Genomic DNA, 72,089 nt, shown 5'->3' on the forward strand with positions numbered 1-72,089 from the left:
TCATCATCTCCACAATTCGAGAGGGAACCTCAAATCATATTACAAAATAGAGAAAAATTAGGGGATTCAAAGACATGCATCTGAAATGTTCGATGAGTATTGAAAACACACAAAAATGAACATCTTCCTGACCAAACCAAACAAATTTAAGCTCCTTGTGGGCTAAAATTCATCAAAATCAACTCCAGCTTTGGCTTTGATCAGCTCTAACCCATGACCAAGATATTTCATATTTAACATATCCCCAAATCACAGAGCCAAAACCATATATTTTGAAAGCTAATTTTCTAACAAACTGAGGTTTAAGACCACCCTGCCTAGGAACTTCTAATGACCATTTAGTTCCTATCAATGAATAACAATTTTTTATGCTAATAATTTTGAATTTTTGGTGGAATGAGACTTTTTTGGCCGAGGTTATGTTTGGATGGCATAAACTTCACACTAAGGCTTGATTCCTAAGCTAAAAGTGTTAAATAGTTGAAGTTGACTTATTTTTCCATCTTAATTTCTATCTTAATGTGATGTTTAAGGGTGGTGTTGCCCTAATGTAAAATCCTATCAGCTAATAAATCTAACTATAGATAAGAAAACATGTATTCTATTAGAGCCCATTTGGCTGCAGGAATACAAATATGGGAATAGGAATTGTTATTCTTAAATAGAAAATAGGATACATATTCCTTCTCTGTTCAACCAGAATTTGATGGGGAATTCACAGACCCAAAAATTTATGTTTTCTAAAATAAATAAAAGTGGAAGAGGAATACATATTCCAATTCCACCTATTTAGGTGGAGTTGAGTTTATTCCAATTCCACCTATTTAAGTGGAGTTGGAGTTGCAAATGCACATTTTTGAGTCAAAATTAAAATAAATATTCCTATAATTCAAAATTTTAAGAATTTACATACACCTATTCCACTTATATTGAATCGGAGTGATGATTGATTTTCATACTTTGTACACATGTTTTGAACTTTTATTGGGTTTGTCATGAAAATGAGTTTTAAGGCTGATAGAAATTTGGGATTCCCCACTATGAGTTGATAACAACAGATGGATTTGCATGTGTCTTCTTATAGAGGTAGGAAAGGTATCAAAAGGCTCATTTTGTTCCAAAGGAAATGTCTTGTCTAGGTTCTTAAATTTAGTAAAGAGTTGCATACAATGCTAAAACATGTTAACATTGAGTTTGATAGTGATTAAACAAAATAATGTATGCATATTCATTAATAGTAGGGAGGAGGAAATATTCCCTCAATTTTAGAATTCCCTGTTGTAGGAAGTGGTCCATTCAAAAGTATTTTGATGTAGCACAAGGGAGGGAGAATCCCTAGAGGAGATGTTCTAGCCCCCAGCTATATAACCACATAGTGGAAACATAATAACAAGAAGCAATAATGCAAGATCTGATACCAAATTACAATAATTTATTCATAAAATAATTGTTACATGCAATGTGCCATGCTGTAAGGTTTTCCTAGTTATGTCCAAATAAAAAGAAATTACAATAACAATTTTGCAAGATCTCTGAAGATCGAAACACTATCCCAGCTAGCCCAGATCTGTAACATAACAACAATCTGGAAGGAACCACCAAGGAAATCTCAAGTTGTGCTTGCAAGCCCACTAAGAAATCTCCTTGTTTTCTAGTTGTAGGCCTAGTTCTACTCCAAGATCCAAGTGTAAATTGTCTCACATTTGACACTCTATCCACACACTCAAAACTTCATCACAATCCTATTGTAAACTACCTCACATTCGGCCCTTTGTTCATAGACTCAGTAAAACTAGCTCTCCAACTACTCTGCACACTCATTCCTCCTCTAAAAAAAATGAATCACTCCATGAATGAATCCATAAAAGACTCCAAAAGACCCCCTACTTATACCCAACTAAAACAAAATTTGGCCACAACACAAATTAAATACCCATACATAAATTAAATGCCAAAGGTCAACCTCCAATAGTAATTAAATATCCAAAAATTGATACTCGAGTAAAATTGTGATATCTCCTAGCTCTGATTGAATTAGAACTCACACTCCAAAATGAAGTTAGTAATTTAGGTCTGCTAAAACCCCTTAAATGCACAAAGGCTGATTCCTTAAGAATATATGTGCATCCATCTTGAAAGTCATGCACAGAAACATGTCATGCAAACTACTAGAAATTGATTCTCTAGAGAATTTCCATATCTCCCGACTTATAAAGAATTAGAACTTGTGAATTTAAATAGAGATAGTAATCTACGCCCTCTTCAATCCCTAAAAAGTTCATTCTCTCATTCATTTTGAAAAAAATAGTTATATGGCCTGCATTAGGCAACTAGAAACTAGAAAAAAACAGCTCTAGTAGCAAGGTAAAAATAATTCAAACTTCAACTTAATCCATCCAATCTCAATGAAATCATGAAGAAAGGTTCCCTAATATGTCTTCAACACATCCCTAACCATGAAAAGCATCACATCACCAAAATCCAATCTCAATGCTCCGGCATCAAACTCCCTAGGTAAATAGAAAAATATGTCCTATACTTTGATGCCCAATGAAAGATCTACAACCAACTTCATCTTTACCAAAGGCTTCCACTTCATCAAAGTCAATAGAATTTTTTTTGAAATCAACCATCTATGCTCCATCCACTAAAAAATTAGAATCAAATACATATCAGTAACCCAATTAGCATGCTCACACCCAAAAATAAACTGAACATAATGCTTCAACAACAATCCCTCATCCACATCAGCAACTAGTGAATCCACACCAGTGGTAAAAAACTCCACATCAGTAGCAACAAACTCTATATCAGCAGAAATATGTAGATCACCACAAGGCATTCCAAACTCACAACACCAACAATCTCATTGCTCACAACAAGATTCTTTGCAATACATAACTCACCACAAACAACAACCAGATCATCCATGACCAAGTTCTCTACAATTTCCATGTCAAACTAAGCCAAATGATCATGAAAACCAACCATGTTGTCCCAGCATAAAAAAGGATTGGAATATCTTCAGCAACAACCTCCAGCTTCTCTACAAGTTTTGTATTAGACTCCACAATCTAATCAACAAAACCAAACTCTTCCACCTTGTCCTTGCCATGTCATCTTCTTTCATGAAAAAGTCTCTTAACTGACTAAAAACTCTCTTCTGGATTGGTATACTCCAATTCCACAAACATCTATAGAATGCCTTCCTCATTTTGTCCTTATCTAGATCATCTGAACTAGTTTCAAACTGAGTAGTCTCCTCCTTAGCTCGATCAGCCAAACTAGCTTCAAACTGAGCATACATTTTAGAAAAATTCATCTCCACCACATTACGAAGATTTGCAATCATCTTAGGGTCCAATCTTCTCAAAGCCATCTTCCAAGATCTTCATAAACCCTCTATAGCAAATACTTCCCACACTCCTTATGAAAAAACTAAATTATTTGTAAGTTAGATCGTAACCTACCACCGTGCATGAACAATCAGGAACCACATCACAAGTCCAAGACCATGGATCTGCAATCCACAAACTCTTTACGATCATGCCTCAACAAGAGCAGTCTTCCATCTTCACATCCATTGATTCATTTACAAGTCCTCTATAATCGCAAGTTAGAACCATGATCTACCACCTCACAACCAAGAGAGCTAGGACTCCAAAAAGAAAATCCACCACCAGATCAAGATCGACTCAGATCTACTTCTCCAACCCAAGTCCTAGGGCAAACTACTACAGCTTCGATGATCTTCCTACACACTCAGGAACAACCTTCACTCTAATACCATCTAATGTAGCATAGGGCAAGGAGAATCCCCAGAGGAGATGTCCTTGCTCCTAGCTATATCACCACACAGTGGAAACACAATAGCAAGAAGCAATAATGCAAGATTTGATACCAAATTACAATAATTTATTCATAAAATAACTGTTACATGCAATGTGCCAAGCTGTAAGGCCTTCCCAGTTAGGGCCAAATACAAAGAAATTACAATAAAAATTTTCCAAGATATCTCAAGATCAAAACACTATCCTTGCTAGCCTAGATTTGTAACATAACAACAAACTAGAAGAAATGACCAAGGAAATCTCAACTTGTGCTCACAAGCCCACCAAGTAATCTACTTGTTTTCTAGTCGAAACCCTAGCTCTTCTCCAAGATCTAAGTGTAAACTACCTCACATTTAGTGCTCTTTTGACACACTCATAACTTCATCACAATCCTGCTATAAACTGCCTCACATTTGGCCCTCTATTCACAGACTTAGGAAAACTCACTCTCCAGCTACTCTTCACACTCCTCTAAAACAATGGATTAATCCATGAATGAATCCATGAAAAAATACACAAGACCCCCTACTTATACCCAACTAAGCCACAAGTCAGCCACAACACAAATTAAATACCCATACATAAATTAAATGCTAAAAGTCAGCCTCCAACAACAATTAAATATCCAAAAAATTGATACCCGAGTAAAATCACAATATCTCCTATCTCCAATTGAATTAGAACTTGCACTTCGAATGAAGGTAGTAATTTAGGTCCTCTATGAAAACTTAAATGTGAAAATTTTGATTCCTTAATAATATCTATGCATCCATCCCGAAAGTCATGCATAGAAACTTATCACACAAATTGTTAGAAATTGATGCTCCAGGAGAATTTCCATATCTCCCAACCTATAAATAATTAGAACTTTATCCTTTAACAAAAGATAGTACTCTAGGAACTATTCAATCCTAAGAAATATAATTCTCTCATTCATTTTTCAAAATTATTTATACAGCCTGCAACAGGTGCCAAAAAACCAGAAAAACATAGTTCCAGCAACAATGAAAAACAGTTCAAACTTCAACTCAATCTATCCAATCTCTATGAAATCATGAGGAAAGGTTCCCCAATGTTTCTACAACATATCCCTAACCATGAAAATCATCACATCACCAAAATCTAATCTTGATGCTCCTGTGTCATATTGCACCCACCATTACAATGAATTTTATGTTTATGTGTATTACAATTTCTAAGCATATTCTCTCTTAAAAGAGATATAACTAACCATATTAGGATTTTCATTGGTAGAAGAATCTCATCTACTTAATCACTTCTATAAAATGGTTACATTATTCAAAAAAATTAATTTTAGGGTATGGGTTGTATTAGAGCTTCAAATTGTTTCTATGCTAGTGAATTGATGAGAGAAAAAGATGATAGAGGTACAACCAATTTATTTTGGTGAATCATATGGCGAAAAGGGGCTTTAATATAATTTAATTTGAGGCTTCTTGAGAAGAGTAATAATGAATTTTCAAAATTATTGGTTATTTGACAAATGTTAAAGACTTTTATGATTTTGGAGACCCTCTTCCTTGCATCTGAGTAAGAAGGTTGGATTCATAATATTAACTTTTAGGGGATGGGAATGTATTTTTATTATTATCAAATATTGAACATTTTTATAAAGATTAGTTCATTTTTTAGAAATAAATTATGATGTTGTACTTTGGAAGTTCATTTTAAGTTTGAGTAAAATAGGGTTATAGGTTATTAAATAGTGAATTTATGGAAAAGTGAAAAATGAGCTATACTAGAATTTATTAAAAATTAAAAATATTGAATATTTTTTCTTGTCACATGATAAAAAAAAAGTGAAATGATATATATAAGTTGGGATCCTTCATGTCAATTGGTTTGTACATGAGGCCACAATCCAAAAAATTGGTTGTACTCCTCCATCTAGATAATTCAATACTACATAGAAGGAGGTATAAAGATATTTTTTGAGACAATTTCTTAATCAATTGTCTTAATATGTGACAATAAAAGTTGTCTATCATCTCACGTTATCCTCTTCAAAGGAGTTTCTTAAAATATTTTGTTTATAAGACAATATGAAACAAAAGTAATTATGTCTCTTTAAACACAATTTTACCTTTGTCTCTTTAGAGACAATATATCTCTAATCCCAATTATTGTCTCTAGAGGGAGAGAAAAATTTGTTTTCATCTAATGTATCTAGAAAATAATAATACAAACATTTCCTATAATTATTTTCAATATTTTTTTTCTAACAAAACACTCAACAGAATAGTATAATGAACTAAATTGGCCAGAAAACTCATGATAATAAAATTTATTTCCAATGTTATGTTTCTTACAAAATGATGTGGGATTTCCTCCACCATAATCAATAAAGTATATTATGGATATGACATAACCATCATTGAATAATACACTAACTTCCCTTAACTCTATAGCCTCCTAGTGAAGTACTTAGATTAGTCCAAACACCTTCATATTACAAGTCCAAATTTAATGGTGCACTATAAAAATTCTTTGATTTGAATACATATTTTTATGAATAAAACCATAAGGAAAGATCTTTAGATGTTTGGGGCAATATGTCACTCTTTTTATAAGTTGAGATCTTGAAATTCATGCACTTTTCCTTGATCTAATTGGCATGGTCCCTAATGAATTGAATGTCCATGTGGGATCTATGGCTTGCAAATTGAATAGTGAACACCATCAAGCTTCCGTCTAAGTTTCTCTTTGTAGGTAGCATAAAACACATTTTCTTGGTATGAGATGAAGTAGGAGACCTGATGATATTATTTAAAAGTTCACCACATTCAAATGCTGAAGATAAACATTGATGTGCAATGTGTACATTTTAATTCATAAGGGCACATAGAGTAGATATACATTAGAGTAAAAATTTGTGATCCCAAAGGTTTCCCAACTTCATGAAATTTATTAGAGGGAGAAAAATTAGAATATCAAATATCAACTAATGTACCATATTTATGTATGAATGACATTCACATAAGAAAAATGAATGAAATTAAAAGAATTGACTAGGCTATAGTAAAATAATTTTAAAAGAGAGTCTTTAGGATGATTAATTTAGAGCTACTATCAATCAGTCTTTCCAGAGGTTGAAAAAGATGTAAAATATAAGTAGAAGTTTCTTGGTTGATCCAGATACTTCCCTAACTTTGATTGTGATGGGTAATTCACACTGATGATAGTTTCAACTAGGGTCAAACATGAAAAGAGCACAAAAGATAGTATGAACCATGGCCAAAAACAGTCCCAAATAAAACCAAAACACAAAGTATACAGACATGAATTGAAAACTTTTTGAGACTCCCCTTTTTTATCTTGAAATAATTTCTTACTTTCAAGGCAAGAAACCCAAACCATGCAATAATTTGACTTTGTAACTTTGTTATGTTGTTGTGACTATCATACCCTTTGTTGTGATTTGTGAGGTACTCTTTTCAATAGATAGAAAACTATAGTTCTACTAATAATATTATTCTAGTATAATCACTGAAGACTATGGTTTTAATAATAAGATTATTCAAATATAATCATTGGCATTTGTATAAACCATACTAGAATACATTATTCATTGTATAACATAGCTTGAGAACTATTTGAGTCAACCTTGTACAGTTTGGATAAGTGAAGAGAAAGTTAAGAAACAAGAAATCAAAGGCATATAAACATTTAACATCTCCAATAAAAGTATAGAAAGTAACACTAAACTTTGACATTCAACAAACAGTTTTGGTACATGCTTTATACTTAAAATAGATTATATGAAATCAAAGAACTAGAAAAAACAATTTGTTATCTCACCACAGGGTAATTGCACCCCACCATCTTGACCTCATGTAGAACAAGAGCTCTAGTAGAGCTTGAGTCCCTACCTATTGTTTAAGAAAAAAACACTAAGATAATGCATTTTGTTGTGGGTTATATAGTTGGTGGTATTGTTTAAGAGATCACAAGCTTGACTATTCAAATGGACATCAACAACAAAAGTCAATTGCTTTTGCATTCTAATCCAGTTCATAAGAAGACTTTGGTGCTTATTCAACGAAAAACCTTTCTTTGGATCCCTAGTATTTCTCGGTTGTCCAAAGAATGGTTGATTTAGTTAGAGTGTTTCTAAGATTAAGGAATATAAGAATATTGAGAAAACAAATAATTTTAAAAATTTGTTGTAAGTATTTCACAATTTAAAAACATAAGAATACTTAACATAAGCAATTTTGGAAAAAATATATATAAGAGGGGAGGGAAAATAGTATGGTTAGATTTTAAAATAATTTAGTTTGACAAATGCAAATAGGAAACATTCACTTACACAATTCAAAGTCTCATATGTTTGCTACTGCTGCAAATTTTATAATTTCTACTTTATCTAGACCGAAAAAATTTACAACATAATTACTCTTTAAACATGTAACCCTTCTTTGAAATTCAATGCACTACACATTTAACTTGGCAAATGTAACAATTTAATCATTAAAATACTCCAAAGATTTGAAACAGGTATGATTAATCTTTTACCTTGCCTAGTTCAATAGAAATTTCTAATGGAGGAAGCCCAAACAAATGGGAACGAGGTGTACATATTGTGAAATCATGAGAAAAGTTGAGAGGTAAATGTGGATAGATATGAAAATTATTTTTGATAATTATGTCATTTGAATTTTTGAATTGAACAATATCTCTTTCGATTAGAAACAATTTTTTTTAATATAAAAATGTTTGATTTTTTTAAAATTATGTGTGATGTATATATTATAAGATTATAAGTCTACACAATATTAATTTGTTTTCATATTGTTTTAAACAAATTGTTTAGTAGAGAAATTGCATAAAGACAAAAATACTATCATTTGTAATATTTCAAATAATTTTAAAATTACATGAATAAGAAAAAGCATCTGTACATATTGAAAACTATAATCTATATTTAATATATTGTTCATTCTAAAAGATTTCTAATTTTGAAATGAAACAAAATTTATGATGTGAAATAAATAAATATTTTCTATGTTTTAGTCTATTCTAATTTAAAGCTTTGATGTAAATATAATTCTAATTAATATCAATTATAAGCATTATTTTTATTAATAATTTTTGAAACAACAGTAATGAATTAATACTTTCATACATTTTGAACTACCTGTTATTGAAAAGGTGAGGATTTTAAGTTGATTGACAAGCACTTATCAACAATTTTCAGATAGGGCATGAATTAATACTTTCATACATTTTGAACTGCCTATTATTGAAAAAAGTGAGGATTTTAAGCTGATTGAAAAGCACCTGTCAACACGTTTCAGATAGGGCATACACGATTATAAGACATTTAACATAAGTAAGGTTGAAGATTAGTACTATCAAATAAAAGTGATAAGAGATAAGGATGAACTTTAATGACATTGCCAGTGTAAGTCACCAACCATGTTGACAAGAGCTTTTGCCTGAGCACACATTCAGTCTCGAGTTTGCAAAGTGGGTTCAATAGTTTTATCTTTTTGTACTGATGTGGGCAATGTGAAAGTATAGGTACAGAGGAGGAAGCAACAGCTGCATATGACATGGCTGTAATAGAATACAGAGGACTAAATACTGTTACAAACTTTGATCTGAGCCATTACATCACATATCTTCGCCCGGGGCAGAACTTCATCATACCCAACACATCATCACCTTCACCAACAGAGACCCAAAATGATGATGGCAACACCAATGATGGTGGCCTGCAAGCGATTCCTAGTGAAGGAATGAGTTCGTCCCCATCTGCTTCTATAGCTATGGAGCTTCTGTTTCAATCAATCAAATTCAAAGAAATGCTGGAGAGAACTTTTGGTTTGGGATTCCAAAGGTATCAGGCTGAGACATCTGAAGGGAAGCGGGATTCCTTTGGCTACTCGGATGAATTTGATTTTCTGTTTGAAACCTCAAACATACTGAATTAGAAAGTCAATCTGGCTTCTGTCTTGCCCACTCCATGAACGAATCGAACACAATACAAAAAAAAAAGATGTTATTTCCAGAAAAAGGACATTATTAACAACTCCTGTTGGCTGCTTCCTGTCTGCACATGATGCCATTCATGCTTGATACATAATGCCTCTCCACTAAGACATATCCTTGTTGCTTCTTGAATCACTTTTTCCTTTGTAGAGGTATTCGTGTTGGTAGTAACAGATTATGCATTTCAATTTCTACCCTGAGCCTTCTGCTAAAAGTTGTCTCATTTGCCACTTTTCTTCCTCTCTGGTACCAGCACCAATTCCTGCCCTTTCTCAACACCTCGTTTCAAATGAGGTTGACACGAAATAGCAAGAGGGCCTGTCAGGAATTCTCTACAATATGTTTTCCTAAATCTGGAAGAAGTTTCCAGATTTTATTTTTCAAATTTATGTATCACAAAATCATTTTTACTCTTGGTAAAATTGTTTGTAGCCAATCAGAATATAAGAATTATTGATTCAAAATTAATTAAAAAATAAATTATTTTTTGAACTTTAGAAACTTTCATGCTTTGATTGAAAAAACTAATTGTGACCACTACTTAAAAACATTAGTTTCCTGCCTATGTAACAACCACTTAAGCACAGGTGTCCTTTAACAAGTTCAATGGCCAAAGTTCTTTTTAACCCATCGCTCTCTCACCAAGAGCATGTCCAACAAACTTTTAAAAAAAGGTATAAACAATCACACTAGAACATTCCTATTGCTTGTTTCTTAAATCAAACAAATACAAATTAAAAAAATGGTAGCTTCAGTTGGATTGATTCGATCTGATATAAATTATTGTTAGTGGTAATAATCATTTCCTATATATACTTATCCATGTTAATAATATATATTATTGTATAAAATACATACACACATACATACATACATACATACATACATATATATATTATAGTATAAAATAAAATATATATTGTTATACATATTTTTTTAAATGAAAAAGTGGGCATGCCGCTATACATATTATTATATAATAAAATGGTTTAGAAACTCAATCAGGAAAGAAGCAAAAAGAAAACCTGATATCACTTTATTGTACAAAATGATATATGCAAAAAACTAAAGTAATATGTTACTTTCGAGTATACCTAAACAATAATTATTTAACATGGATAATCTATAATGTAAACAAATTCTACAATTCAAAAGCTCTTACTTATCCATTGCACGAAAACCTTGCACCTCAAAATATGGTTGAGAATGAGGGGACCAAGAAGATGTCTCGGCCCCCAACTATGTACATGATCACCCACAAAAGTAGTCACAGCCCATCCATGTGTATCCAACTCACCCCCTATTGCCATGTTTAATGGTGTATAGAAGATGAGGCCAACCACCAATATTAGATGAAACATGGTTCAAATCAAGGACCTCCACCATGTATGGTACGAAGTGATTATTAATTAGGGGAGATGTCTCCTTGTTTGCACATTTGGAAGTTCAAGAAAATCTTCAAGCATCACAAAGAACACATAAGCAATATGTTTTAGAATATATACTCCAATAATATAGGGGGGGCGGGTGTGGGAGGTGAATCGATTATATAACTAATATCAAAATTAATAATCTTAAACAATCTTTAAGCATATGAGTAATATAAAATGAAACCACAACAAGATACTCATACACAATAACACTAGATATGTTAACTAGGGAAACCCTTCATCAGAAGTAAAACCCCAGTGGGGACGGTACCCACAAGATGATGTACCAATATAAATATTCCTTGTTAGAGGATATACCCTATTAGGAGTTTGTTACAACATTTAGTACATATGAGTCCCTATTAGGAGACTTTCAATCACTGTTAGGAGATTTCAACCATATTAGGAGTTGTGGAAGATAGCTAGACCCACTACCCAAATAGCTTCAAGGGAAATACCAATGAACTCATTGTTTAAATGATCTATATATTATTCCTTGCAAAATAATAGAACTAAAATGTACTTTTTTCCTCTATCTCTATCCTATCAAATAGACCTCTGCTCCTTCAGATCTTGTAACTAGATTTCAAATCTCGCATCCAATAATCACTTCGATCACTTACACACATTCATTAAGCATTGCTCCTTTTTGCACTTCACACTTCTTGAAACACTAGATACACTCAACACACATTACAATCAAGGAAAACATCTTTCCTTTATACCATATCTTCATAATAATTTCTTGAGTTGACCTTGAGGTTTTCCCAATTAATTAAAATAAGATAATTAATTAAATACAATTTAACAATAAAACTGTTAGCTCACACCCTATACAAACTTCACATGTGTGATACTAAGGCTTGTACATTTGGTGACATCATCATCTAACTATCCTCTATCAGTACCAATTTTGCATTTCTTTATTACATCCCATATGTAAGATATCTAACAATCATCAGGAACTACTTTCCCATATACTCTATCTTTGAACTGCTATTTATAAATCAAGTACAACTTCTGTACATTTTCAACTTAGACCCAACTCACTTAAAACCATGTCAGTGGGACATTGTTCTATACATGTTCATAACTGTGCACAACCAAAAAATCAAATTATTATCCATACCATCAAGATCTTTGTCTGCTACTCATCTAGTCTTTACATAATCAATTCTATGTTGACATCAATGACAAACACAGTCATGAATGCAACATATCCATACTCTCCAATTTTTAGGGCACTCCCCAAAGTAGTATTATTAGCATTCATTCTAAAAATACCCCCCTTTGGCATTGATGGAAACATAGATAAAAAAATATCTAAGTTCCAAGAATGCCAAGTAGTAATATGTTGCTGCTTTTGTCATCATCTCATGCATACTCTCCCAATGCTTTAAGAAATTTTTTTCATACATATTCTCCCCCATTGACATCAATGTCAAAGACCTCAATATTAATGTACCATTTATTAATCAGCTGCTCCAAGCCATCAACCAAATTGAGTGTCCAAAGACACTATTCAATACCAAATACCAAATATTGAGAGTCCTCAATGGCTTAGTACATACAAGATAATCCCCCATATGGGAATTATCATCATTTTGTCTAGTCAAATAATAGTTTTGTGTACCAGTGCAACGATGCACTTTCTGCATCATCTACTCAGAAGTAAACAGGGACATAACCCCAAGCATACCTCTCAAGTACTCAAATATATCTTTAGAAAAAGGCTTCAGAAAGATATCTAGAATCTGATCTCCTTTTTTTTTGCTTAATCTATCAATGCATTATACTTAATAGATATATGCTTTGTCTTAGAATTCTATACAAGATTCTTATACATAATCATTGTACTTGTGTTATCACAATAAATGATAACAGGTTCTTTAATCTCAATTCTGATATCCTTCAACATCAGCTTCATCCACATAACCTAGTTATAATTTTTTTTGTTGCAACATTCTCTACCTCGGTTGTGCTCTGTGAAATATAATCTTGCTTCTTTCTTAGCCAAGAAACCAATCTTCCTCCAAGAAAGAATGCTCCACCACTGGTGCTCTTTCTATCATCCATACTTCCTGTCTAATCAACATTAGTATACGCACAAAGTGTGAAATCACTTGATCTAACATACCAAATTCCATAGTTAGATGTCCCTTTCAAATATTTGAATATTCTTTTCACTGCTACAAAATGATATTCCTTAGGACCAGCTTGAAATGTAGCTACAATCAAAATTGAATTTACTATATCTAGTATGGTGTGAGTTAGATATTACAAATCTCCAATCATGGATCTATACTTCTTTTGCTTCACTACAGGTGTCTCATATTTGTTGAATAACTTGTGACAAATTATCATAGGTGTCCCAATAGGTTTGAAACTTTCCAAACCAAACCTTTTCAATAAATATTTTAGGTACTTAGCTTGTGAAATGAATATACCATCATTATTTTTTCACAATCTGCAAACCTAGGAAAAACTACATTTCTCCTATCATCCTCATTTCAAATTCATTCTTCATCTCGTCAGCAAAATTATCACTAGCTTCATCATTACCTCAAAGAATTATGTTATCAACAAATATTACAATAATAAACAATCCATCTTCAATTTCTTTCAAATACGAGTTACCATCTGTCGTACCTTTAGAAAATCCAAGATTTTCCAAGTGATTGTCCAACCTCACATACTAGGTTCTTAGTGCTTGTCTCATACCATAAATAACATTCTTTAATCTGCATACCATGTCTTTATCTTCCAATAAAGGAAAACCTTCAGGCTGCTCAAAATAAACCTCTTCTTCTAGTCCTCCATTCAGAAAGGTTGATATTAACATCCATCTGATAAACCTTGAATTTATTGTTCACTGCATAAGCTAGGAACATGTTTACTACTTCCATTCTTGCTACTAGTGCATATGTTTCCTCATAATAAATTCCTTCTTTCTATGAATAACCTTTATAAACAAGTCTTGCCTTGTTTCTTGCAACTTATCCTTTCTCATTTATCTTATTCTTGAAAATCCATTTTGTTCCTATCACAATCTTGTCTTTTGGTCTAGGAACTAACTCCCATGTATCATTCTTTACAATATGATCCAATTCTTCCTTCATTGCTTGGATCCAATGATTATGTTTGAGTACTTCATCTGCGCACTTGGGTTTAACTTGAGATATCAAACATATCTCCTCATTTACTATGTTCCTTGTCATTATTCCTTTATCTTTAATTCCAATTATCTGCTCAGGTAGGTGACTCCCTATCAAAATCTTGATAGGGGTAGGAGTTGACATCTCAACTCTTATCTCTTCTCTAGATTCAAAACTCTATTCTCATCTATGCTCAAAAGTTAGCACATCATTTTGCAAGTCATCGTTAGTCTTAAACAAGACTTTAGCATTTTGTCTAACAATTCTAGAGTTACTCTCTTCTTCATCTAAATTTAATCTACCATATTTCCTTTGGTTCCAAACTTCTCACCAATCCTTACATTTGCACATTTAGCTATTGTCTTAGTTCTATAGTTGAAATATCTATAAGCCTTACTTTTCAATGAATAGCAAAGAAACATACCTTCATCACTTCTTGGATCAAATTCACCAATGTCATCATCTCTCTTAATATAACATTCTCTCCCAGATATCCTAGAATATTTGATTGATGGTGAATGTCCAAAACATAGTTCATAAGGTGTCTTGTCCATATATTTTTTGATCTGCACTTAGTTCACAGTATACATTGTTGTATTGACTATTTATCCCCAGAATTTCTTGGAAATATCATTCTCAAATAACATCGTTCTAGCTTCTTCTACTATAGACTTATTTCTTTTTTCAACAATCCCATTTTCTTAGGTGTTATAGGTGCAAATAGTTGTCTTTTGAATCCATTTTCTTCACAAAATATGTTGAATTCTCTAGAGGTGAATACACCCCCTCTATCATATATTAAACACTTAATCTTAACACCATATTCATTCTTAACTCTATTCTTAAAATATCTTAAACTTCTCAAAAGATTCATATTTCTCTTTAAGAAATGCTACCCACATCATTCTAGTGAAATCATAAAAAAAAATAGTGAAATACCTTTCACCATATAATCCTCTTATTCTATAAGGACCACTTGGATCTATGTGAATGATCTCTAGCTTCTCTGTGGTAGTGAAATTATTGCTAGGGAATGATACTTTCTTCTACTTAGCCAAAATGCATTCCTTAGACACAACATTAGTAGGCTTAACAATCTTAGGCAAGTCTTTGACTGCAAAAGTGCTACTAACCTTCACAATATTATCAAAGTTTATGTGATAGAATCTTCAATGCCACAACCAACTATTATCCAAATTTAGCTACCTAAAAGGTCATATAAGTAGGATTCAACTAAAATACATTGCCTCTAGATCTAGTACCAATTCTAATCATCTTACCATCTTTGTCTTTGATAGTGCATGTCTTCTTAGTGAATTGTAATAGATAACCCTTGTCCACCTACTATCCTACACTCAACAAGTTATGCTTCAATCCATCAACAAAATATACATCATCAGTGTTAGTTTTACCATCAAGAGTAATGGATCCAATTCATGTTATATGATAGGCTGCATTGTTACCAACTCTAACAATACCTCCATCATGGTTTTTAGACTTAACAAACTTATTCATATCACCAGTCATGTGATGTGAACAATTGCTATCAATTATCCATTTAGACTTCTTTTCCACTTGGATAACTAGAGCTCTTTCTTCTCTAATTTCTCTATCAAAATCATCCTCCTTGATAGCCACAAATCCTAATTCGTCATCACTTTCACTTTGACCTTTCTCATCAAATTCTTTATCTTCATTTTCATACAAACAATTTCTATCTCTATCTCTTTTAGGATTAAACTTTCCCTTATAATTTTTTCTCTCTTTTAGGACATTTAGATGCATAATGACCAAATTTGAATTACAAGTCCAACATTTAAAGATTTTCTTACCATATTTTTCTCTTCCCACTAGAAGGGCTATTCCTCCCTCAATCTTCTTGTCTTCATCAGCTCTACTACTACCAGCAAAATCTCCACGAGTGTTTGCACTCCTTGTCAAATTAGGTCGAATGTTTAGGGCACTAAAAGTTGTTTCAACTCTTGTAAGTTCTCTAGACTATCTCAAATATACTTCTCTTGATTCTAATCTTCCCAGTAATGTTTCCTTAGTGAAATCCTTCGTGCAAGGAATCACTAGTTGAATCATCTAAGCTATCAGTTTGAATGGTGGTGTCAAACTTTTCAAGATCTTCCATATGACTTCCATCTTCCTTGGTTCCACCATGAGACCTAATTCCTACAACCATTTGTGATATTCTACAAATATAACTTCTTATAGATTCATCTTCCATCATTCTAGCATCTTGAAATGCACAAATCCAATTCTCTAATCTCATTCTTTTTACATGACCATCACCTACAAAAGTAGATTCTAATGCTTTCTAAATTTCATGAAATATTACAAGTGACTTTACTTGACTATATTCATTCTCTTGAAGAGTTTTTAGTAGGGCTTCTTTTGATCTCATGTTATATATGAATAGATCTCTCTTTTTTTCACTGCATCCTTCAAGCTTTTCTTATTCAATGATTATCTTCTAACTTTTATCAAGATCCAATATCTTGGACCCATGCACAACTGATGACTCTTCATCTTCTCCTTCCAATTATCATAGTTGGCCCCATCAAATCTTGGACTATCCTTCCTAAACATATTTTCCATTGATCTCCCAAATATGTTAAGCTTAATTTTCAAGGACCTAATGCTCTAACACCAATTATTAGAATCTATAGTCTACTAATATTGTTAGAATATTAAAAAATATTAACCATATGAGTAATATAAATTGAAACCACAATAAGATACTCGTACATAATAAACCTAGATATGTTAACTAGGGAAACCCTTGATCAGAGGGAAAACCCTGATGGGGATGGTACCCACAAGACGATGTATTAATATAAATATTCCTTGTTAGAGGATAGATCCTATTAGGAGTCTATTACAACATTCAATACATATGAGTCCCTGGTAGGAAAATTTGAATCCCTATTAGAATATTCCAACCCTGTTAGGAGTTGTGCCAACTATGTTAGGAGCGATGGAAGACAGCTAGACCCACTACCCAAACAACTTCAAGGGCAGACCAATGAACCCACTATCCAAATGATCTCTATATTATTACTCATAGAATAATATAACTAAAATGTACTTTGTTCCTCTATCTCTATCTTGTCAACCAAACTTCCTCTCCTTCAAATCTTGTAACCAGATCTCGAATCTCAGATCCAATAATCTCTTAGATCACTTACATTTAATAAGTAGTGTGCTCCTTTTCACAATTCACATTTCTTGTAACAATAGATACACTCAACACATATTAAAATCAAGGAAAAGATCTTTCCTTTATACCATATCTTCATAATAATTCCTTGAGTCGGCCTTGAAGCTTTCCTAATTAATTAAAATAAAATAATTAATTAAATACAATTACAATAGCACTTTTGGTTCACAATCTATACACAAATTTACACATGTGATACTAAATCTTGCACACTCACTCACATCATCATCTAACTGTCCTCTATCACTACCTGACTACACATTTCTTCATTACATCTCAAATAACAAGATATCAAACAATAACAACGAACTACTTTCCCAATACTCTGTCTCTAAATTGCTCTCTGTAAATTAGGTACAACTTTTGTACATCTTTGACTTAGACTCGACACACTTAACTATGTCAGCAAGACACTGTGTCATATATGTCAATAATTGTTCATGACCAAAAAATAAAACCATTGTCTATACCATCAAGGTCTTTGTCTACTATTTAGTCAGTCTTTACAAAATCAATGCTATGTTGACATCAATGACAAACACCATCATTAATGCAACATATCAATACTCTCCAATGCTCAGGATACTCTCCAAAGTAGTATCATTAGCATTCATGCCAACAAGATGTCCACTAGTATTAAACATGATTATTGACAGAAGTTAGTATAGTTTCCATCTTAAGTCACCCTCAAAATCCCCAAAGACAGCCCAAATTACACTAATCATTACAAATTCTAACAAAAAAATTTTACATATGTTGTAAATTGTTTATTAATTGTGATTTTTTTTGTAGATCATTGTCATGCTAAAAAATGCCTGTTGGATTATCTTTTTCAATGTCCAGACCATCACACCCTTGATTAGCCATGTAATCTACCACCATGTTCCATTTCCAAAGAGTATGTGATATACATATTTCTTGGATGGTATCTAATAATAGCCAAATTTTTTGTAATATATATGCTAATCTCCAATTATGTGATTCTCTCTTAATACATGCATTGATAATAACAATTAAGTCACCTTCTAATCAAGTATATAATGAAATTCACCTTTTCTAGCAAGAACTAATGCTACAAATAATGATTGCACTTCAGCCATATTATTAGTGCCCTATTACAGTGGAGAAGACTTAATTGCTAATACATCACCCTGATTGTCTCTAATGCATACCCCAATTCTAGATATAACTGGGTTTACCATGTACACAACCATCAAAATTTAATTTTAAAAAATCTCGGCTAGGTGGATGCCAATGAACTGTAGCTCTATGTTGGAGACCTTGATTTAAAGAGATAAGAGACCAACAATAGGAGGATATATACCTTTCCATTAATGAATAAGTATATTGTCCCAATTAGATATTACTAGGTTACATTGGATCTTCGAGTGACTAGCATTAACTACCTTAGAAATAGATCTTTCTAGATTTTTAAGAATAATATCAATTTCAGAAGAGTTGTGTTGGAATATTCTCTTATTACAATCCCACAAAATTTCCCATACCAAAAGCATTAGAATACATTTCCATAAACTAGAGAAGAGGGAAGATGAATATAGCTTTGGTCATGACTGAAAAAGAACCCATAATTTGTTGGGCAGTGGGGTGGAATATTGCAGTTTTCTGAGGACAAAAAATCAAAAATTTTGTGCAAATGAACATATAAAAAATAAGTGATCCACATCTTCAATTTATTGGTTACACAATCAAAAATTAAAAGATTAGGAGATATGAAGCTTATTTAACTTGTCACTTGTTAATGCCCTTTTCTTTAAAGTCATCCAAGTAAAGCATCTCACCTTAGGGAGAGTGACTTGATTTTAGCAAAAAGAATATGCCCGACTAGGAACATTTAGGACCTCTTGTTGTTGTAAAATTCTATAGGCCTCCTTAGTTGAATACTTACCATTTTTACTTAGAACCCAAAGTAATCGATCTTCTTTATCCAACAAGTATGTACTATTTCCCTTGAAAGTATTTCGAAAAAATCTTTGCTTATCTTGATCTATTAAAGGTAGTTCATCTAGATCTTTCCATATCACTTTCCTAGAAAATAAACATATAGCTGAGACAAAATCCATAAGATGACAACCTCACACTCTTTTTGAATGTGGTACCATATCTTGACTTAAATCAAACTTAAGGAGTGGAGGGCCTCCATTCCGTGAGTCTCTCCAGAACTTACCCTTCACACCATTGTGCACTTCCCATGAAACATATCTGACCACAACATCTCTTAAAGACATCATAAAATCCCAAGTGGTTGAGACTTTTTCTGGATCCAAAATAGATAGAATCTTGATAGATAATTTTTGTCAAGATATTGTTGTTGCATAATCTAGTACAATTTAGTATGTAGCTTAGAATACATGTGCCACACTAGCTTCCCCCCAAAATATTTGTTATAGTTTACCAAGTCACGAACCCCTACACCACCAATAACGTTACCTATGTGATTTCTTTCAAAGAAAAAAGTGGTATTTTCTTCACGCCATTCATATTCCCAGTCCATAAGAAATCCCTAAGAAACTTTTGAATTGTTTAAATCACTGTTCTAGGTGCTTTGAGTAGTACTAAATAATAGTTTGGAATAGCTAACAATGTTAATTTTATAAGAAGAATTTTTCCTACAAGAGAAATTCGTTGAGCCTTCCAGGCCACAACTACAGATTTAATTATTTCAATAATGGGATGCCAGTAATTAATTTTATCAGCCCCTATGAAAAGAGGTATACCAAGATATACTAATGGCAGGGCGTCTATTGAAAAGCACAAAATATATAGATGCAAATATTTAAGGATAATATTTTAATTTAGATTAAAACAATTTGAGATTGTTAAAAAAGAAAGGATTAATTGATGTGTGTGTATACATATATATAGATATATAGATATATACATATTCATTCAAAAATAGTATTTAATAATTTGACAAATATAAAGAGATTCATTATTAGAGTATGTAAGGTAAGATGTATTATGTTATCTTATTTAAATTTAAATAAATATTTAAAAAAGTCCTTTGAATTAAATTATTAAATGTAAGAGGATTAGTTGATGTGAAACAAGATAGTAATAGAATCTCTTATGATATAGATTAAATGTATCTTTAAATTAGATATTTATCTATATTGAATTGTATTGATCTTATATTATTATATAGAATTATTTATTATCCTTGATTATTTAATTTTATCAATGAAGTCTCTATTGTTGACAATTGGCTAATTGTGATATGTAATTGTTGTCATTAATGGCAAAACATGATGTACATGTTGACAGGAAACCTTGGAAATAAAGATACTTATTACATTGGATGAACCAAAGCAAGTGGAAACTTCTAAGGAAACTAGGAATGAATTTAGAGTTAAGAATCTCTTATATAATGAAATAGGTCATATGAAAAGAGATTGTACTAATAAATCATTCAATCATGTTGAGGACTTTTATTTTCATAATTGTCATGGTATGGGTCATAATGCAATTGATTGTAGGAAACCTAAGTATGATAATGATAGGAGAAACAACAGAATGTCTAGATATACTAACCTTGTGGATAGAAAAAGATCTAATGAAAGGACATCAAGAGAAGGAAGATATTATGAAGATAGAAGATAGATCATGTGTTATAAGTGTAACAACTTACGATATATTACTCAGAATTGTCATGCACCTAATGATTAGTAGAATCATAGAAGAACATGTATGTTAGTTATGTAACAACTTCAAACACATAGAAAAGTATTATAGAATGGATAGAAACTTTAGAGATAGAAGAAACAATGGAAGAAGCTTCAGGAACAAAAGAAATGATAGAAGGAACCATGAAAGGAACTCTAAAACTAGCAAAGACAATAAAGAACAAAGAAACATCATGAGTGAGCTTTGAGAAGAACTTAATGAAACATTTGTGAAAGTAACATACATCTCAAAAGAAAAGTTAGATGATGATGAGACATGAAGATTGAAGTTAGTCATTGAGTTTGATTCAATTAAGTTGAATTAAGCTTGTCACAACATCAGTATTTGAGACCTCCATTCATAAAATAGATTAGTGGTAGAAAAGTTGGGAAAAGGTGTATTTAGTTATGTTTAGATGGTACCTAAGCTTGCTTGTAATTTGGAGCGCATCTAAAGAAGTTGTGATGGACTTCAAAGTTACTAGTATTACAGGAAAGGCTAATTCTGGAATAGAAGATGAAAAGTAAGTTTTTGTAGAGAATTTTGTGAGGTGAAGTTTTGAGAATATTTCTCATGATTAAAGGAGGCTAGAGTAAACCTCAGGTGACATCCAAAGATCAAAAAGATGATCTTGAGCAGCTAAAATATTGCAAAATGTAATTAACAACTTTTTCATATTTGTGAAAGCACATAATTAATGCAAGTTCAAGTTGAGGGATAAATGGAGTACAAAATTGATTTTACTTCATTACAAACACATTCGAAGTGATGAGCATTCTAAAGTGACTTGTCAGAGCTATTTCAAAGAAAACCCTATTTTCAAAAAGAGGTGTTTTTAATTTATCCACAAAATTTGTTCGGTAAAAGATATTGTTCAATAAAGATCATGGATATGTTAGTAGTACACAGTGTTGAAAATGAAGATAGATCTAAGTTTAAGATAGTTTTTACAAAACCTAATCAAGGAAACCCTAACTCTGTGTTGTCTATCATTCTGAACAGTGTAGTTTACCTTGAACACGTAGAAAATTATTTGAATTACAAGTGTGAGTCAATTGGAAATGAATATATGAATAAGGATATGGAACTAGCCTCTAACCTTGACATGACTATGAAGCCCGGATTTGAACACTTAAAGGAACTTGACTTGTTTAAGTATCATTTCTATTGTGAGCTAGATACAAATGAATGGACTCAAATTATATTGAGTAGGATACATGATGGAAAATTGTGGATGCAAGATAATATAGTAGATATTTCAGCCAACCTTATACATGAGGTAACTAGTCTTAGCAAAGAAGAAAGTGTACCCATAGGTGAGAAATTGGTAACAAAGAAAGTAGAAATTTATACTAAGGCAGTATACAATGGGTAGGTAATGGTAATTAGCTTCATCAAGCAACATGATGTGAGATTTCTTAGCAAAATTATTGCTTATTCAGTTAGTGCAAGTTCTAAGATAGATGAACTCGCAACTAGATTTATATATATAGCTTACAAGATATGTGTAGAGAAAGAGCAAGTAAATCTGAGTGAAATAATGAGGATGCAACTCTTGGAAAACCTTGAAAAGATTACGAGAATAAAGAATGGTGTGTTTAGACTTGAATCATTGATAAATCACATATTTTTCCATGTACTAAACACATTTACCTACTTATCAGTAACAAATATAATGAGTAGTGATAGATGCACTATGGAGAAGATCATAGAGGTATGCAAAAGGCATGCTACAGACAAGATATTGGATAGTGAGAACCTAATTATGAGGACTTTTCAAAATGAGATGAAACAAAGATTTAGGATTTCACCTACAAATGTGGATAGGTTCAAGGAGGATATATGTATTCTAGTTGATACATATCATACTTATATTGAAGAAATGGAACCTCAGGAGAAATTTTTAGATCCTTTGAGCTATGAACTAAATGATGATGTTGCAATTGGTTACATTAATTTTTTGTTAAATTCAAAGAAATAAAAAGCAAAATATAGATTTGGCACCTATGATGAGATTACGCAATATGCTCATGAAGAAATCTTAGAGAAGGCATCACAAAAGAAGGTTGTGTTAATCATGAAGAAGGCACTATCTAAGGCCAAAATGTCATAGAGTGAATCTAAGGCCATGAGATAGAAATTGAAGCAAGGTGTATTAAACATAAAACCCTTGTCAGATTCAGTTGCTAAGACATTTTTGGAGCAGAGTATACCATATGCGGTAGTATCTTATGTTTATCCCAGTGAGCCAAAAAGAAAATCAGAAAGATTAATTGAAGGAGCATCTTCAAAGGAAAAGTGAGTCAAACAGATGGCCATAGGACCTAGAAAGAGGTAGAAAACATTGTTGATAATTGAGTCTAGTGATCAAGAAGAGGGGGAATAGGAAACCCAATAAGCTAAAAAGATGACTCCACCTAAGCAAGCCATAGGAAAAGCCTGGTAACCTTGGAAGCTGAAGATTGAGCAGATTAACACAACAATTTCCAATGAGAGAAACTTTGTTTAGATGAACAATTTTTATGACTTGTACAATAATTTTGAGAAGGATCAGATTGATATATCTACCGTGAGATATACTATAGCAAATGATCTTAGTATGAAAGATATCAAAGGAGTAGTGAACTAGAAAGTCTATGAGAGACTTATAGATAAGAAGACTCCTACAAGGGAAGAAGACCTTGAACTTTGGAAGTCTGTGCTAAGGACTATCTACAAGATCGATGATGAAGATAAAATTAAGATATTGTTGAATAACCTCGCACCATATTTGAGGAATAAGTTGAGGCCATTCTTATTTATGGTTGGTGAGAAGGATAAGTCGAGAAAGGATACTGCAATAGCTATCAATAAGATGGTGTTAGAATTAAACAAAGTATCTCCTCTAGCTCCTAGAACCTCAAAAGTATAAGTAAGTGGTGAAACCATGAAGATTGATCAAACCAATGTTACTCTTAACATTGATGATACCATTCGATTTGGTAGTTCCAAACTAAATGTACTTGATACTGAAGATATTAAGGAAAAGTTAAAACAAACTGAGGAAGAGAAGAGGCTACTAGAAGAGGAAAAGAAGAAGATAGAGGAAGCCAAAAAAAAATTTCTTGAGGAAGAAAGGAAAAGAAAGGAAGATGAAGAAAAGAGAAAGATTGTAGAGGAAGAGAAGAAAAAAAAAATTGAGGAAGAAGAGAGGAAAAGATCATAAGAGAAGAGATAAAAAGAAGAAAAGGAAAAGAAAGAAGAAGAAGAGAAAAGAGCACAAGAAGTAGTAGAGAAACAGAGGGAGGATGAGACTAAACCATCTAGTTCATCTATTCCACTCTAGACTAAACCATCTAGTTTAGCTACTAAGAATCTAATGATCAGACTGATATGATTCCATCCTTATCTAAACTTTTACAAAAGAATAAAATGATGAAAAGTTTGCAAAAATCATTAATGGAAGTGACTAACAGACTACACAATACTTTGATAGTACAACATACTAAGTCAAACCACGAATAGAGAGCACAAGCAGTGCTAAAGTCTTTTGATGATGAGTTTACTAATTTGTTGAATGTTGTAGAGGCATGTAATGTCCCCTTTCCAGCATTCATAGCATGATGTTTTCATTAGCCTATTTCCCCACAGTCTCGTAGGATAACTAGGACATTAAAGGGGCTTAGAGGCCATTTGGCCTAGACAGTTTCAGTTGCAGGTCTTTCTGAGGGGTTCTGAGGCAACTTTGGGCATACTTACTATTTATAGTAAGTCATCTTGGACATGGCCGAACATTCAATCATAGTGGTATGTCGATGGTAATTGTTTAAAATTGACAGGAAGACTTATTTATCATTGATAAGATTTGTTATGCATTGATAAAGCCATTTTATAAAGTTAAATTTAAATATTTAACTTTATTAATGCATAGACTATAGTTTGTGGGAAATATTTAAATTAAAAGAGTTCCCTTTATTTTTATAACACATTGGAGACATAAGGTACATAAAGGGAGTAATGTTTTATCCCACATTGAGAAAACGAAGGATTGAGCTCTTGTGAGAACACTATAAAAGAAATGGAAGAGCTTTTTTTTTTGTATGCTTGGATGAAGATTAATGTTATGTTGTTGGATATCTGATTATCGGGCTTGGAGGACGGAATCCCTCTTTGCTAGCATTCTCTTCACTGTTGGAAGACAGAGTCAGGAGAATCAAGGGTGTTTTCACTTCAGGAAACACACTGGGTTTCATTTGGGGCGTTCGCATAAAGAAATTTACAAGGGTTTGAGATGCAGATCTGAAGTTAGTTATTGCTATAGTGCCGCATGAACAGTTTTTTGCTACAGTACATCATGAACAGTGTTGGTATCAAGTTTACTTGTTTTTCTAGCTGATTAGAAGTTTGGAGGGCTGCCGACTACATCTGCAAAATAGTACGGCAACTAATTCTACGTTTCTTCTATCAAATTTTGATACTTTGCATAATAATTGTTGAATACAAGTCTGAATAGTTGTTGCAGCCTTTAAAGCAGCTATAAGTGCACATCTACATTTAAAAATCACCCTTTATCAGTAGATTGAAAGAGTTTCTAGATTTTTCATATACTGTTCAATGTGTGCCAAGTGTTTGTGAAAATGTTATGATGTGTATTATGCATTTTAATGTCGCTTCATAGTTGTTCATAAATGTACTCATTGGAAAGCAATTTATTGAGGAAATCAGCTTTATGAGTTTGCATACAAAGTGTTTGACAATATTCCTTAAGTTAAATTTCTACAAGTCAAAGTTCAAATCAGGGGAGGATAATACGGTGGTATTAGAGCTATAAGTCTTGCCATCCTGTGGAGGTCTCATAGGAAATTTGGAACTGGCGGATAGAGGGGAAAGTGTTTGATGAAATGTCAAAACACTAAAATCAGAGCATTTATGTTTGAGCATGTGACAGGGGCCTTCTAATTTCCGCAATACCAGAACAAGACAAAGTAGGAGTTCAGACCTGCAAAGCAAATAGTCTAGTTCATCCGTACAGGGGGATATAGAATCCAGTCATATAGACACAGCGGAGGTATTCTTTGATCAAGACAGCAATATGGGTGACCGAGATGAAAAGAATACAAGATTAGGTGGAGGCGGGAATGTTGGTCTAGAGCTTGGAGAGGAAAGATTCTTACAGTTATAAGAGACCTTGATACAGGGTCAGTGAGTAGCAGAACAAAGGGCACAGGAACAGAATCAGAGATTGGATCTTATGATGCAGATGATGGCTCGTCAAATGGGGTTGAATGCTAACATGGGTGGAGGAAATAATCAGAATGGAAATGATCAGGATGGGACACATAATGGAGATGAACAAGTTGGGAACAATTTTGGTCATGCACCCCAGCGAGCTAGGATAGTGAGTTCAAGGCCCATGATTCCTACATTTCCTCCTAGAGCTCCAGAGTAGCTCGTACCAGAGCCCCAGATTACTGATATACAAGACCAGTTGAGGAGAGATTGGGAAGCTAGAGGGCCATATTTTACTACTGCAATTACCTTTAGGGAGTATATGGATGTGCGGATGAAACATATGCCACGTGGACATGACAGGAACCAGAGCTATGAGCTATGGAAGAAAGTAGGGAGACTTGAGTTACCATATTATGATGGCTCAGGAAAGTCTACAGCAAGAGCTTGGGTTCAAAAGCTTGAAACATACTTTCAATTGAACCCTATGCCCGAGGAAGAAGCTATTAAGTATGCAGCAATTCATCTGGATGGGTTAGCACATGAGTGGTGGCATCATGGTATGGTCACTATGGGACATGCACACATTACCTCATATGTGGAGTTTACAGAGAGGCTGATTGAACATTTTGATAGGAAGGATCTAGAACTCCATTTCAAGGAGTTAGCTCAACTTAAACAGTGGGGATCATTGGAAACATACATTTCAGAGTTTCAGAAACTTGCAGTGTTAGTAACAGATGTATCTGAACGGAGGATACTAGTTCTATTTATGGATGGGTTAGCTGATCCGTTGAGAGGGTGGATTAAAGCTCTCAACCCTCCCACTTTTCAGGAAGCCATTAAGAAAGCTCGTGACATGGATTCCTCTTCATCTTCAAAAAATAAATTCCAGGCAAAGAGTTTCCCTTCAAGGAAAGATAAGGACAAGAAACCTTTTCATAAAGAGGTTCAGCCAACTAAGGAGGAAAGTCAGAGGTTGGACAATGAGACACTTAATGATCTCAAGAAGAAGAAGCTTTGTTTTCATTGCAGGGATCCTTGGGATTTGTCACATAAGTGTCCATTGAAAGCAAAATCTAAGAAGATGGAGTACTTTTTAGCCGAAGAGTCAGTAGATGGAGATTCAGAGTAGTCATCCGAATCAGATGGAGATGATGATAGTTCTTCACAGGAGGAAGCATGCGGTGATAGCACGATAGCTCAGTTGTCAAGTATATAGGCGGCTGTCACTTTCAGAGTTAGGGGAACCTTGGATGGACAAAGAGTTGTGGCACTCATTGATACAGGGGCGACACATAACTTCATTGATGAGAAGTTTGTGACACGCAGAGGGCTACATACAGAGGAGCATAGGGGATTTAAGGTGATGGTTGCCGATGGCTTCAAAATTGAATGTACTAAGAAAATCTCCAACTTGCAACTTTGTTTGGGAGATTATGACATGACAGGAGATTTCTTTGTGGTCAATATTGGTGATCAGGATATGGTGCTTGGGATGAACTGGATGAAGTCTCTGGTAGAGTTTACATTTAACCTTGAGAAAATGGAAATGAGGTTTGAGGCAAATGGTAAGAAGATAGTGCTTAGAGGTTTGTTAGATGGGAGACTTTGAGTGGTGTCACTCAAGCGGATGCAAAGTTTCTTTAGACATGATCAGGTGTAGTGGGCAGCAGAGTTTAGAGTAATGCCTGAGATGATAGAGCAGCATAAACTAGAGTATCCACCTGATGTACAAAAAATAATAACCAAACATACTAAGGTGTTTGGCGAGATACCTCCAGGGAGACCCCCGGATAGGGGAATCAAGCATGTTATTGAATTAGAGGAAGGGGCTAAGCCAATTATCATCACACCTTACTGCCATCCGAAGAGATATAAGGATGAAATAGAAAAGGCAATTAAGGAGTTGATTGACATGGGGCACATACAGCCAAGAAAAATTCCTTTTTCTTCTTTAGTAGTATTGGTGAAGAAGAAGGATGGTACAATGAGGATGTGCATTGATTATAGGGAGCTAAACAAGAAGACAATCAAGAACCGATACCCTATCCCGTGCATCGATGAGCTTATTGATGAATTGCATGGTGCATGCTACTTCTCCAAGATTGATTTGAGATTTGGCTACCATCAGATACAGGTTAGAGAGGTGGATGTGGAGAAGACAACTTTTAGATGCCACTATGGACATTTTGAGTTCTTAGTCATGCCCTTTGGGTTGACAAATGCCCCTGCCACTTTCTAGTCCTGTATGAATAGAGTGTTTAGAGATCAGTTGAGGAAGTTTGTGTTGATATTTTTTGATGATATACTGATATACAGCCATACTTGGGAGGAACATTTGAAGCATATTGATACAGTGCTCAATATTCTAGAGAGGGATTCATTATATGCCAAGATCAGTAAATGTGAGTTTGGGATGACAGAGTTGCTCTATCTAGGGCATATTATTAGTGCAGGAAGTGTTCGGGTTGACCCAGACAAGATCAGGGCCATTCTGGATTGGCCACCACCAAGGAACACTTCACAACTTAAGGGATTTCTCGGGCTTTGTGGGTTCTACCGCAGATTTGTGAAGGGATTTTCACAGATAGCAGCACCACTTACAGATTTGACATGGAAAGATAGTTTCAAGTGGTCAGAGAGGGCTCAGGATTGTTTTGACAGGTTTAAGGAGCTGATGAGTACATGTCCTATTTTAGCCATTCCAGATTTCACCAGGCCTTTTGAGCTACAGTGTGATGCCTCAGGAGAGGGCATAGGAGCTATTCTCATGCAAGACAAACATCCCATCGCATATGAGAGTAGAAAATTATGAGGTGTGGAGAGAACCTACAGCATCTACGACAAAGAGATGCTAGCAATCATGCACGCGCTAGCTAAGTTCAGGCAGTACTTAGTGGGAAGCCGATTCACAGTAAAAATAGATCATAATAGCTTGAAACATTTCCTTGGACAGAAGGACCTTAATGATAGGCAACAGAAATGGGTGAGTAAATTATAGGCCTATGATTTCAACATAGCCTATGTCAAAGGGAAGAAAAATATTGTTGCAGATGCTTTATCTAGAAGGCCTCATTTGCTTGCTGTTGGGATAGTCATGGATGATTGGAAAGAGATGATCTTGGCAGAATATGCTAAGGATAGTTGGGCATCTAGCATTATTGAGGGAGCTATTCAAGATAGTCGATACACTGTTGCAAATGATATGATCATCTACAAGGAAAGGATTTATTTAGTAGTCGGGTCTGCTATGAAGCAGAGGATTTTGAGGGCATTTCATGATTCACCAATCATAGGACATCTCAGATTCTTTAAGACATATTGGCAGGTGAGAGAGCGCTTCACTTGGAAAGGACTCAAATCAGAGGTGCTTCAGTTTGTTAGGGAATGCTCTGTATGTCAGAAAAACAAACAGGAACATTCTTTTCCGGGTCGTTTACTACAGCCCCTACCCATACCAAAGAAGAAGTGGGATAACATTTCCATGGATTTTATCACAGGCCTCCCCAAGGCACAGGGTCGGGATTGTATCTTTTTTGTGGTAGATAGATTGACAAAATTTGCACATTTCTTTGCAATTTCATCTACATATTCAGCAGTACAAACAACAAAACTATTTTTTCGAGAGGTATTCAGACTACATGGGATACCACGGAGCATAGTCAGTGACAGAGACAATATATTTATGAGCCACTTTTGGCAGGAGTTGTTCAGGTTATGTGGAACAGAGCTCACTCCGAGTACCAGCTACCACCCCCAAACTGATGGGCAGACAGAGATAGTGAACAAATGGGTTGAGGGGTACCTTCAAAACTACATTGCAGGAGAGCAGAAGGCTTGGGTGAAGTGGCTACATCTAGGGAAGTACTGCTATAATACCTTTTTCCATATGTCTATTCAAATGTCCCCTTTTATGGCACTATAGGGGTATGATGCTCCTAATTTTTTGGATTTGTTATTTGGGGATAGCAGGGTGCCTAAGGCTAAGGATACTTTGCAAGAGTGTCAGGACATTATGCAATCCTTGAAAGAAAATTTGCAAAAGGCACAAAATCAGCAAAAGCAATATGCTGATCAGCACAGGATTGAGAGGTCTTTTGAGGTGGGAGATATGGTGTACCTCATGTTACAGCCATATAGACAGTCCTCTCTCAAGAAGAGTGGAGCAGAGAAAATGAAACCACACTACTATGGACCGTTCAAAGTAATTAGGAGAGTGGGCAAAGTAGCTTATGAGTTGGAGTTGCCTGCAGATAGTAAAGTGCATAATGTGTTCCATTCGTCATGCCTTAAGAAGGCATTGGGTCACAATGTGGTGCCTTCAGTAGTATTGCCACCTCTTGATGATGAGAGAAAGCTTATCTTGGTTCCCGAGGCCATACTTGACTCCAGGGAGAGGGTGCTTCACAGGAGGACTATCAGGGAGTATCTAGTGAAGTGGAGGAACCTACCTGTTGAGGATGCTACTTGGGAAAATGAGTAGATATTGCAGCATCCAGAGCTGAAATTGCTTGAGGACAAGCAATTTTGGGAAGGGCGGACTATAATGTTGACTTTCCAGCATTCATAACATGATGTTTTCATTAGCCTATTTCCCCATAGTCCCATAGGCTAACTAGGATATTAAAGGGGCTTAGAGGCCATTTGGCCTAGACAGTTTCAGTTGCAGGTCTTTCTGAGGGGTTCTGAGGCAACTTTGGGCATACTTACTATTTATAGTAAGTCATCTTGGACATGGCCGGACATTCAGTCACAGTGGTATGTCGATGGTAATTGTTTAAAATCGACAGGAAGACTTATTTATCATTGATAAGATTTTTTATGCATTGATAAAGCCATTTTATAAAGTTAAATTTAAATATTTAACTTTATTAATGCATAGACTATAGTTTGTGGGAAATATTTAAATTAAAAGAGTTCCCTTTATTTTTATAACACATTGGAGACATAAGGTACATAAAGGGAGTAATGTTTTATCCCACATTGAGAAAACGAAGGATTGAGCTCTTGTGAGAACACTATAAAAGAAATGGAAGAGCTTTTTTTTTTGTATGCTTGGATGAAGATTAATGTTATGTTGCTGGATATATGATTATCGGGCTTGGAGGACGAAATCCCTCTTTGCTAGCATTCTCTTCACTGTTGGAAGACACAGTCAGGAGGATCAAGGGTGTTTTCACTTCAGGAAACACACTGGGTTTCATTTGGGGCATTCGCATAAAGAAATTTACAAGGGTTTGAGATGCAGATCTGAAGTTAGTTATTGCTATAGTAAAGCATGAACAGTATTTTGCTACAGTCGGCATGAACAGTATTTTGCTACAGTATGTCGTGAACAGTGTTGGTATCAAGTTTACTTGTTTTTTCGGCTGATTAGAAGTTTGGAGGGCTACCGACTATATCTGCAAAATACTACGACAACTATTTCCAGGTTTCTTCTGTCAAATTTTGATACTTTGCATAATAATTGTTGAATACAAGTCTGAATAGTTGTTGCAGCCTTTAAGGCAGCTATAAGTGCACATCTACATTTAAAAATCACCCTTTATCAGCAGATTGAAAGAGTTTCCAGATTTTTCATATACTGTTCAATGTGTGCCAAGTGTTTGTGAAAATGTTATGATGTGTATTATGCATTTTAATGTCACTTCATAGTTGTTCGTAAATCTACTCATTGGAAAGCAATTTATTGAGGAAATCAGCTTTATGAGTTTGTATACAAAGTGTTTGACAATATTCCTTAAGTTAAATTTCTACAAGTCAAAGTTCAAATCAGGGGAGGGTATTATAGGCAAAAGCTCAAATTTCCAATGCTGCTAACTTGTTAATTACTATCTACCAAAATATCAAGAATGAATTAGTCAATCTTGATACATGTATAAAAGAACTTAAAAAATGTCAAAAGTAAGGGAAAGCCTTGTATGTTAAGTGTAACTTATCATAAAAACTAAATAAAGATTTGCAAATTTAGTTAGAGACTAAGATGAGTGATCTAGAGGCTTCATCCAACCAAATCTAGCATCCATCTAGCAAAGTTGATGATTTTGAGAGTTAAGTTGCCAGTGTTCATAGTGAGATCAAGAAATTGGAACTTCAGAAAGAGAAAATTTTGAAGAGAACATCTGATTTCAGAGAATCTATTGCTTTAAATTTATGTTTTTTTGAGAAGTAGCTAGAGGAATGTGTCAAGGCCAAGGACACATATACGAACAAATTGTATTCAGGTATCAATGCAGTTAAGATTGCATCATATGAACTATGTGCAATTCTCACATTAGTTAAGTCTACCAAAGATACATGGATAAAAGTTATGGATAGTTTGAGGACTATTGTTGATGGCTATATGAAGTTTATTTCAGCATAAAGGATAACAGTTTTGACAATTTTTGGACAGAATCTTGAAATTTAAACCTTTTTCATTCATGTTAAAGGGGGGGATATGTGAAAATTATATACATAAAAAAAGGAGATATTGTTGGGAGAAATACATATGAAGATTTTATATGTATAAAGTATATTGTAAGGAGAGCATTTATTTAAAGTTGAATAAGCTATAATAGATGTAATGTTTATTTTGATAGTTAAGTTTTGTCACTTAACCAATTTTGCCTATTTTGTTAACATCAATGTCAAAGGGAGAGATTGTTGACAATTGGCTAATTGTGATATGTATTTTTTATCATTAATGGCAACACATGATGTATATGATGATAGGAAACCTCAAAAATAAAGATACTTAGCTTTTGGTAATCAAAAAATTGTTGAAGTATAGAATTTGTTTACAACAATGTATTGTTTTGTTTATAACATGTTATAGACATCATATTATGACAAGAAAAGTTACATGGAGATAGTATACATGTTGGTGATAAGGTATATAACCTCTAAAATCTATACAGGCTGTATAGAACATATATAATCATTGTTTTGTTTACTATAAGAATTTTCCTTAGGGAAAAATACCCAAGATCAATGAACTCAAGCACTAGCACAGAATGTATCAATAAAGTATGATCAGAATAAAAATATCAAAATGAATTGATGTGTTGTCCTATGTTCATACACACTAGGAGTGCTTGTATATAAAGGCCTCTAAGACACATCTAGAATGTCTAGGAGTTAGGGAAGAAATAAGCTCAACAACTAAGCACAACAACTAAGCACACATCCACCAGAAATGAATTATCCTCCATTGTGCATGAATGTATGTGCATCAAATAAAGGATAAGTATGACAAGGTTTATCTCATATAGAGATGTTGTAGACACCATGTGCTTAAATTAGATGCTAACACCTGTGTTGTAGATACCATGTTCATAAAAGAGTTGCTAACTCCTATGTTGTCAACAAGACAACTCATAAGAGTACGCATACTCCTAGGTGCCAGACTAATAAATAATAAAATAATGCATTAACCTAAGTAAACTTAAGTATAAATAGTAAATACTTATTTACACCAACTCCCCCCCTTAAGTGAAATGGAGGGGAATGCACTTGAGGTCACAAAAGCTATATGAAAATGCATAATGTGTCCTAGGTACTAGGCCATGTTAGGTACCCATGTACTAAATGCAATGCATCCTCTCTGAAAATGAAAAAAGAGGGAAAACCTCATGGGAAAAACTCTCCCTCAAAAAGAGAAATGAAAAAACAAGATGCATGGATGCATGGAGTAATCAAGGACCCCATATTACAACATACTTCATGCATATACAACAGAGAAGTATAAGAAGAACACAATCCCATAAGAGGAAAAGGTCCCCCAATAAAAGAGAAGAAGAAGAAAGGAGACAAATAGTCCCTCCCCAAAATGTAGAATTCCCATCAGTGATAGCTACTCCAATGTAGAAGTTGATCCATGACTATTGAATAATTTTCCTCCCTTTAGGAAGAAAAAATGTCATAGGTACATATGAGATGATTTCCCAAAGTGTAGAAAGAATCCTAAAGATGAATGGTGTCTCTAAAACCTACTTAATTATCCTTATGTCAATATGGATGGTCGCCCCTTCCAACACTACTTAAAAAGAACAAGTGTAGATCTAGCAAGGATGGATGTAGAACATATCCCAAAGAACCAACTATCTCATCAAATGATAAAGAGACCTCCTGCAACTTCTATACATAAGGATCCACAATCATATCAACATGGTAAGACTAATCATGTAGAGAATGGATAGGAGGATTAGAGTATTCCCTCGAAACAACTAAAGAAGGATATTATTCATCAAAGAGAAGATGTATATCATCAATGATGTCTCCATAATCTGCTATGTATGACTTCACAAACAAACTTGAAATATCCATTATGTAGTTATCCCCTGATGCTGGAACTAGAAAACAAGGTGTGCCCAACTATACTGAATTACATGGACCAATCACTATAGCAATATATGCATGTGGAATGTGATGATATTGTGTCTTTTTTGTTCATCTATCAATAGGATCTCACATATTTGAACCTGTTGAATCACTATCACTGTTGACACTATCAGTTTCCACAATGTATGAAGTATGGAGAGGATTGGAGCATAAGCTAGGTGAACTTTCCTCAAAATGAACATTCCTCTCTATGAATATCTCATGAGTCTCAGGACCTATAAGCCTATATGCCTTAACACTTTTGTCATATCCAATGAAAGTACAAGGACTTGGTGGTGTTTCCTTGCATTTTCTTGAAGAAATGTGTGCCCATGACAAACAACTAAAATTTTTGAAGTGTTTCACTACTAGTTTTCTTCTACACCATACCTCAAAATGAGTTATTCCATCTAAGACATAATGAGGAGACCTGTTAAGTATGTGATTGGCACTTCTTATAGCTTCAACTTCAAGTGATGGATCAAGAGACTTGGCTTGAATCATAAAACTTGTCATTGACTTAAAGTGTTCTAATCCTCATCGCTGCAACATTTGTCTTTTGCTTACTAAATTCTATTGGATTCTAAAGATCAGTACCCTCAAGTTCACAAAAGTCTCTAAGTCTTGAGTTCACATATCTACTTTCATTGTCCATATGAAGAACCTTGATGGATTTCCTTGATTTCTTTTCAACATGACTCTTGAAGTGTAGAAAATTATCAAATACTTCATTCTTGTCATCAAGAAAGTAGACCCATATGTAGAGTAAAAAGTCATCAATGAAAGTGAGAACATAGTGACCCTTGGTAACTGATGTTACTGTAAAAGGACCTACTAGAATAGTGTGAACAAACTCAAGAACAATTGATGCTCTCAAAGACTTCCCTTTGTCAATCTTCACTTCTAGATGCATATCCATTGAACAAGTTTAAGATTCACCTTTAGAAAAGTTGATTGTAAGTATACCTTTGACCATATTATTTGAGCTACATTGATGAAGATAGCAAAAGGAAAGATCTCCATATTGCTCATGCCATAATTTTCTTTGTAATTGAGATTGTGTCAACAAGGCATGTGAAGGAGACTTAGGCACAAAGTGGGAGAAGGAATAAAGCCTTGTGTCATGATTGACTTTACCCACTGCAACGAATGAATTAGTTTTAATATTTCACACCATTATGGAATTAGGAAGGAACTCAACTTTATTGCCACCTCCATAGTGAGTGATTTGGTAAATTGAAAGGAGACTAAAGCTAAGATTAGGAACACAGAGAATATCTTTGAACTCTCCATTTTCCATCTCAAGTTGTCATTTCCCTTCAACTTCCATTTTTGTATCATCTCCTAAAAATATGTGAGGTACCTTAGACTACTTCAATGAAGAAAAGTGTCCTTTTGAAGAACCCATATGATAAGAGGCACCTGAGTCAAGAATCCATTCCCCTAAAGAACTAAAACTTTCTATAAATGCTTTCCCTTTTTCCTTTGAAGTGGATGGATTTGAATCCTTGGAAGCATTTGGCACATTGATTTTGTTCTTCCTAAGTATGTTTTCCAACTCATCTATTCTCTTAGTCTTTCAATGATCCTCATCATGATTCGGTTCTTGAAATGTGCACAAAATAGTTTATCCTTCTTATTGTTGTTTCCCTTCTTGTTGGGAGAAGAATTTAATTATTGTGAGGAGGAAGATTTTCATATCTCTAATTGTGATTTTTTCTTCCACTACTTTTTCTTGCTATTGGTAGAGCTTTTCCCACTTTGATTTGATTGGTTCTCATTAGTAGACACTAATGCCTTCATCTTTAATGACATGCAAATTTCAATATCTATCAACTTGGATTGTTCCAACAATAACATTTCTGCAAATGCATCAAATTAAGGCTTAGTGAAGGCACTTCCCATGGTCAACCTATGAGTGTTGTAACTTGAAACAAAAAATGCATACTCTGAAGGGGTAAGTGCAACAAGTTGTGGTGCCAAAAGGGGGGTATAAGTGGACACCTTTTTCCTGAAATCAGCAAATTCTAGACTTCAACAAGAATTTGAAGATAGTTATGCTCAAAATTTTAAGATATGACAAAAACAAAAGTCGTAGTCCTTTGAATCTAGTTTCTAAACTACTAATTTTTTTTCAAAATGGTTTAGTTTTAGGTCCTCAAAAAGGGGGCCACAGAAAGTGGTACTGTTTATTCCAAAAAAACATAACATAGTACAAAGTGTGGCCCCCCTAAAATTTTAACTTTTTTTTTGAAATTCTTTAATCGCTCCAGTCAAAAGTTACCTAACACTATGTAGTTTATCCCAGATTTTTTGGGTAATTTTATAATGTGTATTTTTTTTTTAATGAATTTTTAAATTAGACCCATCCCAAAAACATGAAATATCTATGTGCTCCCCCTAGAAATGATTGAAAACTAATCTAAAATCAAAACTTCTTTTTTTCAAAGTGTGTAGAATGGAGTCTAGTTTCTAAAAAACTAAGTTGTTACAAAATTTGATGAATGAGCTAAAATCTACAGCCCAATTAGTACATGGTGGTTTTTGACAAAAAATGAACATACATTCAAAAGAAATTATAGATGAAAGACTTAAAATAGTTCAAATTAAAAATAAATTATATGGTTAGATAGCTAACACAGAGACCTATAATGTTATGTAACCTGATCTTATCGATACCCAACCACGAAGAATCTTGAAGGGGAGCACACAAGAAAAATCAATCATTTTTTGTATGTTTGCTGGAAAACACGTCTCAAACCTGTTTATAAACTCCAAACCTTTGGGTTGGATCTCCAATGAAAAACCAAGCCTTAGGCTTGGTTTTAATGCAAATCTTTGAATAACATGTGTGCCCTATTAAAATGCTATTGAATTTGAGGTAGTGCACACGCGCTATAGTGTGCGTGCACTATTGAGACCTAAATTGCAAAACAAAACCAAGAGAGAGCTGGGGGGGCAGGGCGAGGGAATGGCTATTTGTGTGTGTGAGAGAGATAGAGAGAAAGTAGGGGATGGGAGAGGGGAGAGAGGAAGTGAGAAAGAGTAGGGGTGGCAGAGAGAGTATAGGATAGGAGATAGAGGAAATGTGAGAGAGTAGGGGTGGCAAAGAGAGTACAAGATGCAAGAGAGAGGAAGTGAGAGAGAGAGAGAGAGTAGAGGTGGCAAAGAGAGAGTATGGGATGGGGGAGAGAGATTAAAAGTAGGGGATGGGAGAGAGAGGAAGTGTGAGAGAGAGTACAAGTTGGGAGAGAGAGATTGAGAGATAGGGGATGGGGGAGAGAGAGTAGGTGGTGGGAGACGGAGTGGGAGAGGAAGAGTGAGAGAGAGGAGGATGGGAGTGCATGTGTGTGAAAGAGAGAGAGTAGGGAATGGGAGAGGGGGAAGATAGAGTAGCTTGAGAGAGAGTAGGGGATGGAAGAGAGAGTAGGCAATGGGAGAGGGAGTGGGAGAGGGAGAGAGAGAGGGGGGATGGAAATGTGTGTAAGAGAGAAAGAGAGAGTGTGTGAAAATGTGAGAGAGGGTAGGAGGTAGCAGAGAGAGAGTAGAGAGGGAGAGAGAGAGAGAGAGAGAGAGAGAGAGAGAGAGAGAGAGAGAGAGAGAGAGATTGGGAGAGGGAGAGTGAGTGAGAGAAAAAGTAGAGGATGGGAGAGGAGAGAGGGGGGATGGGTGTGTGTGAAAGAGAGAGAGTAGGGAATGAGAGAGGGGAGAGAGAGATAGAGAGATTAGGGGATGGGATAGAAAGAGAGTAGGCAATGGAAAAGGGAGTGGGAGAGGGAGAGAGAGGGTGGATGGAACAGAAAGAGATTAGGCAATGGTAGAGGGAGTGGGAGAGGGAGAGAGAGGGGGGATGGAAGTGTGTGTAAGAGAGAAAGTAGGGGATGGGAGAGAGTGTGAGAGAGAGTAGGGGTGGCAAAGAGAGAGAGTGAGAGTAGGGGATGGGAGAGAGAGGGAGAGAGAGAGAGAGATAGTAGGCGATGGGAGAGGGAGTGGGAGGGAGAGAGAGAGGGGGAATGGAAGTGTGTAAGAGAGATAGAGTTGGGGATGGGAGAGAGTAGGCAATGGGAGAGGGAGTGAGAGAGAGAGAGGGGGGGGGAATGGGAATGTGTATAAGAGAGATAGAGTATGGGATGGGAGAGAGTGTGAGAGTTTGAGAGAGAGTAGAGGGTGGTAGAGAGAGCTTGTACATGATGGGGGTGAGAGAGAGAGAGAGTATGAGAGAGAGTAGGGGATGGAAGAGAGAGAGTGAGAGTAGGGGATGGGAGAGAGAAAGTAAAGAGGGAAAGAGAGTACTTGAGAGAGAGAGAGATAGTAGGTGGTGCAAGAGGGAGTGGGAGAGGGAGAGAGGGGGATGGGAGTGTGTGTGACAAATCTAGAGAGTAGGGGATGGGAGAAGAGAGAGAGGGGGGGATGGGAGTGCGTGTCTATGAAAGAGAGAGAGTAGGGGATGGGAGAGGGGAGAGAGAGAGTAGGGGATGGGGGAGAGGGAGTGGGAGAGGGAGAGAGAGAGAGGGGGAATGGGAATGTGTGTAAGAGAGACAGAGTACGGGATGGGAGAGAGTGCGAGAGTGTGAGAGAGAGTAGGTGGTGGCAGAGAGAGCTCGTATGGGATGGGAGAGAGAGAGTGAGATTAGGGGATGGGAGTGTGAGAGAGAGTAGGGGATGGGAGAGAGAGAGAGTGAGAGTAAGGGATGGGATGGGAGAGAGAGAGAGTATAGAGGGAGAGAGAGAACTTGAGAGAGAGAGATCTATTAGGTGGTAGGAGAGGGAGAGGGAGAGAGATTGTGGGGATTGGAGTGTGCGTGACAAATGTAGAGAGTAGGGGATGGGAGAGAGTGTGAGAGTGTGAGAGAGAGTAGGGGGTGGCAGAGAGAGTATGAGATGGGAGAGACAGAGTGAAAGGATGGGAGAGATAGAGTGAAAGGATGGGAGAGAGTGAGAGAGAGATTAGGGGGCAACAGAGAGAGAGAGAGAGTACGGGATGGGAGAGATAGAGTGAAAGGATGGGAGAGAGTGTGAGAGAGAGTACAGGATGGGAGAGAGTGTGAGAGAGAGTTGGGAATGGGAGAGAGAGAGAGAGTAAGAGTAGGGGATGGGAGAGAGAGAGTAGAGAGGGAGAGAGAACTTGAGAGAGATAAATAGTAGGTGACCTAGGAGAGGGAGTGGGAGAGGAGGAGAGAGAGGGATGGGAGTGCATGTGACAAATCTAGAAAGTAGGGGATGGGAGAGAAGAGAGAGGGGGGATGGGAGTGTGAGTGTGTGTGTGTGTGTCTTTGAAAGAGAGAGAGAGTAGGGGATAGGAGAGAGTGTGAGAGTGTGAGAGAGAGTAGGGGGTGGAAAAGAGAGAGTACGAGATGGGAGAGATAGAGTGAAAGGATGGGAAAGAGTGTGAGAGAGAGTAGGAGGTGACAGAGAGAGAGAGAGAGTATGAGATGAGAGAGACAGAGTGAAAGGATGAGAGAGAGTGTCAGAGAGAGTAGGGGATGGGAGAGAGTGTGAGAGAGAGTTGGGGATTGGAGAGAGAGAGAGAGAGTAAGAGTAGGGGATGGGAGAGAGAGAGAGAGAGTAGAGAGGGAGAGAGAGAACTTGAGAGAGAGAGAGAGATAGTAGGTGGTGGGAGAGGGAGTGGGAGAGGAGGAGAGAGAGGGATGGGAGTGCGTGTGAGCGATCTAGAGAGTAAGGGATGGGAGAGGGGAGAGAGAGAGGGGGATGGGAGTGTGTATCTGAAAAATAGAGAGTTTAGGGGATGGGAGAGGGGAGAGAGAGAGTAGTGGATGGGAGTGTGTGTAAGAGAGAGTAGGGGATGGGAGAGAGTGTGAGGTGGCAGAGAGAGAGAGAGTAAGAAGTGGGAGAGGGAGGATGGGAGTGTGTATGAGAGATCTAAAGAGTAAAGGATGGGAGAGGGGAGAGAGAGAGTGTGTAGGGGATGGGAGAGGGGAGAGAGAGTAGGAAGAGAGAGAGTAGGGGGAGAGAGAGAGAGTAGGGAGGGTGGAGAGTGATGTGTTCTCATATAGTGCGTACGCGCTATAGCGCGTACGCACTATGTGAAATCACCTAAAAATGGTCAAAAAGCAACTTTGGGCCCTGTTTCATTCATTCTCTGCTTTTGTTCTATTTTGCACTCTATTATCCCGACAAAAATTGCAGGTTTCAACACAGCAAACATTCTTTCAAAGTGGAAAACACTATTTCAAGCTAACAAACACTATTTCAAGGTGGCAAACACTTTTGGAAGCTAACAAACACCAAATTCAATCATTGGATACACGATTTGAAGACTTTTTGAATATTCCTTGTATAGAAAAGGTTAGTAATCTATTTTAAATATTGTTTGTTGATATATAGATACAAATTTGATTATAATTTGACATGTTGTTTAATATATAGTGAATTCATTGAAATTTGTATGTTTCAATGAAATGTTATTTCGAAATGGTTAGAAATTTGACAAGTTGTTATATATATATATTGTGTATTCATTCAAATAATTATAATTTTTATATGTATTTGAATAATTTGTAATTTACACATTTTAAGTAATTCAAATGTTTGAATAATTTGACATGTAGAAATCATCATCATGCCAAGGAAGAAACCAAAAAATCAAACAAATGAAGATAGGGAGAGAGATTTGGCAATTAAAAGAGATAAAATGAAATTACTGCGTGAGAAAAGAAAATTGCAAAGCAATAATGAAGAATTGACTTTCGAAGAGGATCAAGAACCACCGGTACCAAGAAACAAAGAGGAAGAATTGGAAAGACAAAGAGAACGAATGAGACTGTTATGCTCAAGAAGACAATTGAATTGTGAAGCTACACCATCTTCTAATGTTGGAGTCATATCGTCCGCTACACCATCTTCCAATGTTGAAGTCATATCGTCCTCTCATGTTGAAGAGACACTGATTTATAGATTCGACGATATACACACTCCATCATGTCATGTTGAAGGCACAACATCAACACATCAAGTAGGTGATATTCCATCTTTTGCATCTTATTGCCAAGGCACATCATCTTCGGTTCAAGGTACACAATACACTCAACCTTATGTTGATGTTCAAAATGTTGAGATAATTGAAGAGATTATAACACCTTCTAGAATTCATTTTAGAAGACGAAAATATTTGATTGATATTGATAGTAACATTTTGAAATCAATGCCTGACAAGATTAGCAAGCGTACTTGTCAAAGAAAAGTTAATCATATGTGGAGATTATTTTTTGATGAATTAAATATTACAGGTCAATGCCAATTATTTGTTGAAATGATGAGGAATTTAAAATTTAGGCCTATCATGAAGATTCTTGGGCTAATAACGATGGATGATTCAAATGAAAAAAATATTGTAAAGAATCTAATGAATGCTTATGATAAAGTGGGTTCTAAATCACACACCAAAGATAGTAATATCGCAAGATGAGTACTTACATCAACAATAGTAAGTAGCCAAATAAAGAAAGCTCGACTCATGAGAAAGACAAGCAAAACATTAAAAATTGGTAGAGGTACTCTAAGGAGAGCCATGCTAAGGCGTGAGAGATTGGAAGATCCAACAAAAAATGAGTTATGGACATTTAGTGGTAGACTACCGTGAAAGGATAAAGAAATTAGTGAAGCCTTGAAATCATTGATCGAAGATTTTTGGAAAAATAACACACGTGTTTCCCCTAATCAAAGAGATGTTGTAAGAAGGAGGATTGGTAGCTAAAATCGCGAGCCACATGCAAAACATTTTTTGGACACAACTCAAACACAACTTTTTGCAAAATTTATTGGTATGTATCCTCAAATTCGAATAAGTCAAAGATTTTTTGAGATGGGTAAACCTTTTTATGTGAAGATAAATCACACATGCTCAACTTGTTGTTGTAGGATACATATTGAATTTTCTAACCATTTTGATGTTTTTAGGCATATATGCATAATTTTGCATTCTCAGTTTGTTTTGCAGGATTGTGACATTAATGAGCCACCAAGATCTTCAAGGGAATTCATTTCCAACATTTTATGTGAAATAAGGGACGGCCAAAAATTTTACAAGACATCATGCTTGGATGGTACGTGCTTATTTTGTGGTTCTTTGCAACTTTTATCAACTTGTCAACATATGGATAGTACACATGCAATTGGAAATGAAATAGTAGATTATGGAAAATTTAAGACAGTGACATATGCTCTAAAAGATGGGAAACATGGTAAATGATGTGATTTAGCCATTGAAAAGATTCCAGTGTATGAGTTCATGAAGATTTTTCATGAAAACATTATTTACGAGTATGTAAGGCATACCCATAGAGCTCGATGGCTGGATTTGCAATTCAAGTTGTGCAAGGATGCGTTTCCACTGGATACCATTGTTTCGGTTGTAGATTTCGCAAAGAACTACACACTACAACCACAAAATGAGGTGCAAGCAAAGTATTATTCTTCTCAACAGGTTTCCATATTTGTTCACATAACCTTCATGCATTCACCTACAAGTATAGAGGATGACAGTAAGATTTTGAGAGAGTACCATTTTTACATCAACGATGATCGATCACATTCTACGGAGTTCGTACATGGTTGTTTTCAACTATTTTATGGAGATTTGGCTAACAGGGGCATCACATATTGTCAGCAAATTATTTGGTTAGACAATTGTGCATCTCAATTCAAGAATGCACAGATGTTCTATTGGTTGAGTAGGATGCACAAGTTGTGTAGAATTCAATACATGTGGAATTTCATAGAGGCTGGTCATGGAAAGGGAGAGCACGATGGTGCAAGCGCATGCATCAAAAGAGCCTTAGCTCGTGAAGAACTAAAGTACAAAGATGGAGCAATATTGACAGATGCAAAATCCATCGTCCAGTCGTGTAACGCTACAATGGGTCCAAGTAAGGAAGGTGAGTCTACGGTTCGTAAATTTTTTTTGGTTGATAGATAATACTAACATTGCACCATATCAGGATTGTTGCACACTAACAGGATCCAGTGAGTTGCACTCTTTTAGAAGCTCTGATGCAGGTTCATGGAGTATCCACACACGAAAAATGGCATGCTATTGTCCATCATGTGCAGAGGAAAATTGGGATGACTGTGAGTCAACTGAATGGGTGGAAAAATGGGATATACGGGTTTTGGACCCAATTGACACCTATCGTCCCCCATAAGCACTGGAAATGGTATAGATGGAATCGTCTATTGACTTTGACCGCTTGTCTAATCTAGTGCAACCTGGTAATATATATATTTATATATATTTGTAATTTCAATATGTAACTTTATAACTTTTACGCAAGTATTTTCTGAATTAATGACCGCATTTTGTACATTTGTCACTGCAGGCGATGTTTTTGTTGTTATTGCACCTGAAGACAATGAAGAAGGGAAAGATTATTATTTGTCTCATTGTGTTCAAGCCAAACAAAAATTGGATCACTCGGTTATAGATGGTGAAGGTTTAGAGTACCATGTTGGTAAGGTGGTTGTAAACGGCACATGGCTTAGGCAATATTCTATGAAGAACCCTAACTTCTGGTTATTCGAGGATTGGCAAAAAGAGAGGAAGATTCTTCATTATTCAAATCTTGTTTTCACATCAAATGTCCACTTGATAAACTATGGTGGAAAACCACATAATAAGAATCTTTGGAGAGTTCGCAAGTCAGACCATGAGGCAATACTTGAGACATTAAAATGTCGAGCAGATCCAGTTGGCTCATTAGATTGAATACAGAGAGAGGGAGAGAGAGAGAAAGAGTGATCAACTGGATCCAAATACATTGTTGCAACCTCTTCCCCAAGACTATCCACATGACTAAGGTGGACCGTATTGTTATGATGCGTAAGTGATGAGATTTAGTTTAAATCATAGATTTTATGTTTTGATTTGTTTAGAATCTAGATTTTATGTTTTGATGTCTCCATTTTTTTTAAAGCTAGAACAATATTTTTCATATTTTCTTATTGTGACGATATTTTTCTTTCATTGGATGTTCTCTTGGATGAAAGGAGGGAGAGAAGAAAAATAAGTAGATTTCCAAACAGCTAGCCACCCTTCTTCATGCAATTTATTCATTTAAGGTAAAAGTCCCATTTCCTTTGTTTGGCTTTGGTATTTGGTTATTTAAAGTCATTATTCTAGTTGGACCTTCGTATGTTTGAATTTGGGATTTTTTAGTGTCTATTTGTTATGATTATACTGAATTATTAATTCTATGATGTTTCTATTATTTAATTATTTTCATCCCCACAAGTATTTGGTTACCCAAGGTTTGTGACAACCTCCTACAACCAATCTGGTTGTGAATCTTGCATTAGCAAGCTTAATCTAATATCAATGTTTGTTGTATGCTCAAGGTTTTATCTCCTATAATAGTCCACTAGCTAGTTCAGTTTTTCTGGTTGGGTATTTTTAGGTGCAATTGTACCTAGTCCCTTCATATTTTGTCCATAACTCCTCAAAAAAGTGTTAATTGGTTCATCTAATAAGCCATTGATTTTTAGGAAGGATTCAATAGTGATTTCCTCCCCCTCACTTTACAACTCATCAATATTTGCATCATCTACAGTAGTTGTTTCTTGCAACTCATCTCTTACACTTTCTCAATTTTGCCTCTTCTAGGCTTGTTCCAACTAGCCCTTGCCAATCCTAAACTATTGGGTGATTAAAATACCCTTTTCCTCACTCTAAAATATACTCCAAAACCAACTACACTTGTTTTATAAAATATCACTCAAAACTGGCTATTTCAGTCTGCCAACTAGGCCTAGTTTGAGGCCATTTACAAAGCAACTCACAATCCCTTGACTTTTGGAACTCCCATGACCCAAAAAAGTCTTAAGAAATGACTCAAATGCAAGGATTCTTTTATTTTTTTGGTCTCATGATCAACTTTACAATGGTTTTTACAAAACCCTCCTTTCTAGCCCCTTTACCCTAGGGCTTTCTAGAACTCTTACTTTGCAACATCTCTAGAACCCCAAAATGGTTCAACCACCTTCACTTTGGTTATATTAGATGACTTCAAACATAAAATGCAACTCTTTTTTGGAGAAAACACTAAATCCACCTTGGGAGCAATCACATACCCCTTTTTATGCACTCAAATTTTAGGGAAAACTATGCAAATACTTCTTAAATGGTTTCAACACTCTAATTTTCAGATGGAAATGGTTATTATAGACTCAAACCAACAAGAAAAATCCCAAACTTGAGGTTTCTCAACACTCAACAATCAAATTTCAAAACTATTACCAGCACTTACTACTAAGACAATTTCTTGTTTTAATGGTCAAACTCCCAAACCATACAAAGGACCCCCTGCTGTTTTTGCATTTTTAAACACTCTTTTTGGAGACCTACAATAACCTCTCTCACTTTTTGGAGATCACACTCCGTTTTCATTTTACGACGCCATCTCGGGTGATGCTGAAATTTGCAATGTCAGCTAGTACAAAGTTGCCAACTGCCAAATTTCTCTCACCTTTCCTCGTGGGATCAAACTGTCTACTCCGTTAGCTCCACATGATTAGGTAAACCCTATCCCCAACCTTTTCCTATCCCCTTCAGTGCTTGAACGTTCTCAGGCACACCAATCCAAAATGTCCCCAAGGGTCACTAAATGCCATAGGGCTGTGATCTTTGATGGGGCATATCTCGGAGCTCGTGCCAGGTATGGATGCAATTCTAGTTCCTACAGGACCATGTTGCAAAGACCTACAATAAGCTCTCTCACTTTTCGGAGATCACACTTCATTTTTGTTTTACAATGCCATCTCGGGTGATGCTGAAACTTGCAGTGTGGGCCAGTACAAAGTTGCCAACTGCCAAATCTCTCCACCTTTCGTTGTGGGATCAAACTGTCTGCTCCGTTAGCTCCAAGTGGCCGAGTAAACCCTATCCCCAACCTTTTCCTATCCCCTTCAGTGCTCGAACGTTCTCAGGCACGCCAATCCGAAATGTCCCCAAGGGTCACTAAATGCCATAGGGCTGCGATCTTTGACGGGGCATATCTCAGAGCTCGTACGAGGTATGGATGGGATTCTAGTTCCTACAGGACCGTGTTGTGGAGACCTACAATAACCTCTCATTTTTTGGAGATCACATCCTATTTTCATTTTACAATGCCATCTCGGGTGATGCTGAAACTTGTAGTGTTGGCCAGTACAAAGTTGCCAACTGCCAAATATCTCTCATATTTCGTCGTGGGATCAAAATGTCTCCTCCATTAGCTTTGGGTGGCCGGGTAAACCTTATCCCTAACCTCTTCTTGTCCCCTTCAGTGCTCGAACGTTCTTAGGCATGCTGAACCAGAATGTCCCTAAGGGTCACTAAATGCCATAAGGCTGTGATCTTTGACAGGGCATATCTCGAAGTTCGTGCAAGGTATGGATGTGATTCCAGCTCCTACAGGACCGTGTTGCAAAGACCTACAATAACCTCTCTCACTTTTTGGAGATCACACTTCATTTTTGTTTTACAATGCCATCTCGGGTGATGCTGAAACTTGCAGTGTGGGCCAGTACAAAGTTTCCCACTGCCAAATCTCTCTCACCTTTCGTCGTGGGATCGAACTGTCTGCTCTGTTAGCTCTGAGTGGCCGGGTAAACCCTATCCCCAACCTTGTCCTATCCCCTTTAGTGCTCGAACGTTCTTAGGCACGCCAATCCGGAATGTCCCCAAGGGTCATTAAATGCCATAGGGCTGCGATCTTTGACGGGTTATATCTCGGAGCTTGTGTGAGGTATGGATGCAATTCTAGTTCCTACAAGATCATGTTGCAGAGACCTACAATAACCTCTCTCACTTTTTGGAGATCATATTCTGTTTTCATTTTACAACACCATCTCGGGTGATGCTGAAACTTGTAGTGTTGGCCAGTACAAAGTTGCCAACTGCCAAATCTCTCTCACCTTTCGTTGTGGGATCGAAATGTCTACTCCGTTAGCTTTGAGTGGCCGGGTAAACCCTATCCCCAACCTCGTCCTATCCCCTTTAGTGCTCAAACATTCTCAGGCACGCCAATCCAGAATGTCCCCAAGGGTCACTAAATGCCAAAGGGCTGCGATATTTGACGGAGCATATCTCGGAGCTCGTGCGAGGTATGGATGTGATTCTAGTTCCTACAGGACCATGTTGCAGATACCTACAATAACCTCTCTCTCTTTTTGGAGATCACATTCTGTTTTCATTTTACAAAACCATCTCGGGTGATGCTGAAATTTGTAGTGTTGGCCAGTACAAAGTCGCCAACTGCCAAATCTCTCACCTTTCATCATGGGATCAAACTGTCTTCTCCGTTAGCTCTAAGTGGCCGAGTAAACCCTATCCCCTTTAGTGCTCAAACGTTCTCAGGCACGCCAATCCGGAATGTCCCCAAGGGTCACTAAATGCCATAGGGCTGCGATCTTTGATGGGGCATATCTCAAAGCTCGTGCAAGGTATGGATGTGATTCCAATTCCTACAGGATTGTGTTGCAAATACCTACAATAACCTCTCTCACTTTTTGGAGATCACACTTCATTTTTTTTTTACAATGCCATCTCGGGTGATGCTGAAACTTGCAGTGTGGGCCAGTACAAAGTTGCCAACTGCCAAATCTCTCTCACCTTTCGTCGTGGGATCGAACTGTCTGCTCCGTTAGCATTGAGTGGATGGGTAAACCCTATCCCCAACATCATCCTATCCCCTTTAGTGCTCGAACGTTCTCAGGCACGCCAATCCGGAATGTCCCCAACGGTCACTAAATGTCATAGGGCTGCGATCTTTGACGGGGCATATCTCGGAGCTTGTGCGAGGTATGGATGCAATTCTAGTTCCTACAGGACCGTGTTGTGGAGACCTACAATAACTTCTCTCTCTTTTTGGAGATCACATTCTGTTTTCATTTTACAACACCATCTCGGGTGATGCTGAAACTTGTAGTGTTGGCCAGTACAAAGTTGCCAACTGCCAAATCTCTCTCATCTTTCATCGTGGGATCAAACTATCTACTCCATTAGCTCTGAGTGGCCGGGTAAACCCTATCCCCAACCTTGTCTTGTCCCCTTCAATGCTTGAATGTTCTCAGGCACGCCGAACCAGAATGTCCCTAAGGGTCACTAAATGCCACAGGGCTGCGATCTTTGACGGGGCATATCTTGGAGCTCATGAAAGATATGGATGAGATTCCAATTCCTACAGGACTATTTTGCAAAGACCTACAATAACCTCTCTCACTTTTTGGAGATCACATTCCTTTTTAATTCTACAATGCCATCTTAGGTGATGCTGAAACTTGTAGTGTTGGCCAGTACAAAGTTCCCAACTGCCAAATCTCTCTCATCTTTCGTCATGGGATCAAACTGTCTGCTCCATTAGCTCCGGGTGGCTGGGTAAACCCTATCCCCAACCTCTTCCTGTACCCTTCAGTGCTCGAACATTCTCAGGCACGCTGAACCAGAATGTCCCTAAGGATCACTAAATGCCACAGGGTTGCGATCTTTGACGGGGCATATCGATGGGCTGTCAATACTTTGACTATACTTTAAATCAATGATTATCAATATGTGAAAAAATGGAACTCATTGTATTTTGAAGTACTGAGAAGATGGCCTTGCCCTTCCCCAGGAGTTTCAGAAATGGGAGACATTAGGTAAGAGAGTGAAAATGTTACTATCACTTCAACGCACATGACACAATTGGAAATGCAAATTTTGATGGGAATCATTTTGTGATAAGGGAGAGACTAGGGATGATCATTGTTACTATCTCTTTAGTAGTGGAATTTTGTTTTCTATTGAATTTGGTGGTGGGGGATCAGTGGTAAGACTCCTTGGATATTCCTTCTTATGATGTTAGTGACAAGTGTTGCTCTTTGAAAACACTTGTACAATCTTTTTTAAATTATTAGATAAAAATAGAGAATTGTAAGTATTAAAAATGATTAGCCTTTAGTTCCTAGAAGATCTTTATTTCCCCATCAATGCATTTAGAAAGTTAAGTTTGAAGAAGATCATAAATAGAAAAAATTAGAGAAGCGATTTAAACATTTATATTGATTGGAAACATGTGAGTCTTGAGTTTCCTCTACCTTTTAAAGAACATTCCTTAGCTAGCAGATCTAATTCCACATTCCATAAGACTGTCATTGCGCTAAAGATTTAGGAAACCAACTGCTCTAAGATAAAGCTTCCCGATCAATAATAATCTAGCCTATTGAGGTACATAATACTTCTCAATTAAACTTGTGTTAATTCAGTATTAATTTTGTAATTAACTACAATTTCAGTATCTGTGTATATGGGGTGACTGAGAAAACTATTTGAGGTCCAATTTGAAAATATATTTGTAAGGATCTCGACCCAGGTTCACAACTTCGATGATTAATACATTCATTCAGGCTAGAACCTCACTTCAAAAAAATAATATATAAAAAAGGTAGTGAATAACGTCATGTCTAGACCCAAACCAACCAATGAACGTCAAATTAGCATAATGTGGAACAACAATATATGCATTGAGTGGGTTTTCATAAAAAAGCTTCATAATAAAATTCATGTCTAGAATTAAAAGACCTTAAAGAACATTTATGCTTGTAACACAAATGGCCATTCAAAACTGAATATGATTACAATATGTGAAATAGCATTACAAGAACTTGTAATGCTCTTGTGAACATCGTGTTAATTCTTGTAAGAATCCCTAAGATACTTGTTATACTCAAAATTTTGTTGAAATTGAATTAATTTTTATCCTATCGGTTAATTGGCTTAGGGTGATATATGCTTCTTGGATGGAATAATGAGTTCATGATTAACTCTGTATTAAGATTCATAGCATCTTCTAGTTATTTGCAAAGGAAATTTATAAATTACTTGCTAATGTCATATGGATTGCTTGAGAAAGATGTTTGTGTTCTTATTGATGGGTACTAATGACTATCCACATTTAGTTCTTTAATATCCTATTTGACAAGCTTTCCATAGACATTTCTTTGCCATACTAAGTATTTTTGAAAACATATTTGAGTAGGACTATAGTAGATACTACCAGAAACAACTTCTTTGCAGTTTTTGAGAAATACTAATAAAGCAAAAAAGAACATCCACTAGTTGGTAGACATAATGGCAACTCTCTAGCAATTGAATTTAATTTCATACATGCACATATCTAATTTAATGTCATACATGAACATATCTAATTTAACGTCATACATGAACAAACATATAATATAAAATGATAACCAATAATGTCATATACATTAACAAACACATAATATATTATGATAACCAATAATGTCGTATATGAACAAACATATCATATATTAACCAATAATGTCATACATCAAATATGTCATACATCAAATATAGAATGTCATATGTACATCAAATGTGTATCAAATATGTCTCTCAGATGCCTATATATATACATGGGGAAGGAAACAAGTCTCTATATATATGTATCAAATATCTCAACTACATCTTTTCCTTCCCACGAGGGGAAGGAAACAAGTCTCTCAACGTCCTCTGCCATTGTGTGGAGGGAGGCAGTGGAGATGACGGGGCCTTCCTGACACACTCACTTGACCTCTTGTTGAGGCTCTTCTCCAGGTCCAACTAATACAAAGAAAGTAGATATGAATCAATATTTATTATATGTTGAAATCAAATATATGTACTCACAAAATCAATTATTCTCTTACCACCAATAAATAGTCACTCTGTAAGTCCACCTCAAATGCTCGTGGACGATCAGGCATGACAAGACCCTACAACAATTCAATAAATATAATCACTTATAAATAAAATTAGAAATTTTGAGATTAACTATTATAAACAATAACTAAAACGAAGAAAATTCTTTCATACCTCCGTCAGTGGCTGTGAGCTAGCCACAGCTGCGGCCACTCCACTATCAACAGACTGTTGCAGATGAGGAGGTGTGTCCGACATCATGAGCTACACATCATACAATACACGTTATATCTAACATGAAACATGGAATAAATATAATCAAATGAATTAAATTAACATGAAACAACTGTACCTGTGTGAAGCTTGTATGATGTCTCTGCTCTGTGTCTGTGGTAAAGGTTGAGAGTCCTATAGAGAACTGATGCACATGCATATTTTTTTTGGTCAATCCTTAATATGATTACGTAATAAATATATGTATTAATTAAAATGATTAAATTGATACATACCTCAAGACTCGTCGAAGGGACAAAAAATGGGCCTAGAGGATCACTGCTAGGCCCAGGAACACTTTGACCCTAAATTTTGAACAATGCCAATAAATCCTAATTAATTAATCGTTCACTATACATATGAAATGTGATCAAATTAGTAATTTACCTGTGTGTCAATGCCAAATGTCTCATTCAAGAACTAATCACTGACAAGCCCATCATATGCACCATCTCCAACATGAGTGCCAAATGTGCATAGGGATCCGCATGAAGTGCACATGTGACCACGATGTATAGAAGGCTCCCCCTCAACTAATGGGCTCGTGGAATGGATGAGGGTCTGTGTCAAAGCATTAATGGTCCCTAGAGTGCTGGCCTCTACATGTTCCTTCACAACTGAAGGAATAATCACATGCTCATGTTGTGGATGGACCATGGGTGCCCTAACTACATTAGGGTCACGACGTGCTCCGAGCCTCTCAAATGATGACCTCCCACCTCTACCCTGGGAGTCTAACATATCAAAATAATTGGGGATCTCCCCAAGGACAAAGTCACAATATAATTTCTTCAAAAAATACATGAGGACCTCGTGATTGTTGCAAGGAGGGGCATCAAAAAATATCCACCATCTATCCCAAAAATTATTTCTAATAGCATCATGTATGCACCAATGGATGGGGAATCGTTTAGTACCCTCTCTAACAGTATTTTTCTCACTGGGTTTTCTAAATAATGCACATATACTACCTTTTGGTATTTCCTTTTTTTTAACATCTTCATATGACAATTTATTTGCATAAAATCTTTTTTGTTCATCCCTCTTAGCCCGCCAAATATCTAACTGACGACTAACTGAGGCTATCTGAGTGTTAATAGATTTGAGGGATGATGCCAATTGAGCCCTCATTGGATTGGTTTTTCCGAATTCTTTCAACCGAGCAATGATTCCTTCTAATTCAATTTTGCCTCTCTCTATTTCATTTCTTAGATTTTCTTGTGTGCCTAGTGGAGGTCTTGCAATTGGTTCGGGTTGTGGAATTTGTTCTTCTTCTTGAGGAGGGTTTTGGTTTTGGGATTCTTGAGGGTTTTGATGTTCTTGTGGATTTTCTGGTTGATTATGAACATTTCCTGATAAAAAATCAATTGAAATTCAAATAAATAAACAAATCTAAATGAAATTTGTAAAAACCCTACAAAAGAATATAAAAAACTTACAAAACAATATGAAAAATATATCAAACAATGCAAAGTTAGGTTTATATAACTTATGACATCGTCGTGGGTGCGCTTGTGGTCTTGGATTTCGTCGATGAGGAGGCATTTTGGCAAATGGTGGTGCAAATGTTGAGTCTTCAACTCGCGTACGCGCTGCTCGCTGTAGGAGTAGAAGAAAATGGTAATGAAAATGATGGGCTGCGGGTTTGCAGCCCATCATACATACTTTTTATTTTTTTTAAAGAACGTACACGCTATAGCACGCACGCGCTATAGTGCATGCGTGCTATAGTGCGTGCGCGGTATAGCGCGTACGCGCTGTTTAAAATAGGAAAAAAAAATTCCGTTGTCACCTTTTTGGCACCATAACTCAGTGCATATGCTCGAAGGTAACCTCTTTAATATAGGATGAATCAATATATCATCTTTCATGTGATTACCACAATCTCTAAGTAGTGCTCTCAATTCATTGGGTTTGTTGACATAGTCTTGAACTGTATCAAAATTCTTAGGATCCAGGAGAAGTAGATCATCCTCAATTTGGAATCCCTTTTCCTCATCCACCTTACCATAAAAGCCTACAGGTTTGTCCCAAGCACTCTTGGCATCCTTATAGATGAAAATTTGGAAGAAGAGATCTCCAAAACAACTCTAAATAATTCCTAAAGCCTAGTTGTCTTTAATTTTCCAATCAACTAGTGTTGTAGCATCAATGATTTTTATAATTGTACCATTAACATATAGATTTAAACCTTTTTCCATTAATCTAGTCCATACAATATCTTTCTATGTAGTATAATTGTGTGAAGCTAGAAGTGGAGATTTAGGTGAACCCATGATGCATAAAAATTAAAAGAGCACAAGAGAGAGACACATGAATGATTCTTTTGGCACTTTATATTTAGTGCATTTACAATAGGCCACTTATCAAAATGGACAAAAGTGGGCTTTTGATTTTTCTATTTACAACTACCTTTTGAGGTTCAAATATGGTACTAAGCACTATAGCTTAGATCTACAACAATTTTGAAGAGTAATCAAAGCAATACAATGCAAAAAAGGACCTAATCCTAAAAGTGATATTTTTCCACACAAGCCTATAACCTAATTAAAGATGTAGAAATTAGACAAAAAAATTAAGTACTTCAAAAAAAAGGAACCTAAAAATGTGTCCAGATGAGCCTATATGGAGCATTTGAAGTTGCAAAATGCAAGATTGGACAAGTACAGTTGCCAAAAAATGAAATTTATGACAAATATGTGCACCAAAACCAAAAAATAATAGCTCCACTAAAAAGTTCAAGAAATTCTACCCAAAATTGAAAAAATTGCACCTTATTTGGATTCTGGATGATTGAGATATGGCCTCCCAAAGTTGAACTGTCAAATAAAAACTAAATATGGAGAAGGGTCTAAGAAAAAAAATCACTAGGTTAAATTTGACATCCAAACAACCATCATAGAAGTGTAATCTAGCCTGCTAAGGATGGTCAAACAAGTGTCAAATTTAAGATAGTGAAGTCTGGCTGATGTTAGTGAAAAGAGGCCTCCCTAGGTGATGTGGTAGTGATGTCGGTGTACGAATATGTATGGAATGTATGTAAGGTGATGTAGAATGTATGAATAGGCTACGTGGATGTTGAGTTACTACTGGCATGGCTGCTTACGTGTCAAAAACTATCCAGGTAAGTGGCTACTAAGTGAGCGGTTTGAGTTGAGTGGCATCTGCATACGTAGCCGAAGCTAGTCCACATCGCACAGAGTTTTCACCATCAAAAGTAAGGTCACTACTAGGAGGTTGTTTGATGAATAGTGGGAGTTGGTTAGCTGTAGTGGCTGGAGGTGCCACTAGGGAAGTAAATGGTCAATGAAGCTATTTAACGATTGATAAAAGCTTAATAATCCCACATTCATGAAACAAGAAGTGAAGTGGGTGTTAAAAAACAAAATGCCGCAGGAGGTAAGTTGGCTTAAGGCTACCAAGTTTTGAAGCCACTCGCTAGGTTTATGCTATGTCATATTATGATCATAGCTATGTGGGCTTCGTCGCTAGTGCTGATATAAAATGGAATATGTCACGGTCAGCCATTGGAATGTTCATTTTGTAATGAATAAGGAATATGCTTCCAGTTGATAGAATATTCCTCTATAGGGGCCACGATTTCACCACTGATTCATAATAATAAAAATTCTCTGCTAGCTTGATGGCCTAAAAAATTCAAAAAAATAATTCAAAAAATTGTAAAATAAATTTGACAGAAATTGCAAAGAAAATAAATTTAGATCTAAAATAAATTTGCAGATCTAAAAAATGATCATACTGAATACTTCAAATCGGACCTTCAGGTGCCGATTTACAAAACAAATTGCCTGAAATTTGACTATGGCCTAGAGTAGGCAAATTTATAGTCAAATTTCACCGAATTGCTGCTACACAATGATGAGATCCACTTTGGCTCTAGATGCTCCCAATGACTATGATACTTCAGATCTGTATTGAGGTCCTCTGAGAGGTGAAGCAAGAAAATGGTCTCCAATGGCTATGTGATACCATGTAAGAATTTGCGTTTAGGAAAAATCACCCAAGATCAAGGAACTCAAACACTAGCATAGAATGGACCAATAAAGTATGATTAGAATAACAATATCAAAATGAATTGATGTGTTGTATTATGTTCATACACACTAGGAGTGCCTATATATAAAGGCCTCTAAGATTCATCTAGAATGTCTAGGAGTTAGGGAAGAGATAAGCTCAACAACTAAGCATACGTCAACCAGAAGTGGATTATCCTCCATTGTGCATGAATGTATCTACATCAATTAGAGGATAAGTATGACAAGGTATATCTTGTATAGAGATGTTGTAGACACTATGTGCTTAAATTAGATGCTAACTCCTATGTTGTAGACACCATGTACATAAAAGAGTAGCTAACTCTTGTGTTGTCAACAAGACAACTCATAAGAGTACACATAATCCTAGATGTCAAACTAATAAATGATAAAATAATGCATTAACCTAAGTAAACTTAAGTAAAGTGTAAATAGTAAATACTTATTTACACCAACAAGACAATGAGTAAAGTGTATAGATTGCATTGTTGCGATGAATGTTTGGATGTCAAATTTAGCCCAATGTTTTTTTTCTTAGACCCCTGTCCAGATTCAGTTTTGATTTGATAATTTGACTTCGGGAGGCCATATACTACAAATCAGGTGCAATTTTTTTTTGATTTTGGGTAGAATTTCTTGAACTTTTTAGTGGTGTTATTATTTTTTGGTGTTGGTGCATGGATTTGTTAGAAATTGCTTTTTTTTTCTTTTTTTTTTGTGGCTATATCTTTCTAATCTTGCATTTTACAACTTCAAAGACTCCATATGGGCTCATATGACACATTTTTAGGGTTTTTTTTTTCTTTTTCCTAAATGCTTAATTTTTTGTCTACTTTTTAGATCTACAATTAGATTATAGGCTTGTGTGGAAAAAAAAATCACTTTTAGAATTAAGTCCTTTTCTGCATTTTATTTCTTTGCTTACTCTTCAAAATTGTTGTACATCTAAGATATGGTGCTTAGTACTAGCTTTGAACCTCAAAAGGTAGTTGTAAATAAAAAAATTAGAAGCCCACTTTTGTCCTTTTTGACAAGTAGCCTATTGTAAACACACTACATATGAAGTGCCAAAAGCATCATTTTTGGGGGAGTTCTTTGATTGAGTGAATGAGGGGGGGTATGTCTTGTGTATCTCTCTATCTCTCTTGTGCTTTTTTAATTTTCTACATCATGGGTTCACCTAAAACTTGACTTCTAACTTCACACAATTATACTACATGGAAAAATATTATATGGAGTAGATTAATGAAAAAATACTTAAATCTATATGTTGATGGTACAATTGTAAAACCCACTGATGTGACAACACTAGTTGATTGGCAAGTTAAAGACAATCAGGCTTTAGGAATTATTAAGATTTGTGTTCATAGTGATCTCTTCTTCTACATTTCTAGCTTCAAGGATGCCAAGGGTGCTTGGGAAAAACTTGAAGGGTTGTATGGTAAGGTGGATGAGGAAAAGGGATTCCAAATTTAGGATGATCTACTTCCGTTGGATCCTAAGAATTTTGAGACAATTCAAGACTATTTCAACAAAGCCAATGAGTTGAGAGCATTACTCAAAGATTATGGTAATCCTATGAAGGATGATAGATTCATTCATCACATCTTGAAGAGTCTACCTTTAGAGTATGCATCTTTTATTTTGAGTTACAACACTCACAGGTTGACCATGGGAAGTGCTTTCACTAAGCCTTCATTTGATGCATTTGTAGAAATGTTGATGTTGGAACAATCCAAGTTGATAGATATGGGAATTCTCATGTCATCAAAGACCAAGGCATTGGTAGCTAGTAATGAGAACCAATCAAATCAACGTGGTAAAATTTCTACCAATAACAAGAAAAAGAAGTGAAAGCAAAAATCACAATCAAAGACACAACAATCTTCCTTCTGACAACAAGACAATTCTTCTTCCAACAAGAAGGGAAACAACAATAAGAAGGATAAACTATTTTGTGCATATTGCAAGAAACCAAATCATGATGAGCATCATTGAAAGATTAAGAGAATAGATGAGTTGGAAAACTTACTTAGGAAGAAAAAAATCAATGTGCCAAATGCTTTGAAGGATTGAAATCCTTCCACTTCAAAGGAAAAAGGGAAAACATTTATGTAAAGTTCCAATTCTTCAGGAGAATGGATTCTTGACTCAAGTGCCTCATATCATATGGGTTCTTCAAAAGGACACTTTTCTTCATTGAAGCAGTCTAAGGTACCTCACATATTTTTAGGAGATGATACAAATATAGAAGTTGAAGGGAAATGACAAGTTGAGATAGAAAATGGAGAGTTCAAAGACATTCTCTATGTTCAAAGATGTTCTCTATGTTCCTAACCTTAGCTCTAATCTCCTTTCAATTTACCAAATCATTCACTATGGAGGTGGCAATAAAGTTGAGTTAATTCCTAATTTGGTAATGGTGTGAAATCTTAAAAATGATTCATTGGTTGTAGTTGGTAAAGTCAATCATGACACAAGGCTTTATTCCTTCTCCCACTTTGTGCGTAAGCCTCCTTCACATACCTTGTTGACATAATCTCAATCACAAAGCAAATAATTGGCATGAGCGGTATGGACATCTTGTCTACTACTATCTTCATCAACTTAGCTCAAACAATATGGTCAAAGGCCTGCCTACAATCAACTTTTCTAAAGGTGAATGTTCAACTTGTTCAATGGATATGCATCTAGAAGAGATGATTGACAAAGGGAATTCTTCAAGAGCATCAGTTGTTCTTGAGTTGATTCACAATATTCTAGTAGGTCTTTTAACATCAGTTGGGAAGGGTTGCTATGTTCTCACTTTCATTGATGACTTTTCACAATACACATAGGTCTACTTTCTTGATCACAAGAATGAAGTGTTTGATAAGTTTTTAGCCTTCAAGAGTCATGTTGAAAAGAAATCAAGGAAAGCCAACAAGGTTCTTCGTATGGGAAATAAAATTAGATATTTGAACTCAAGACTTAGAGACTTTTTTTGAACTTGAGGGTATTGATCTTAAGAATCCAATAGCATTTAGTCCACAAAAGACAAATGTTGTAGCAATAAGGATTAGAACTCTTATGTCAATGGAAAGTTGTATGATTCAATCCAAGTCTCTTGATCCATCACTTGAAGTAAAAGCTATAAGAAATGCCAATCACATACTTACTAGGTCTCCTCATTATGTCTTAGATGGAATGACTCCTTTTGAGGCATGGTATGGAAGAAAACCAATTGTGAAACATTTCATATTTTTTGGTTGTCCAGCATGGGCATAAATTTATTCAAGGGAATGCAAGGCACCACCACCAAGGCTTTGTAATTTCATTAGATATGAAAAAAGTGTTAAGGCATATAGACTTATGGATCCTAAGACTCATGAGATATTCATAAAGAGGAAAGTTCACATAGCTTATCCTCTATTCCTCTCCATACTTCATACATTGTGAAAACTAATAGTGAAAATAGTGATAGTGATTCAATAGGTTCATATATGTGGGATCCTATTGACAGATGCAGAACAAGGTCACAGCATCGGCACATTCCACATGCATAAATTGTTACATTGATTGGTCTATGTAATTCGATATAGTTGGGTACACCTTGTCTTCTAGTTCCAGGATCAGGGGATGACTACATCATAGATATTTCAAGGTTTTTTTGTGGAGTGATACATAGCAGATTTGGGAGGCATCATTATTGATATACATCTTCTCTTTGATGAAGAAGATCCTTCTTTAGTTGTTGTGAGGGAATAATCTGACCTTCTTGTCCATTCTGTACATGATCAGTCTTACCAGGTTGATATGATTGTGGATCCTTATGCACAATAGTTGTAGGAGGTCTCTTTATCATTCAAGGAGATAGTTGGTTCTTTGGGATATGTTCTACATCCATCCTTGCTAGATCTGACCTTGTTCTTTTCATGAGTGTTGGAAGGGTTGACTGTCAATATTGTCACATGGACAGTTGAGTAGGTTTCAGAGACACCATTCATCTTTGAGATTCTTTCTACAGATTTGGAAAGCATCTCATATGAACCTATGAAATTGTTTCTTCTCGAGGGGAGGAACATTATTCAGTAGTCACAGGTCAGCTTCTATATTGGAGCAGCTATCATTGATCGGCATTCTACATTTGGGAGCAGACTATCTTCTCTCCTTTCTTCTTCTTCTCTTTTATGGGGGGGACCTTTTCTTCTTATGGGATTGTGTTCTTCTCATACTACTCTATTGTATATGCATGATGTATGTTGTAATGGGGGGTCTTGACTACTCCGTCCATCCATGCATCTTTTTTTTTCATCTCTCTTTTTGGGGGAGGGTTTTTCCCATTCTCTCTTCCTCTATTTTCAGAGAGATTGCATTTTGTACATGGGTACCTAGTCAGGACCCATCATGCATTTTCATCCTAGCTTTTGTGAGCTTAAGTGCATTCCCCTAAGTTGCATTTAAGGGGGAGTTTTGGTGTAAATAAGTATTTACTATTTACACTTTACTTAAGTTTGCTTAGGTTAATGCATTATTTTATTATTTATCAGTTAGACACCTTGGAGTGTGCATACTCATATGAGTTATCTTTTTGACAAAATAGGACTTAGCAACTCTTTTATGCACATGGTGTCTACAACACATAAGCTAGCACTCTAATTGAGCACATGGTGTCTACAACATCTCTATACAAGATACACCTTGTGATATCCTTTCATTTATGCATGTACATTCATGCTCAATGGAGGATAATCAACTTCTGGTGGACGTCTACTTATTTGTTAAGCTTATCTCTTTACTAACTCCTAGATATTCTAGAAGCATCTTAGAGGCCTTTATATGTGGGCACTCCTAGTGTGTATGTACACACAAACATCAATTCATTTTGATATTGTTATTTTGATCATACTTTATTGGTCCATTCTGTGCTAGTGCTTGAGTTCTAATATAAGTATAGAATTTGTTTACAATAGTTTTTTTTTTTAATAACATGTTGCAAATGTCATATTATGACAAGAAAAGTCACATGGAGATAGTATACATGTTGGTGATAATGTGTATAACCTCAAAAGTATGTACAAACTGTAAAAAACAAAAATAATCATTATTTTGTTTACAAAATAATTACTTTTCCAATTATGGCTGACATCTTAGATGTTTACTCTAACTTGGAAAAGTAAATTATGGTTCTAGCCGACCCAGCTATAATTTATGTAGAGGCCAAGTATATATACAAATGAATTCTTGTGATAAGAAGTGTGTTTTTATGTGATTGTGAAGTTATGCAAAGTGAGAAAACTATTGTGAAAGTGGTATATGTGAATTTTTGTATGATCTATCTAGTGATCCAAGATCAATTTGAAGATCAAAGATTAGACAAGGAAGGAAAATAACAATAAATTAATTGTTTGAGTGGTGAGCTCTTCATGTAGTTGAAATTTCATGTTTGGGTAGTTGGCTCATCTTGCATACATTATACTACAACTCCTAACAGGGTTTGAATCTCTTAATAGGGATTCAAAGTCTATTGGCAGGGATCCAAAGTCTCCTAATAGGGACTGCTTATACTGAATTTTCTCATTGACTCCTAATAGGGTCCACCCTTTAACAAGGAACTTATATATCAGTAGATTATCTAGTGGGTATCATCCCCACCAAGGTTTCCCTAGTTAACAAAATATGGTGTTATGAGTTATCTTTGTGTATTTCTATTGTTATTGTTCAACATTACTTTATTAATTTTTTATGCATGGCTTAAAGTAAGTAATTATATCCAGTTGGCAACTAATGTTTGTAGTTTACTAATTCATAACCACCAACCTCCCCCCCCCCCACCACTCTTAGTGTTATAATCTGATAAGATTAATAACCCATAAAACTAGTGCAAAGAATAAATATCTAAACTATGAATGCAAATGATACAAAATCAAAATAGCATCATAGAGTTAGCATCAAACTGGGAGTGAACTCAACCTGCTTGCCTAAACTTGTGCGAGTGATTTGGTATACCGATAGGAGATTAGTTGACAATGAGGGTACACAAGGAACATCATGGAATGTGCCATCCCCCACATCAACAAACCCTCTCCCACACACCTCAACAGGAGTGTTATCACCTATCAATATAGAAGGCATAGTACATGGCTCCAAGGATGAAATTTATTCCTTAGATGAAGTCATGTGGTGTGAAGTACCCGAATCAAGAACCCAAGTGGATGGTGAGGAAGCAACTGGAAAAAGAGCCTTGCCCTTTCCTTTCCCCTTGCTATTTTCTTTTTCTTTGTTAGACCCTTCATTAGAACTTTGTTTGATAGACTCGAGAACACTGATATTATTCTTCTCAAGAATGTATGTCAAGTGATCAAGTTGTTTCTGCAAACATTTATGTTCATCATGACCAGGGCTTTCACAATAGGCACATTTGACCTTTTCTTTCTTAGGCTTATCGCCCTTGGAAGATGGTGTATCAATAGTTGCTTTTGAAGAAATCAATATCTGATCCTTCTCCTCGCTATTCTTTTGTTTCTTGTCCTTACTATTGTTGTTACTACTTTGTCCTTGTTGTTCTTTTGTGCCTTGGTTGGTTGCTAAGGCATGTGACTTAGAGGACTTAAGATTTGGATTAGCTTGTCCTGTTCTCGAGTGAGATTGACAGAAAAATCATCTAGAGATGGCATGGTGAATTGAGTACCAAGTGCACCCTTAGTAGCATAGAAGGTAGAGACAAACACAGAATATTCTGAACTTAGCTTAGAGAGAATACTAAGAATTAGTTGTTCATCTTTCTTTTCAATTCCACATTGTTTTAACTGCAGCCTTAGTGATTTCAATTTGGTGAAGAAATCTTGGATTATGTTAAAATTGACTGGACTCAAACTAATTAATTCATTTTCCAACATATGACCCCTCATTGAATCTTGTGTGCCAAATAGTGTTTCTAGCTTTGTCCATACTTCATTTGGTGTATCCAAAGACTCAATGTGAAATAGCAAGTCAGGAGAAACAGACAAACACAATGTTCCATATGCCTCATCACATTTGTTACACCACTTAGGCTTATCTTCATCTTTAGCAGGTTTAGTTTCAAGTCCCATAGTTATCCTATTTAATCCAGATTTCCTTAAGTGAATTGTCATGAGTGATTTCCACTCAAAGTAATTGTATGGAGTTAGGATGGGCATATTTGTTTGATCCATGATGAAGAAATGCATAGAAGAAATGCTAAAAATAAGAGAACCAAGCCACGATAATGCCCCCCCTTTTTACTATATCAAAGAACCCCCCCAAAGAAATATGATTTGGCACTTTATTTTAGTGCATTTACAACTACCACTAGAAAGAAATACTTAGTGGTCTTGATTTCAATGTATTACAAACCCTCATGAAGAGCATATGTTGAAAGTAAAATTTAGGAACAATAATCAAGGAAACAAATAGCACCACTGTGATCTACTCAAAAAATCATGCACTTTCAAAAAAAGAATTGCCTCAATACAAGGTTGTATGAGAAAGTTATGATCCTCCGAAGTTTTCAAAATGAGAACTATGCACAGTCACGGCCGAGAATATATGAAAACTACATTCAAATCTGTGATTGCCAATGGAGAGGGGTATGGCTATAGCTTTTCATGCTTGATTCTACAAAATATACAGCTTGCATGCAAAATCTAAAAGATACCCAAATGGTTTTTTGTGGCTGCGAACAAAACCTAGAAAGCATTTTTCTTGCTGATGTACAAAAGATGTTGCTATAGTGTAAATCAGATGCCTTTAACAGTAAAAAATGGCTCCAAAAATCAAAAAATGACCCCAACAACTAGAATATGACATGCAAATGCTGGATCAGCTTCCTAAGTCCATCAATGGCATGCTGGAACCTGCAAAACTGATTGAAAACTCCAACTATGCAAGTTGGTTGTCAGATTTGAGATTGAAACCCTAGAGAAAAATTGTTTTTGTTCAAAACTTTTCTGATTCTCAAGATCATCCAAAGATGCAAGAGAAGAGCATACATCATTTTTCAAAAAACTACAATAAATTTTATAAGCCCCCCCCCCCCCTGAATCTCTCAAATAAGGAAACTAAAATCTACTCTTGCACATAGAAAAGCTCTGATACCATGTTAGAATTTGATAAGATTAATAACCCAAAAAACTAGTGCAAAGAATAAATATCTAAACTATGAATGCAAATGATACAAAATCAAAATAGCATCATAGAGTTAGTCTCCAAGAGAGTAATGCAAATGCTAGAAGAAAAATAGCATTAAGAGCCTGATGCAAGAAAGAGAGATGCAAATACAAGCTAGGTAGCATGCTTATATAGGCTAGGAAGAGGGAGGAGGTGGCAACACCAACCAATGAGGAGCAACCATCTATTAGACTAAATATAACAAAGTATCTTCCCAAGATAGCTAATGGATGCTCACATGTAGGAAGGTGACACCTCACAACCATTCACCTAATAAGACATGCTTTATTAACCTAAGCGAGATTATTAAAAGTGTAGGAAAAACGTACCAAAATAGGAAAAATAAAAAACTAAACTAACACTTAGTAGTCCCTATTTATAACATTTATCTTATTTTAATTTTATATATACCAGAAGATCCATGTGCCTTGATCTTTCTCCTTTGATAATGTTCTTGTAGGAAAAAGAGGGAGTGACTTTTCATTAGAGACAACCTTGAAAGAGAGGGAGTAGATAGAGGAAATGATTCAATCAACCTTCAATGATCTTGGTCTTATTGATTAAGAGGGAGTAAACAATGTTGAGATGGATTTCTCTAGTGATCAATAAATTGCTACTGTCAAGAGGACTATAATTCATACATCATGACCATGTGAGTTTAATGGGCCTACCCCTTGTGTACATCATGAGGAAGTGATGACTTCTAAATGATGTCACTTTTATTTGAAGAAGTTACTATAAGGAAATTTGAATTATTGTGAGATGTTAATGAATTTTTTAAGAATTCATTTGAACCCTCTACGAGCATCTCCTTGATGAATGAAACTTGATGTATGAGTTGTAGAGTCATTCATGTCAAAAAATCATATTTAATCAAGATTCTGGCATATCATGGATGAGTTTGATCAAATGAAAGGATATGCTTACTTCTACTATTAAACTAAATGAATGTTTGGACCTCCAATGAATGAAAAGGGAAAGTTGGAACTTAGAAAGGAGTTGTCATAGTTGATACACCATTGTTTAACAATATAAGAATGAGTGGAAATTTTACATTGTGGGGTGAAATAATAGTCAATGTTTCAATCCAACTTGAGCCATCTTTAGAAAGAAAATTTTACATTCTCTAATATCTATGGATGGTCTCATGTGCAGATAAGTATTCTCATCTTTCACACTTATTTAGTCATTGTATCTCTCTCTTATTTGTAGTTCTATACATTCTATAAAAGTTATTTTATTTGATCTTTTCCTTTATATCTAAAGATGCTCTTGCAGGAAAAGAAGAATGGTACATTACATGCATATTGTGTAGATTCAATCTCATGATAGTAGCTCTATATAAGTTTTGATCTAGAATCTATTAGTCATCTAATGATCTGGCTCGTCAAAATGAGGCTCAAGAAGAGAATATCTTTGATGATTGAGATTATGAGTATACTTGCATACCAAGAGGGAGTTCAATAACTAATGCAGAAGCATTGTAGTTGTAAGAGAAATCTTACATCACCCAAAAAAAATTTATTTTTAGTATTTTCTATTGAACTTTCTATTTTTAGTAAGTTTGTCATACAAGCTTGATATGTTCTCATTTTCTACATGAAGGCTCATTTTAGACTTATAATCCTACCTTAAAAATCTCATTGCCCCATCATAAGTATCAGAGAAGTTATTAGAAATTTTTAGTAGAATAATTTGTAGAAAAATCTTTAGGCTCACCATTGGAGGCCTTAGAGTGCCTAGATGATGTTCAAAAACTTGACAAAAGGCCGCTTGTGTAGATTTGAGCCTATAGATCATGAGCTGGCATTTTTAAAAAGTGGTTATAATAGCCAATCAGAGTAGTGGTTCGTGAGTTATGGTCTTTCAAAGTTGGGCTACTAAAAATATCTTAAATAATTGTCAAAGATGTATTTGGCCGACTTTATATGCATTGTTAGGGTCTATAAAACCTAGGTATTAAGTTTCAATGTCTAGAACCTTCTGGGATGGAGTAAAATTGCCTATTTAAGAAATGCCTGAACATTGTCTAGAACAACTCTGGGTGGTATTTTGTAGCTTAGTCTTGCAGATTACTATAATGAAGGCACCCATGTGGGTTAGCATATTGTACATGTGAATTCTGTAATTCTGCATTTACAGTGCAAATAAGAAGTCCATATTTTGTTCTCACATTTTTTGTTGTTTCTTTGTTTCTATTATGGTTTATGGTATTAAGGGGATGACCCTTCATCAATAATTCATTAGAGACAACCTTATGCAAGAAGCTCATAAGATTGATACTTAGACAAAGTCTAACATACCTATGTATGACTACATGATTGTGATAGGGCTTACTCATGCATACATCAGAAGGAAGTAATAACTTGTCATCTAAAGGTTGAAAGATTAATATCAAGTTCAGACGTAGTTTAATAGGCATACTTGGGTGAAGAGAGTCTCAAAGGAAGTAACTACAAGACCTAGCTTTTAGGATCATTGTTCAAAAAGAGAATTAAGGTGAAAGCCTTTGTACCACCCTCTGACTAGATTCAGAGTGGTCACTATTTTGAGGTACTATCCTTTGTAAATGATATCTTCTCTATGAGGAGACATTCTAACTGAAATTCCTTGTAATGTGCAATTCTTCTTTGTGAGGGAGAATTAAGGTGAAAGAATTTGTGCCACCCTTTGACTAGGTTCATGGTGGTTAGTATTTCACATTTGATATGTAATGAAAGGTGATGATCTTTCATTGACATATATAAACAAAAGCTAATCATTATAAGGTGATGATCTTATAAATAGTAGACTTGTTATCATGAAAAAATTCATTAAATTATTGTCCTAGAGTGTTGGAAGTCATGATAATGACTAGACAGAAGGTAACCATTGTAAGGTGGAGATCTTATAAATGGTAGACTTGTTATAATGGTTCTTTGGGTCAAATTTTGGTAGACACCATGATAACCAACTTGTTATGGTTCTTTGGGCTGGATCTTGTCAGACACCATGATATAGTTACTATTATAGACCACATTTAACATGGTGTTTAGGCTTATATTAAAGTTATGGAATTTATTTCAATTGTGTGTTATAAAAGGTGAGATGATATATCTTCATATACTTGAGAGCATATTGTGTTCTATATCAATCCTTCCTAACTAAGAGGGAGTATTAAAGTTGTAGCTTTAGCTATATTGATTTAATCTGATATATATTATTGTTATTAGTAATAATCATTTCCTATATAAACTTATCCATGTCAATAATATATATTATTGTATATAATACATATATAATATATATATTATAGTATATAATGTGTGTGTGTGTGTGTATATATATATATATATATATATATATATATATATATATATATATATATATATATATATATATATATATATATATATATATATATATATATATATATATAATGTGTGTGTGTGTGTGTGTGTGTGTGTGTGTGTGTGTGTGTGTATAAAATATTATAGTATATTATATATATATATATAGTTATACATATTATTATTATTCATGTTAATATAATATTATTTAAATGATTATTACACCATAGAGATGTGTCTCTTCATAAAACATGTCTCTTCCTCTCATATTTATATGAGATCCAAATCTACATTTGGACACCATCAATAACAATGGCTATGATTCTACATTTGCATAAATGATCCTAAAATTAAACAATTTTCAAATCTTACTTCCATCATTACTCATACCTTAAAGTTCATTTGGATCCTTAGATCTAGTACTTATCATCAAATCATTAGATATGTAGATTTTTTTGACCTAAGTGAGTTCTGGAGTCATAGATATGGAACTTTAATAAATATTCAAATTTAGAGCTTGTCAATTCACTTTGATTATTTTTTTGTAAAACCATTTGACATATATTAGTCTTATTTGATGTGTGGTGTGTCTCTTATTGAGGCATACATCAATAGGTGTCATATGAGGTGTCAATGCATACTTACTTTTAGCAATTGATCTTAAATTATTGTCATTGAATTGGTTTATTTTGGGGCTTGAATAAATAGAGCACAAATCTTACATCGAAAGTTCCTAAACACAGTCTATATAAATCATTTATCAAACATAAGCTTAACAAGTTGAGGTGAATCAATATTACTTTTTTATTTATTTTCTAATGCACTTTTCTAGGTTTTTTTTTCATTCTTTGGACTAAATCAATTTTACACCTATGAAGATCAATTTCATATATAATATAATAAATTTATAAATTATGTTTGCATTTATACCAACAAGACCTTATTTCTTGTATACTCACAAATTAATTTGTAATACTTCTAACATTATTTTCTCTCCAAAATTTAAATAAATAGTCTTTTTTATTTTATTTTTCACTTTTTATTTTATTTTATACTGTATATGTAGATGTAAATGCCTAATTTATTGTGTTACAAAAACTTTAATGATAAATATAAATTAATATTAACATAAGTTGAGTACACATTAATAAAATGTTAACAAAGAGAAAAGTGATTGAAAACCATCATATCATTTTGGTTCATGTGCAATAGAGTGAACACACAATTCAAAAGGAAACAAAAATACCAATGGGGCCTTGTAAATCCATTATTTCTTAGTGGTGGCTTATTTTCATTACCTCTTGTAAATATTGATTAAAATGTTTGTAACCACGGTTAATTAGGTTTAGAGTTATGTAAAAAGATACTATAGGATCTTGTTCGTCTTATTTTTCCAATTTTAAAGGGTGTTTTATCATTGCTTTTGTGTCATTAATTTCATTGTACTTTGTTTTAAGTGAAGATGTAGATTTTAGTTTTAATATCACAAGACTTTAAGACACTAAAGTAATAGTAAACATTGTATTTTCTTTTCAAATATAGTAGAATTGATCATATCAACATTACTTCACATTCTATTTAAATCAATTTTTGCCTTTTTTAAAAATATTAACTAAATTGTTAAAGCTATTTCATTAAAGAGATTATTATATCGCTTGATCACTAGACCTTATGTCATAAAAACCATCAATCACATGTTGATAAACATATAAACTCATTAAAATTTGAGTTGCAAAAATATTTCATATACCTTAATTGTCATAAATTTATGAAAATGAAAAATAATAATACTTCAATATTCTAAATCAACATAATATATTTAACTATATATTTTATATAACATACAAAAAAAATCAATTTTATCACTTGAAAATACCCACCAAAAACTAAAAACTCAAATAATTACAATTCTATCTCACCCATTAAGAAATGGTGACAAAAATATAGAAGACAACCATTCTAACCCTTGGTATAAGAATGGCTTTCCATAACATGTTAAATTTTGGGTTGAACAACCTTTGATAAATGCATCTTATGTGTGGTCTTGACTTCTATCACAAGTTCCATCGAATCCCAAGGAAATGATTACTATTTTTTTTTTGTTATCTTGATCTTGATGATACTTGAATACCTTTCTTTTGAAGGCATATTGCAGAGCCAATCCTTTTTCCAAACTAGGGGAGAGGACCTGGAAGTTGAGCACCCTAACTTGGCACTTCTCAAAATTCTATGTGGAAATTTCAAATCACTCCCATTCTATTTATATACTAGCTTACTTGGTAAGTTCCCTGCTTATAATCAAGTTTTGAGAGCCACATCATCAAATATGATGCCAAATTAGCATGCTTTCATGCTTTCTGACAAGGTGTCCAAAACAGCCCAAAAAAAAGTGAGACCAATCATAGTGCATTGGAGACCCCCATACTTTTGTAGTTGATGTGGCATCACACTATTGGTTGTTTTTTGGGAAAAGGGACACTTTTCATTCAATTATGGGTAGTCATCATTAGCAAGAACAACTTTAAAGTCACAACTATTGGTAAAATCTTGTCAAAAATATTAGATATTAAATCAACACGTGTGGGTGTTATGTTAAAAACTCTTATCACAACCATTGGCACTTCATAATAACACTATTTTTCATTTGTCAAAAAATTATTTAAGAATAGTATAGTCCTTGGCACTTCATAATAGTGCTACTTTTCTTTGAATGATTTCTATTGGCTCCAAGTCACCATTTCTTGAATAATGTACTTACTCTTTTCTCTCTCACGTTTTACTATAACCAGTAACCATAACCAAGTACTATATCATTTTCTTAATATTTGTGTCATGCTTTTACTATGTGTCATTTGATAGCTATAGCCTACACTTAGAGAAAAAGTAAATGTTGTTGCAATTTGTAGGAGTGCACCATTAAAACATAAATTTACAATACCAAGTTGCAAAGTGTAAGTGTAATTCGAGGGAGGTCAGATTCCCTATAAACTTCTATATATCTTGTGCTCTTTGTGATGTTGACAACATAACTAGTTTTCATTAGCCATGTCTTTCAAAATTCCTACTTGTCTAAATTATATAATAACATTTTTTAAACTTCACTTAGAAAACTACTTATGTGTGTTTAAACTCTTATCCAGATAAGAAATGGCAATGAATATTTCAAAATTTAGAGTATCTATTTTTGTATTCTTATGTTTAAGCAACAACCTTGATATTTTCATACATTCAAAGGAGTTTAATGATAATGTATTAAATATTTTTAAAATCTTGTTGTTTTAGAGAATTGTATGAGTATGGTAATTATTTGTAATTGTATAATTATATTGATTTTATAAAATGATGTAAATTGTATTATTTTAAAATATATCTCTTAAAAACTATAATGTTTTTACAATCCACAAAATCCACTCCATATAAGAGTTAGAGTGTCTCATCCAATCAAATCATAGAAAAGTATTTTATAGAAATTATTAAATTAAAAATCTTGCATCTAACTATGCACAATGTATTAATTTTACAATTAAATTTAAAAGTGATAAATTTAAGCTACTTGAAATGAAAACTTTTAATCATGAGATAAGACACGAAATCCAAAAAGTATCACAAGAGTAGTTAGCCTATGGAAAGTACTAATAATTAAATTGGAATTAAGAAAATTGTATTCATAAAGTTTATTTGATGACTATATAGTATTCTTATTAAGTTTATAATCAGATTGGAATTAGTTTTAAATTTTATATTATTGATAAGAATAGAATTAAGAAAAATGTGTTTTATCTATTTATTATCTACAATCATTTTGTTGTCTCAATTTTTTAATTTTGTTATTTTATTTTTATTAGGTTAAAATTACTTTCAAAATTCTAATGTAATGTCTAAAATTAGTATATGCTCTATAACATACTACGTGTAACTAAGATTGAAAGGAAATGTTTACAATTTGAATAATGCAACTAACTGGGTTGTTTAATTTTAATGAAAAGTTACTTTCCTTAGAGTATTATATTAAATATAATCTAGCACTTAAAATAATATTTGCTATAACTTTTTATTCACCAATGAATTGAGTTGAATGAGATATAAATACACTTTATCAATATAAAATACTATAATTGCTATTGAACTTAAACTAAATTAGGTGTAGAAATCTAAATAAATGTTAATTTTTAAAAAGAAAAATATAAAATATTAAAAATATTTAGGAAAATTGAAATATATTTAAAAAGTTGAAATAAGTTAATTTGATAACATTATAAAATGTTCTATAAAATCTAAAACATAATTAGTTATGTTAATATAATTTAAAATAATAGCTAAATAGATTATAACATAATCATGCTCATAAATGGTTAAAGATATTTTTTTTGAAAAATGAAATATCCTTTAAAATGGAAAATATATTGTAAGAAAGAAGTGATTTAATGCATCTAACATATTGGTTGAGATATAAGTGATTGTTGTAGTGGGACAAAAAAATTCTTGGTTTTGTATTTAGATGCAAGAATCACACTATCAAAATCCTCCTATTGCCCATTTATGAATTTGATTCCTCAAATTGTGAAACAATCTATTGTAGGCAATACCTATAAGAATGCAGATTCATAAACCCATTACATTTCATTTTATAGTGCAGCATGAAAAAACCAAATCATCAGAAAAATGGATTGTACTATCCCCTT

The sequence above is a fragment of the Cupressus sempervirens genome, chromosome 5 (assembly GCF_028749045.1).
Source record: "Cupressus sempervirens isolate cs-2001-9-10 chromosome 5, ASM2874904v1, whole genome shotgun sequence".
Lineage (NCBI taxonomy): Eukaryota > Viridiplantae > Streptophyta > Pinopsida > Cupressales > Cupressaceae > Cupressus > Cupressus sempervirens.